The 66706-nt window shown below is 46.9% G+C and overlaps 2 protein-coding genes across 6 annotated transcripts in view; both read left to right on the top strand.

Moving 5' to 3' along the window:
• Positions 1-6391: 6391 nt before the first annotated feature.
• Positions 6392-35741, top strand: CNDP1 (carnosine dipeptidase 1). Of its 3 annotated transcripts, XM_019987013.2 has the most exons (13): positions 6392-6600; positions 10350-10593; positions 12057-12206; positions 13374-13536; positions 14183-14271; positions 18207-18407; positions 19605-19689; positions 23826-23986; positions 25228-25392; positions 27362-27503; positions 34093-34240; positions 34425-34496; positions 34624-35741. In XM_019987013.2, coding segments are annotated over exons 2-13 (1530 nt in total). In that variant the 5' UTR covers positions 6392-6600; positions 10350-10440; the 3' UTR covers positions 34625-35741. The 3 variants fall into 3 exon arrangements, with proteins under 3 accessions (XP_019842572.2, XP_019842573.2, XP_019842571.2); XM_019987014.2 differs by having other exon boundaries at positions 10468-10593; positions 34425-35741; XM_019987012.2 differs by having other exon boundaries at positions 34425-35741.
• A 7467-nt stretch (positions 35742-43208) lies between these two features.
• The window catches only part of ZNF407 (zinc finger protein 407), a 387088-nt gene continuing 363590 nt past the window's right edge, over positions 43209-66706 (top strand). For 2 of the 3 annotated variants that reach the window (XM_070778647.1, XM_070778649.1), the window contains exon 1: positions 43209-43748. The gene's annotated coding sequence lies outside the window, so the exon portion shown is untranslated. Of the gene's footprint in view, positions 43749-58062; positions 64658-66706 lie in introns of those variants that run through there. The other variant, XM_070778648.1, reaches the window with a different exon arrangement.

Here is a 66706-nt window from a genome sequence, read left to right as displayed (position 1 = left end):
CAGTCCATAGTTCATTAGGCACTCTATCTATCAGATCTAGTCCCTTAAATCTATTTCTCACTTCCACTGTATAATCATAAGGGATTTGATTTAGGTCATACCTGAATGGTCTAGTGGTTTTCCCTACTTTCTTCAATTTAAGTCTGAATTTCGCAATAAGGAGTTCATGATCTGAGCCACAGTCAGAGCTCCTGGTCTTGTTTTTGTTGACTGTATAGAGCTTCTCCATCTTTGGCTGCAAAGAATATAATCAACCTGATTTCGGTGCTGACCATCTGGTGATGTCCATGTGTAGAGTCTTCTCTTGTGTTGTTGGAAGAGGGTGTTTGTTATGACCAGTGTATATTCTTGGCAAAACTCTATTAGTCTTTGCCCTGCTTCATTCCATATTTCAAGGCCAAATTTGCCTGTTACTCCAGGTGTTTCTTGACTTCCTACCTTTGTATTCCAGTCCCTTATAATGAAAAGGACATCTTTTTTGGGTGTTAGTTCTAAAAGGTCTTGTAGGTCTTCACAGAACCGTTCAACTTCAGCTTCTTCAGCATTACTGGTTGGGGCATAGACTTGGATTACCGTGACATTGAATGGTTTGCCTTGGAAACAAACAGAGATCATTCTGTCGTTTTTGAGATTGCATCCAAGTACTGCATGTCGGACTCTTTGGTTGACCATGATGGCTACTCCATTTCTTGTGAGGGATTCCTGCCCACAGTAGTAGATATAATGGTCATCTGAGTTAAATTCACCCATTCCAGTCCATTTCAGTTTGCTGATTCCTAGAATGTCAACACTCACTCTTGCCATCTCCTGTTTGACCACTTCCAATTTGCCTTGATTCATGGACCTGACATTCCAGGTTCCTATGCAATATTGCTCTTTACAGCATCGGACCTTGCTTCTATCACCAGTCACATCCACAGCTGGGTATTGTTTTTACTTTGGCTCCATCCCTTCATTCTTTCTGGAGTTATTTCTCCACTGATCTCCACTAGCATATTGGGCACCTACTGACCTGGGGAGTTCCTCTTTCAGTTTCCTATCATTTTGCCTTTTCATACTGTTCATGGGGTTCTCAAGGCAAGAATACTGAAGTGGTTTACCATTCCCTTCTCCAGTGGACCACATTGTGTCAGAATTAACAGTAAAAGCGGAGCCTCCGGAGGAATGACTGCCCGCGCACCTCACTCCACGCAGCCCCGTGTCTGTGTGAAACTGGCTGCAGGGGAGGAGACACCACGGGGCGGGGGCGGGGGCATGGGCGGGGGTCCATCTGCCTGCCTCTGCCACCCTGTGGCCTCCCAGTGAACTCTGTCCCAAGAACACAGAGGAACCCAATATCTAGCGTTAGAGGAAGGCCTCAGGGAACACGCTGGGTCATTCCGTTTTCAGAGAGGATTGTAGCATCAGCCTCCGAGGCTTTGGCGGGTGGGGGGTCAGGACGTTCTCCCCAACCCGCCTGCCTTTCCCTCCCACCATTCCACGTCAGAATGAGACCGGGTGCTGTCGGGTTCATGCTCACCATCAGGCCTCAGCTCCATTTAGCAGAACCTGTTAGCCCACGTCATAAGCGGAGGGCCCCAAAGTGGACACATGTGTGCCGAGCTCCTTTGACCTGAGTTCCCTGAGATGGCCTCCCAGAAGAGGCCGGTTCAGTGCGCAAGTCGAAAAGGACAGTCGTTGAGCAGGAGCTGAAGATCCTCAGGACCACAGTTCTTGCCTGTAGCTGATTATAATAAATTTTTCAGAGAAAAATCAGGATAAAACAGTAACTCGCTGTGAATGACAGAAGACTTGCAACAGCCATGGTTACAAATATGGTAAGAGTTCATTTTTAAAAAATGACTCAGTGGACAAGGGAATTTGGTTATTTCTAAGGTATATGACTTTTAAAGATAAAAATTGGTGTTACGGTGGATTATATGGACAGTAAGAACATTGAGAAACTCCTAGGAATTTGTATGCAGTTTTTGGAACACATATATTAGTTACATATACCAATACAAACATAACCTAAAGAAAGTTAAAATCACCTTTATTTCACAATGCTTCTCATGTAATTTAACATATCAAATAAGTCTAATTAACTTTATATCACTATTTTTATAAGGAGAGAGCACAAATCTTTGATATTTTCTGGGGACCTTCTGGGAAAAAGTTCCCAAAGTTGGTTCGAAGTCAAGAAGACTTCTTTTAAAACCTGACTTTGGGGACTTCCTCGGTGGTGGAAGTCCTTCCAGTGCAGGGGGTAAAGGTTCAGTCCCTGGTTGGGGATCCCACATGCCTAGTGGCCAGAAAACCAGAACATAATTCAGCAGTGATACTGTAACAAATCCAATCAAGTGGTCCACATTAAAAAAAAAAAAAAAAAAAAAAACCTGACTTGGGGAAGTTCTCAAATAAGTCAACAGGTTTAAGATACTTTATTCAATGTGATGGCATGTAACTGTGAAATGATACTTAGTTATCTCTTAACCAAAGTAACAAAAGATTTCAAAGGCATGTACAGAAAGTTATAGTTATAAAAAGACCCAAGTTCTTTTAATATTGAGAAGACTCCGTTTTCTGAAGTAATCAAAGACCTGATTAAGACAGCATGAAGTATAGGAAATTATTTTGGTAAGTATAGAATCTTTGTTTTCTAGGCATATTATTCAACAGGTAAAGTAAATCTTTTGTGATAATCCAAGAAAACTTTGTCCTCTTAACACAGAATATTGAATTCTAGTTTTGCATAGCACACTGTTGATATTAAAGATGTTTTTTAAAAAATCTTTTAATTAATTTTAACCAGCTTGACCACACAATGTATTAATAAGATTTTCTCTTTCTCACTATCTGTTCTGTAAATTTTTAATACTTATTTTTTGTTCTTTATTCTCCTTAAAAAAGAATTGAAGCAACAATTAAATAATCTCTAAACAAGGACAAAATTATTCTCCTTTTCCCTTATCAAAAATGCATACTTATACCTTAAAGCTTTTTTTTTAACCAAAAAAATCACATCTTGCTTTCCTTGCATACTTTGTATCCAGTTTTTTTTCTTTATCATTTTTATTTCTAGTAGTTTCATTTACATATAAGACTAGAATTCTTAACTCTTCGTAATTAATATCTTGTGAATGTTGGGAGGTAAGCAATTGTGAACTGTTCGTCACACACAGCTTTCTGTAGTAGATGAGCAAATTTACAAACATATCAAGCCATCATTTCTAGGGGCATATGCTCCCTCCTGGTGGTCTGTGGTAAGTGGCTTCAGTCGTGCCTGGACTCTTTGCGACCTCATGGACTGTAGTCAGCCAGGTTCCTCTGTCCATGGAATTCTCCAGACAAGAATACTGGAGTGGACTGCCATACCCTCCTCCAGGGGACCTTCCTGACCCAGGGATTGAACCCACATCTCTTGCATCTCCTGCATTGGTGGGTGGATTCTTCACCACTAATGCCACCTGGGGCGAAAAAGAAGGCTGGATGACCATCTTGGACAGGTGACATCATCTAGCAACCTTTTCAACTTTCGTTATCTCAAAGCAGCTTACTCTAGAATGCTACAGATTATTAACCCTCTCCTCCTGCTGCTGCTGCTGCTGCTAAGTCGCTTCAGTTGTGTCCGACTCTGTGCAACCCCAGAGACGGCAGCCCACCAGGCTCCCCCATCCCTGGGATTCTCCAGGCAAGAACACTGGAGTGGGTTGCCATTTCCTTCTCCAGATTATTAACCCTCTCCTCCTAGCTCCCTCCTAGTGCAACTTGTTTTCAACGTGACAAAAGAACATATTTACTAACAGACTCAAATATCTTTAGTCTCTCTTTAATAAACCCAAAGTAGATAATTTAAACTTATGTTTAGAAATCTCTGTGTTTTATCTTATTGAGAAATGATCTCAATATTTACTGATTAACCATCATTTAACTGAATATAAGTTAAAGGTTTGTGTTACCCAAAAGATTTTTGAATCTGTGTTTGAGCAGATGTATTTCATAAAACCTAATTCTTTCTTGAGTTGACTGGTGCTGGGAGCCAGGCTCCGGGGAATGTGATGGGAGAGAGAGGAGGTGGTGTGAGTCCAGCCTCGGTCTTCTCAGACACGGCGGGGCCCCCAACACAGGGCTCCTGCCTGAAGGGCCGAGTATCACCGTCCAGGTGACAGAGCCCAGATGCACTGTTAAACGTCTACTCTGAGTGTCTCGGGGCAAATGGAGAAATACTGGAGGAGGGGAATTGGAGCCTGAGGACATCCCCGCCCCAGCTCCGCTTTGGAGACCGTAGGTAACTCTACACACCAGGACTCGAGGGGCTTCTGTCCCCAGAAACCCCCCGCTGGCCCCATAACCCCCAAGTGTCTGCCTCTCAATGACTTTTTCAAGCAACTTTGACCCACCCCCCACTCCATTCAGAAGCGCTCTGATTGGACAGCAGGGCCTCTCTGCACACATATAGCGCTGAAGAGGACCACACTCAGCTTGCACATAAAGATGGGGGCACTGTCCCCCACTGACCACCCAAAGACTGGGCTTCAGAGCACGCAGAGGGAATGTGGGCCTCGGGAAAGGAGAGGACAGTAGTAGGGGAGGCACAGATGGGCTCCCCATGGGCTGCAGGACGGGGAGGGAGAGAGACCTGGGCCAGGTCTGGGAACTGCTCCGGTAAGGGCGCCCTGAGTCCCGGTACTAACAGATTTCAGCTCTGCAGTTTCTCAGGTACCTAACGACACACCTGTACCAAGGGCCAAGGACCTCTGCGGCAGTGCTGTGCTGGGGCGGTCACACAAAGCCTAGCACCCCTGATCACCTTGACCTTGCAGTTACCAGTCCTGTCCTAATGATGAAAATGGGTTAGTCGCTCAGTCATGCCTGACTCTTTGTGACCCCATGGACTGGGACTGTAGCCCACCAGGCTCCTCTGTCCATGAGGTTGCCAGGCAAGAGTGGGTTCCCATGCCCTCCTCCGGGGAATCTTTCCAACTCAGGGATGGAACCCAGATCTCCTGCATTGCAGGTGGATTTTTTTTTTTATTATCTGAGCCACCAGGGAAGCCCATATAAAATAAAACCAGTTAGCAACCCTGAAAATGGAACCAGTCACTGCAGTAACTCAGCAGAGGATGTCAGTGCAGACTGGCCGCCATCAAAGAGAATGAGTGAGCTGGACAGTGGGACTGAGGCAGTCACCTGGCAAGTGGGGCAAAGGGATGACAGGATAGAAAACAGAAGAGCGAAGAAGACAGCTGGAGGGCAGATGAGATACGAGAGACTCCAGCTGTAGTAGGAGTCCCTGAAAAAAGAGCCAAGAAAACCGTGGGGAAGCAATGTGGGCATGTAGGGTAGGGGTCCCGAAGGAAAAGAATCCAATGCAGCTTTTTGACAGAAGAGAAGCCATTTTTGCCTGAGTCATTTTGGGATCTAAGCTTGGCCACCATGCTCTCAGTAATTCATGATCTTGTGGGAACAAATGATCATCATCAGGCAAGAGACGTAACAACAGCAAAGATAAGGAATCAGTTGTAAAGACTCCCAGGTCTGCTTCAGTGGTAAAGATTAGCCCGAAGTGCTCCACCTCCAGACCAACTGGAATCTGAGGGATGATAATATTGACCTTTTCTGACTCTCATGGCTTCAATCATCTATCAACTACCTTGGTCCCAGTTCTCTGCTGAATTCTGCTCTATTTCAGCCCCTTCATGAAGATGCACGTACCCTTAGCTTAAAACTCCCCAAGTATCTCTGTTCCGGGTGACACTACTTTGAGAAAGATCCCTTAAGTGTTCTCCTTATTTGTTGCAAGTGATAAACCCTTCCTCCTCCTGTTCTTTGACTGGTGTGTTATTTTTGACTTGATACCTACCAAGAGGTGAGCCCAGTGCTGGTGTCCCAGTCGCCTGCATGCAGCATGAGGCATTGCCTCTGGGTCTGGGAATGAGGCTCAGCTGAGCTCTCCTGAATATTCACTGGAAGGACTGATGCTGAAGCTGAAACTCCAATGCTTTGGCCACCTGATGTGAAGAACTGACTCTTTGGAAAAGACCCTGATGCTGGGAAAGATTGAAGGCAGGAGGAGAAGGGGACGACAGAGGATGAGGTGGTTGGATGGCATCACCGACGCGATGGACATGGGTTTGAGCAAGCTGCAGGATACAGTGAAGGACAGGGAAGCCTGGTGTGCTGCAGTCCACGGGGTCGCAAAGAGCCAGATGCGACTGAGAGACTGAATACTAACAGCAAGCTCTCCTCTGGGGTGAGGCTCACCCATCCGAGCCCACGAGAAGGAGGAGAAACTGGTGGTTCTTGGGGCTTCCTGGGGAGGCCGGCTCCTTGAAACTGCTCCTTGGCCCAGGGCCGTGCCCAGGCTGCCCCCTGAAAGCCCCGCCCTCACGGGCTTGCTGAACTGGCTCATCTCTGCAGGAGTCCTTGGCTCAGTTCAGAGCTTGCAGGGGAATGAACAGAATCCAGCAAAGCTGGCTTTTTTGGTTTGGAATTTTTATTGTTTAATCCTCTCATGATGAGATTAAACTAGGCTAATTTTTTCTATATCATAAAGTTCATCAAAGCTGACACAGGTAGAGCGATAGCTGTAAGACATCACGTGGGACCCGGAAAGCCTTGGTAAGTAGCATTCTGGGCATCCAGGTGGACCCTGGCACTAAAGTTGCTTAGGGGCGGAAAAGGGCTTGTCTGATGGGCGGTCGTGTGTACACGGGGGGGGGGGGGCACTCTTGGCCCCCGGCTGTGTGGGGTGGGAGGCAAGAATGCTTTCATTTTCTATTCTTCATGCCGCTCAACCCAAGAAGCTAAGGACAACCCAGCCTCCTCGTGAAATGCCTGCTGTTTTCCTGGCAGGAGATAGAGAAGCGTCATTGGTTGAGGCAGCCCAGGGGCATTCCAAGGCCACTGTCTGCTAAGCACACAGCTCGTCTAACTTTCTCCCCAGTTGTTGACTGGAGGCAGGCAAGAGCCGAGAGACCCCACAGGCCTGTGTCCATGGTGGGGTGAGGCTTTGAGGAAGTGCAGCTCGGTTGATGGGTGGAGGATGGTCACCGCAGAGGTGTGGCTGGTACTTCAAGAAGTCGGAAGTCCTTACGTTTAAATGGACGCAGCCCAGGGGCACCGGGAACTCCAGGTCCCATCTCAGAACACCCAGCTGGAGTTCCCAGGAGCCTCCAGAGCGGCCCAGGGCCGGCCCCACAGGGAGGAAGCTATGACCTGGGCATCTGGCTCCGCTCCCGGACCCCCGCCTGCACCTTCTCCTCTCCAGGGACTCCTTCCTGCCAAGGCCAGGCCAGGGGTGCCCTCTCTCAGGCCCAGGGTTTTGTGAGTGACTGGTTCAGGTCAAGCATGACTATGACACGAGGCTCAGGAGGAGAGATCCACCCAGGGTCCTAAAGGCAGGATGAGTGCCCAGAGCCGGCCTCCGCGGGCCTGCTGGCAAATGGAGAGGGGAGGCAAACGGAAATGGAAAAGGCAGACGACAGGAAAACACGCCCGGTGAGGGGTACGGCGGCGGTGCAGGGGCTGCGCGCAGGACCCAGTCTGGGGAACAAGCCAGTCCTCGGCGCCCCTCCCCTGCAGGTGCTTTGGGCGTCACCACCGAGGCGTTTCGTCCTCTCCCGTGGCTTCCTTTGCCTTTTCAGATTTTCCTTTCACATTTCACTGGAGAGGAGCAACAAATAATTTTTTTGTAATGGAAATCGGATGAAAAATAAAATAACAGTTAAGCAGTTCATTTAGATGGCTCAGCTGTAAAAGCTGGCGTCCTGCGCGTCCTCGCCGTCCCGCCGCGGCGGGTCCCCGCAGCCCCGGCTCCAGGCTCTGCCCGCCCCGCGACGCGGGACCCCGAGCTGCCGGGAAACTCGCTCTCCTCGGGTGAGCTGGGAGCGGAGGAGGCGAGGCCCCGGCTCAGCGGCGCCGTCTGTCGGGCCAAGCGCGCCGTCCGCCCGCGGAGAAGCGCAGCTCGCCGCGACACCCATTGGACCCTCTCTGTGGCTTCCTCTGTACACATTTCTCATACTCAGTAATGCATTTCTATTGTGGTATGGGTGCTTACATTTATGATTATTATCTTGATGACAACTGTATTGCAATATGACTCATTTTCCTCGCAGTTTGCCCACTCACAGTGTGCAGTCAGTGGTCTTTAGTCAATTCAGGATTGATCAGTCACTCTCACTCGAGAAGGAAATGGCAACCCACTCCAGTGTTCTTGCCTGGAGAATCCCAGGGACGGGGGGAGCCTGGTGGGCTGCCGTCTATGGGGTTGCACAGAGTTGGATACGACTGAAGTGATTTAGCAGTCACTGTCACAGTCAACTTTAAAGCATTCTCATCACTGGAGAAGATGCCCCAGCTCATGAGCAGGCATAGCCCCTTCCCCCCATCCCACCCCCACCCCCAGTCCTCCCAGCCCTAGGCCACCACCAGCCTACTCTTATCTCCTTATTTACCTATTCTGCACATCTCACCTAATTGGACAAAAAGTGTAGCCTTTTGTTTCTTCCAGTTCACGCATATTGTAGCATATGTCAAAACCTCATTTGTCTTCATGGCTGAGTAATATTCCATTGTGTGTCTCTACCACATGTTGTCTGTACAGTCATTCATTGCTGGTCATGTGGGTTTTTGTCTCCACCTCTGACCAATACAAGCAATGCTGCAGTGAACACGTACAGGTTTTCAGGTGGACATGTGTTTTCATCCATCTTGGGTGTATGCCTAGGAGTGGAACTGCTGGGTCGTACGGTGGTGGCTCTGTTGAACCTCTGAAGCCCGACTGGTTCCCAACGCACTTGTGCCGTCTTACATCCCCACCAGCCATGCAGGAGGCTTCCGGTTTATCCACATCCTCACCAGCCCTTGTGGTCATCTGACTTGTTGGTTTTAACCACCCTGAGTGGTGTGAATTGTTGCTTCATTGTGGTTAGATCTGAGTTCCCTGGTGGCAATGATGTCGAGCATCTTTTCACGAGCTAGTGGGCCGTTTGTGTGTTCTCTTTGGAGAAGTATGTAGTGAAATATTTTGCCCATTTAAAAAATTAGGTTAATTTGTCTTTTATTATTGAGTTATAGTAGTTCCCTAAAAGTCAGACACGACTGAGTGACTTCACTTTCACTTTTCACTTTCATGCATTGGAGAAGGAAATGGCAACCCACTCCAGTGTTCTTGCCTGGAGAATCCCAGGGACAGGGGAGCCTGGTGGGCTGCCGTCTACGGGGTTGCACAGAGTCAGACATGGCTGAAGCGACTTAGCAGCAGCCGCAGCAGTAATTCTTTACCTTCTAGACTCAAGTCCTCACCTTTGCTCTGTGGGTGCCTGGAATCAGAGGCCAACAGGAGAAGCAGCCCGAATCTAAGATGTTTCTGAAAAATAAAATCTATTTCAAAATGGTACAGAACCAATCCAGAAGGAAGAGGAGGAAGATAATTAGCTTAGTTTTCAACCTGGAAGCTCTACTCAGTTCTGGACCTGTTTTTTTCCTGCTGTGCCGCTAGCCTGAAATCTTCTGTGGGGGTAGAAGGAAGACCAGAAGGGGCTCACAGGTGGGCCAGGGGGAGGTAATGGGGTCTCAGACAAAGGAAGGAAGAGACCCGGCTGCAAAACCATGGGTCACGGGCTCCCAGGCGGAGACTGCAGCCAGCAGTGTCTACATGTTTGCCAGTCCTGCCATGTTATTTATCAGATCAAATCTTGTAAAGCTTCTTAGACTATTCTGACCCCAGGAGTGGATGGCATGAAGCCCTACAACACTGCACAGGATTTTAGTCAGTCCTTACAAAATACTCTTTCTAGTAAAGTGAAAGGTTACCAAAGATTTCTTTGGTGATTACCCAAAGAAATTTTGCTGCTGTTTCATTTTTAAATTAATATCATTAACTCACACCTTTCTCTCTTATAAACACTGTCCTTGACACTGCCCTTGACACCTGGGATGTAGGAAACTGATTTAACTTTACAGGAAGTGACCCCACCTGTGTGTGCTGTCACTTCACACAACTGGAGTCAGACAACTGTCCGACTCTTTGCGACCCCACGGACTGCAGCCCGCCAGGCTCCTCTGTCCATAGGATTCTCCAGGCAAGAATTGTGGAGTGGGTTGCCATGCCCTCCTCCAGGGGATCTTCCCGATCCCGGGATCAAACCCCCTGGGTGTCTCTTACGTCTTCTGGCTCGGCAGGCAGGTTCTTTACCGCTAGCGCCACCTGCAGGAAGCCCCAGGACCCATAGCAAAGATTGTATTAAAGACAAGTTTGTTAACTTGGTTTCTGTCTTATTAAAATTCTCTAGCATTGCAAAGGAAGTGTTTGTCAAAAGATGTAGCAAAAAATACATCTCCTGTTCTACTCCCTTGTGTTATTTCAGTTCAAAAGACGGAGAGCAGCTGTGTCGGATAACATTAACTTTATTGACGCATTTGAGAGATGGAAAGTCCTACACCTGGTCCTTAATCTAAATGGCCCCCGCTGTCGCCCACTCGCAGGCGGAGTCTCTCCTTGCTTTCCGGCTGCTGCTGGTCGGAGGCATGTTCTCCGCGTCCACCCCGCCCCCTGGGCCGCTGGAGAAAGTCTTCCAGTACATTGACCTCCATCAAGATGAATTTGTGCAGGTAAGAGACCAGACATGCATCAAACACATAGACAGTGCACTTTGGGAAGCTGGGAGAATTTGCTGGGAGATGTGGATTTTTTTTTCTTTTTTCCTGACAACTTGCTGTTCAGTCACTAGGTCGTGTCCGATTCTTTGTGACCCCATGACCTGTATAGCCTGCCAGGCTTCCCTGTCCTCCACTATCTCTGGGAGCTTGCTCAAGTTCATGCCCTTTGAGTCACTGATGCTATCTAACCGTCTCATTCTTTTTCTGACAACTTAATTCCATTTAAAATGCATGTGGCTCCTCATTGAATTAAAATAGTCAATGTGGGTTAGAGTTAGGTAAGAGATCCCTCCTGGCATTCCTCCTAGAAGGGGGCATTCCCAGCACGTCTGGTCTAGGTATGTCCATTCAGGGATGACCAGCAAGCTCCGGTGAGGCCATGTTTACCCCGGACCATCATCAGATGCCCATCCTCCCCTCCCCTTCAGAGGGTCCCTCTCCAAGGTCCTCTCCACCCACAAACTTGCCAGAAATGTCCCCGTTACATCACCAGCTGCTACAGCAGCTGTAAGTCCAGAGTCCTGCCAAGCTCATGGCAAGGCTGTCTGTTTGGTAGCCCGCGTGGACTATGTACTTTAGTGCCTCCTTTACGATTCTCTGCTTCATCCTGACACGTGGCCATCTGCACGTGGTGTGGGCATGTGTGTGACAGGGAGACATGGCCAGCAGGGACTAAGGGGGAGAGGGAGGCCTGGGGAGCAGAAAGTCATGGGGGTTGGGGGGCACTGTTCCCACCGTCCCACCTAGCACACCCCTGTCCTTCTGCTGCCTCTCCTACCCCCGCCCCTCACCCCAGCACACCCCACCCGCCTCCACCACCAGGAATACTCCGAGCTCCCAACACTGTGTCTGGCACGTGATGCATGGTCAGTGTCTGCTCATTGGCCCAACCAGCCCATGTCAGAAATATTATTGTGCAAACAGACTGAACCCCTGTGTTCATACTAAAGCACTAGAATCTCCAGGCTGCTGGCCCTTAGCTGGGCCTTCATGGACTCTTTCCTCGTGGGGGTGTGTTCACTTGATGAAAATGCCTGTTGGGTTTTCACAACTTTACTGGGGTGTTGTCCAGTATAGGCTGGAATTCGTAGTGGGGAGAGAAGAGAGAGGTGAGTCAGTGACCCACAAGGGGCGTTCGTGGGAAGCCAAGTCCTCGAGCAGGTGGCCAGAGGCTCTCAGTTCAGATGCCTGCTGGGTGATGGGGACGGCCCTTCCGTGGGGGCTGAGGCCTGGGGGGCCCAGGTCCGGGCTTTAGAGGTAGGTTCCCCTATCCGTTCTTCCCCTGGGTTCCTGTTCTCACCTCCAGCTGGGTCTCCAGGTCAGAAGAGGGACCCCGGGGTCCTGTGAGGTACGCCCCAGGGGAGCAGACATAATGACCCCCCCCCACGCTAACCACCTGTCACCTTTGCTCCCAGACGCTGAAGGAGTGGGTGGCTGTCGAGAGCGACTCGGTGCAGCCGGTGCCCCGCCTGCGACGAGAGCTGCTCCGGATGGCGGGCCTGGCCGCAGACCGGCTCCGGGGCCTGGGAGCCCGTGTGGCCTCGGTGGATGCAGGCTTTCAGCAGGTGCTGGTGCCCCCTCCTCCCCGCCTCCCGCCTCTGCCAGGCTCCCCTTCCTGGGGGCAGGATGGGGCTTCCCTGGGCTCCTCGGTTCCCCCGCCCGCCCCGTCGTCTCCAGTCTCATTGAGGCTGTGGCACTGACTTCCTGTCCTGCCAGACCGAGGGGGAGATGGGGCAGGTGAAGGGGGCGCGTGAAAGCCCCTCACCTGTGCTGTTCACGTCCTTCACGTGCTTTGTGTTTCTCCCAAGGGCCCTCTCCCTTAAGCGCAAATGCCTCCTTAAAGGACCCGACCTCTCAGAATCAAGGTTCAGTGCTGCCCCTAGCGGGCAGGTCCCTGGAGGAGGGCATGGCGACCCGCTCCTGTGTCCTTGTCTGGAGAATCCCATGGACAGGGGAGCCTGGCGGGCTACAGTCCATGAAGTCACAAAGAGTGGGACACGACTGACACAGAGACACACACACTCACACATGTACTCACACATAGTCACACACACACACACACTCACACACACACACACACACAGTCACACAGTCACACACACACTGTCTCACACACACACTCACACACACTCTCACACACACACTCTCTCTCTCACACACACACACCCACGGGGGCATATGGACCTTTACTTGAACCTCCCAGTGTCCCCTGCTTCAGCGCTGACGTGTGCGCAAAGACTAGTCTCCAGGACTGTGTCCGCCTGCTTGGAGCTGGTGGAGTCCGAGTTCAGACTGAAGAATGTGCTCAGTCACTCAGTCATGTCCGACTCTTTGTGACCCCATGGACTGTAGCCCGCCAGGCTCCTCTGTCCATGGGATTCTCCAGGCATGAATACTGAAGTGGGTTGGCATTTCCTCCTCTGGGGGATCTTCCCAACCCGGGGATCACACCTGTATCTCCTGCATCTGCAAAATTGCAGGCTGATTCTTTTACAGCCAAGCCACTGGGAAAGCTCTCATATAGAAGAGCATGTTCAATTAAGTTTACTCTTTGCCAGTGTGTATCTGAGGAAGGACTTGACTTCTCATGGTTTCATTAGAAGTGTCTTGTGGTACCTCCTTAAGAGTCAGATAAGGATGATGTGGCTCTCCAAGGACCAGGGGGTAAAAACAGACTTCTGGAAGAACTAAATAGTTTTGTTCTTTAAACATTATCCCTTTTCCTTCTGCAGCTGTCTGATGGTCAGACCCTCCCAATACCTCCCATCCTCCTGGCTGAACTGGGCAGTGACCCCAAGAAGCCCACCGTGTGCTTCTACGGCCACTTGGATGTGCAGCCTGCCAGACAGGAGGACGGGTGGCTCACGGACCCATACACGCTGACGGAGGTGGACGGTCAGTGGCAGAGGATCGCTCCCAGAGCTTAAGGGTTTGAGATGCAGCTCTGCCTCAGGTGCCAGGTTTTACCTGTGGTTGTGAGGATGGACAGAATGCAGCACTCACGGTTTGCCAGTTGGTTCAATGAAGCTGATTTTCTTTCATTTGTGAAAGGAACTATGAGCTTTTGTGCCCCTAGGTGAATTAAGTCCCCAGGATGGGAGTTCTTGGGTTTCACATATTTTCTTTTTTAAAAGCATCAAATGTAATTATGCTTTATAAAGACAACAAGAAGAAAGATTAATGGAGACACCTGTGCACCCTTTTTCTTTCCCCTGGTAATTGTAAAATCTCAGAGTAAAACGCTGTGTTACCTGATATTTTGCAACAAATCCTTGGGTCTTTTTCAGTGAATTTGGATAAAAATAGCTAACTACTATTAAGGCCAAAGGGCTCTGTATATTTTCAATTAGCTTACGTTTGTTGACTAGCATACTATTTGTATATAAGAAATAATACTTTGTGAGTTCAGATCAAAACTGCTGCCTAGAAAAAGAGAGAACCCGATTCAAACAATTATCTGCAAATCTACTTTTGTTTTTGATTCACTCAACCTGGCAGAGGCATCTGTGCTTTTCTGAAAATTCTTCCCCCGCTTTTAAAGGAAAACTTTATGGCCGAGGAACAACAGACAACAAAGGACCAGTTTTAGCATGGATCAACGCGGTGAGCGCGTTCAAGGCCCTGGACGAGGTAGGTGCTGGCTGAACTTGGGAGTGAGGATGGTGACGACAGTGACGGTGATGGTGGTGATGATGGAGATGACAGTGATGTGATGATGACAGTGATGATGATGCTGATGGAGATAGTGATGGAGATGATGGTGATGGTGGTGACGACAGTAATGATGATGGAGATGGTGGTGATGGAGATGATGGTGATGTTGATGACGACAGTAATCATGGTGATGGTGGTGATGGTGATGGAGATGATGGTGATGTTGATGACAACAGTAATGATGATGGTGATGGAGATGATGGTGACGGTGGTGATGGTGATGGAGATGATGGTGATGGTGGTGATGACAGTAATGATGATGTTGATGATGGTGATGGTGATGGTGCTGATGAGGATGGAGATGATGGTGATGGTGGTGATAGTGATGGAGATTATGGTGATGTTGATGACGACAGTAATGATGGTGATGGTGATGGAGATGATGGTGATGGTGGTGATGCTGATGGAGATGATGGTGACAGTGGTGATGGTGATAGAGATGATGGTGGTGATGGAGATGATGGTGATGTTGATGGTGCTGATGGTGATGGTGATGGTGCTGATGAGGATGGAGATGATGGTGATGGTGATGGTGGTGATAGTGATGGAAATGATGGTGATGTTGATGACGACAGTAATGATGATGGTGATGGTGATGGAGATGATGGTGATGGTGGTGATGGTGATGGAGATGATGGTGATGTTGATGACGACAGTAATGATGGTGATGGTGAAGGAGATGATGGTGATGGTGGTGATGGTGATGGAGATGATGGTGATGGTGGTGATGGTGATGAAGATGATGGTGATGTTGATGATGACAGTAATGATGGTGATGGTGAAGGAGATGATGGTGATGGTGGTGATGGTGATGGAGATGATGGTGATGTTGATGACGACAGTAATGATGATGGTGATGGTGATGGAGATGATGGTGATGTTGATGATGACAGTAATGATGGTGATGGTGAAGGAGATGATGGTGATGGTGGTGATGGTGATGGAGATGATGGTGATGTTGATGACGACAGTAATGATGATGGTGATGGTGATGGAGATGATGGTGATGTTGATGATGACAGTAATGATGGTGATGGTGAAGGAGATGATGGTGATGGTGGTGATGGTGATGGAGATGATGGTGATGTTGATGACGACAGTAATGATGATGGTGATGGTGATGGAGATGATGATGGAGATGATGGTGATGTTGATGATGACAGTAATGATGGTGATGGTGAAGGAGATGATGGTGATGGTGGTGATGGTGATGGAGATGATGGTGATGTTGATGACGACAGTAATGATGATGGTGATGGTGATGGAGATGATGGTGATGTTGATGATGACAGTAATGATGGTGATGGTGAAGGAGATGATGGTTGGGTGGTGATGGTGATGAAGATGATGATATGGTGGTGATAGTGATGGAGATGATGGTATGGTGGTGATAGTGATGGAGATGATGGTGATGTTGATGACGACAGTAATGATGATAGTGATGGTGATGGAGATGATGATGATGGTGCTGATGGTGATGGTGACAGTGATGGAGATGATGATGATGGCAGTGATGGTGATGGAGATGATGGTGATGGTGCTGATGAGGATGGAGATGATGGTGATGGTGATGACAATGGCTATGGCGATGGTGGGCTGTCCTATCTGGGGGGTACTGGGGTGGGGGGATCCATCTCTGGGCACTGTGTCTACAAGAGAAACACAAGGCAAGTGCAGCCCAGTCATGCCTGAGGCTGAGATCCTTGATGCTGCTTCTCCCAAATCCTGTCCATTGAGCAGGCCCTGGCTTTGCTTCTGTTTTTTGCTGGAAGTGATTTCATCAGATGCCAGAGACTCTCTCTCATGAGAAGAAGCAGAAGAGAAGGTTTAAGTGCTCTCCACTTGACTGCTTTATCTCACTGAGGAAGACAGGCTTAATGAATCAGGACATTTTTCTGGCCGGGCCCTGTTGACCTGTTGTTCATGCACTCCTCTAAATAAGCCCTTGGTTTCTTTCTCTCTCTTCAATTCTCTCTCTACTTTCTTAGTCTCTTTATCTTTACTTCCTTGCTCACCAGTTTCCTCCTCTCTTTTTCTGTTCTTCTTTAAGAAGAGGAAAACAATATAAGTTTCTATGCATGTGTGCTAAGTTACTTCAGTCGTGTCTGACTCTTGGGACTGTACCCCTCCAGGCTCCTCTGTCCATGGGATTCTCCAGGCAAGAATACTGAAGTGGGTTGCTATGCCCTCCTCCAGGGCATCTTCCTGACCCAGGGATTGAACCCAAGTCTTTTATGTCTCCTGCATTGGCAGGAGTGTTCTTTACCACTAGTGCCACCTGGGAAGCACTGCATACATAATATATAATCCTCCATTCACCCTGCCTGTATGAAGGTAAAAAGCTACTTTGGTTTTTAAATTTCAGTTCTGAAACTTACATAATCACAAACAAAACGTATGAAGTCCTCATGGCCCTTAGACAAATCAGTTCATCTCTCCAAGCTTCACTTTCCTCATCTGTGATCTAAGATTGATCATTTCTACCTCCAGGCTTGTTGAGTGTATTAAGTGAAGTTACATGTATAAAGTTTCTCTAGTACCTGCAGATACCAGGCCCTTTATGAGCACTGGCTTCTTGCTTCCTGGTTCCCTCCCATCCCCTTCCCGTCTTGTTCAGCGCACTTACATGTACATAACCTCTCTGGCTCATTTTACCAAGAGGCAGGGCGAATATTAATACCTGCCTCACATAGAGAAGCGGCTGTCACTCGAGAGGTTACATGGCTAGTCCCCGGTCCCGTGGGTGTCAAGGGACAGAGCAGAGAGCCCTGGCTGCTGGTCTCACATCCTTCTCTGACACTTAATAGCTACTGGCTTGTATTTTATTAATCACATTTTGCCAGAAAATTCCAAGGCTTTTCAACTGCTCTTTAGCAATTGTTTTCTAGTTAAATGTTAATAAAGAGCTTTCAAATATTAAAATTTCAGAACTTTAGCTTGACTTCCTGACACCTAGAAATATATTCAGGGAATGCACTGAGCGAATCTTTATCCCCAAATCCCCTTAACCAACTGAGTGACCCAAGGTCACTTACTTTCTCATGCATAATCCCCCACTCATCCTGCCTTTGTTCATCTGGGGCGAGTCAGTCTCACTCATTAGAACTAATTAGTATGTTTGTGCTGCCTCATCTGCATTGAATCACTTTTCTACCCCTACCACCCCCATTTCACCTCGTGTTCCAGGAAAAGTCATTGACCTCTCCTCTCCACGGGCCTCTCAAAGATATGAAGCTATACATTATAAAGATGCAAAAAGATCAAAACCAAATGGGGGAAAGGCACATTGTAAAAATTTTAAAGGCGCCCTAATATTAACTAGAGAAAACCTCAAGTTCCATTTTGCTGTGAGATCAAAGCCTTTGAATAAGTTAAACAGCAGATTGAGCTCATAGCTGAAAAATAACAGATACTTGAAATAAAAATTATCCCGAGGCTTAAACATTAGACAGCCTTTCAAAGGAAAGAGCTCTCATTTATCATGCTCAGAATTATGAGGACAGAAAAGAGACTTGGAATGGAGTAACCTTTCTGGAAAAAGTCCTCTTGGGGAGAGGAAGGGTAGGGCCCCTCTGCAGGGCTGAGCGGAACCCTGTGTTGTGGACATGGCCTTTTTAGAAACGCCCTACCCAGATCCGTGGTCACCAACACGAGTTTCCTGCCTCATTTGCCATTACCTTGGCTCGCTCACAACCTGAGTTAAAACTGCTTCATTGTAAACAGGCTTGTGGGAATGTGTATAACAGTTCAGTGTATTTATGTTACACCCAAACACATCCTGGGTTTTCAAAAGGTGAAGGGCAAGGGGTCCACTCTTTCCTGCAGCATGATTTGCCCCATCGTTAATGCAGGACCTCCCGGTGAACATCAAATTCCTCATCGAAGGGATGGAGGAGTCTGGGTCTCTAGCCCTGGAGGAACTTGTCCGGAAAGAAAAGTCTGGGTTCTTCTCGAGTGTGGACTGCATTGTGATATCGGACAACCTGTGGATTAGCCGGAGGAAGCCGGCGCTCATCTACGGGACGCGGGGGAACAGCTACTTCACCGTGGAGGTACCTGCCGACCGTGGCCGTGAGGGAGGTGGGGGTGTCCACACTGGGATCCTGGTGGGAGGACAGAGCAGACGCTGACCTGGGTGCTTGACCCGGTGTGGGGGGATCATGGGGTCTTGGGATTGGGGGAGTCCATGAAGCCCCCCAGTAGTGAATGCATGTGCTTTGTGCATGTTTCTGGAGTGAAGAGGCAGAGGGGTTTGTGGCCAGGGGGATGCAGGAGAGATGCTGAGGCCAGAAGGAGGGATAAGAGCAGAAGGAGGGATAAGGGGTCCCAGAGGAGCACTACGAACCCAAGTGCTTTGTTAGTATTGCTGCCTGAGGAGGCAGAGGGCTTAAGTAAGTGAAGGATTCATCTGGCAGTGCCATGAGATGGCAGGGCAGGGCAGGGCCAGCCGGGCAGGAAGGCTGAGAGGGAAGGAGCTGAAAACGATAAAAAACAACAACAACAACAACAACAAAAACCCAAACTCATTAGAAATTGGGAGCTGGCTGGACACTATGTGCACAGCAGAAGGCCAAGTCATGTGAAGGGGATGGAGTCACAGGTCCACAGCCCTCCTGGAAATGGCAGCTGTGGAAGGTGTCTGTAGAAGATATTCCCTTCCAGACCTCCTCCAGTTCAGCAGCTGGGAGCACTCTTAAGTTTTGAGTACCAGAGAGACAGAAGCCTTAGGTCTTGTGGGTGGGTCTAAGGTCAGACCTCGAGGGATGAGCGCTGAGCCCGTGGAGCCCGTGAAGGAGCCCTTTGGGTCTCAATCCACGTGCAGAGGAAGGAGGCTCCAGGCTCACATTGGGGTGAGCAGACGGGAAAGCAATTATTAGAAGAGACAAGGAGACCTGTCCTGCAGGCAAGAGAAAACACGCAGAAGGAAGTTTCTTGGAGAATTTCTCTGGAAGGAGGGCTGAGTAAGAGACGGGGTGAAACCAGAGGGAGACAGCTCCGTGAACTTTGCCGTGGGCCGGGGTGCTGGTGGCCTGCGACCCAGCACTGCTGGAGGCGAGGCTGGGGGCCGACACCAGTTTCAGGGGAGCCAGTGGGGCATGAAGCCCCCCGTCGTGAGAGAGAAACACGGCGGGGGTGTCAGCTGACCCACCTGAGTCCTGAGGGCCGCCTGGGCGGGTCTGGCGCCAGGGGAGGGCTGTCGTTGAGCAGCCGTGGAGGGAGCAGCTGCTTTCCCTTTGCCTGTCTTGCAGGTGAAATGCCGGGATCAAGATTTCCACTCGGGGACCTTTGGTGGGATCCTCAACGAACCCATGGCAGATCTGGTCGCTCTTCTTGGTAACGTCCTCTTTCACTTTTTAAACCTCAAGGAATCTGCTAACGTGGTTCTGTTGGACTCGGCCCTCTCCTGCTCAGTTTCAGACCAGCCCTGAATAAGAAGGGTGGAGCAAAGGAAAACCTAGGGCTTCCCTGATGGCTCAGCTGGTAAAGAATCCGCCTGCAACGCAGGAGACCTGGGTTTGATCCCTGGGTTGGGAAGATCCTCTGGAGAAGGGAAAGACTACCCACTTCAGTATTCTGGCCTGAAGAATTTAATGGACTGTGTAGTCCATGGGGTAGCAAAGAGTCGGACATGACTGATCAACTTTCACTTTCGGAGGAAAACCTAAAACTCTTGAGGCTTATTAAGTCCGTGTTATTTATTTCCATGGATTGAAACCCTCTCTCAATCTACCCCCTTTTCATTTACTGGGTGTCACAACACATCTGGCTGTCCCCGGGGACAGCGGTGGACAGACCCTTCTGAAAAGGCATCCAGAGCCGGTGCCCAGTCTGCCCACACCTCTCGGCTTCTGTCCTGCAGGTCCCCAGGACCCCATGTGGCTCAGGGACACCAGTGAGGCTGTTGCAGCGTTGGGGAGCCCTTCCAGGGCCCAAGAGTGGCTCTTGTCTAACACTTGGAATGAATTGTCTGAGGAGACACACCTGCTGACAAAGCAGCAGCCTTCACTGGGAAGGGCCCGGGTGGACAGCGGCAGGGTGAGGGGCCCAGGAGGACTGCTCTGCCATGTGGCTCGCCGTGCTGGGTTTTATGGTGATGGGATTAGTTTCCCGGTGGTCTCTGGCCAATCAGTCTGACTCAAGGTCCTTCCTGGTGGCACAGGCATCACTCAGCCAAGGTGGATGCCAGCGAGGAGGATCCTGGGGGGTTGGTAGGATGAGTGGCATCTCCTTTTGACCTTTCCTGTAATTCTTCTGGTTGGTGGTGGCTTGCTAATTCCGCATTCCTTACCAGCACCTCCTGTCGTAAAACAACTCGTGCAGATGGTTACTATGGTGCCTGGCCAGGGTGGGCGATTTCAGTCGGTGTTTCCCCTAACAAGTCTGCTCGCTGCCCCCCACCCGTCCTCCCTAACTTCTCCGGTGGTGGGCCTGGTGGATGCAGGTGAATGTAATTGTGTATGTGTGTGAATGTGTCTGTGTCCAGGGAGCCAGCTCACCCACCTGACTCACCTGTAGCTCTCACCTACACCTGGACAGCCCAGCAGTCAGGTGGATCGTGGAGCTGAAGGAAGCTACATCTGTAGGGCGGCTTGCACAGTCCTGGCAGGGACTCTGCATGTGCTGTAATAACTTGTTGTCGTTGTTCAGTCGCTCAGTCATGTCCAACTGTTTGTGACCCCATGGGCTGCAGCATGCCAGGCTTCCCAGTCCTTCACTATCTCCCAGAGTTTGCTCAAACTCATGTCCCTTGAGTCAGTAATGCCATCCAACCATCTCATTCTCTGTTGTCCCCTTCTACCTTGACCTTCAATCTTTCCCAGGATCAGGGTCTTTTCAAATGAGTCAGTTTTTCGCATCAGGTAGCAAAAGTATTGGAGCTTCAACTTCAGCATCAGTCCTTCCAGCAAATATTCAGGGTTGATTTCCTTTAGGATTGACTGGTTTGATCTCCTTTCAGTCCAAGGGACTCTCAAGAGTCTTCTCCAACATCACAGTTCAAAAGCATCAATTCAAGTCATAATTTGCTTCTTTTTTTAAAGTGAGGTTCTCAGGTTAGACAAGCTTCAGACTCCACAACATCTGGATCCTTCTTACCTGGATAAAGATTGACTTTGTGCAAATTTCACAACAACCTCCTTTGGGCAAATTGCCAGAAAGCATTCCAGTATTCTTGCCTGGAGAGTCCCATGGACAGAGGAGCCCGGAGGGCTACAAGTCCACGGGGTCACAAAGAGCTGGACAGGACTGAAGCCACCTAGCATGCATGCACCCTCTGGGGGATCCATTAGCAAAGACCCCTCCTTTTCGCATCTTCACACGGCGCTGCCTCCGCCCTGCACGCTTACATCCTGGTGGCCTGGGGCCTCCGCCAGGGAACCACCAGCCCTCCGGCAGCCCTGCTGGGCGGTCGCCCCCGGTCTTCAGTGTCACTTTATTCTACTGCATCCTGCTCCTTCATTACCCAGTGAAACAGTGAGATCCACCTATTGTCTGTGCTGTCTCTTCTGTCTGCATATTTATCTATCACCTATTTTTCAAGGCCTTCTAGTTTTCCTGCAATATAACTCTTGGACAGTATTTTCCATGCTTGATGGCTTCAGACAGAAAACAGCGAGCCATTTTTCTTTAAAGTGTTTAAATTGTTTCCAGAAGAATTCAGATAGCATACAACTTAATATTTTTGTTTTGCAGGGTAGGGGGAGATAAAATAATCTCTGTTTTACCAGACCCATCCTCCACTGCCTCCCGGCACAGAATGCGTGGCATCCCTACATCTTTGGGAGTGCATTTAGAGTTCCCCTCCACCCGCCCCAGGCACTGTTGCCTCACCGCATCCTGGTAGACTGTGGTTTCACCCAGACACGGAATTCCATTCAGCCCTGCCAGGGCATAGTGTCTACTAGGAAAAGTCCCACCAGAGTCGTGAACAGGATGAAAAGCACATGTTTTCACTTTGTTTTTGAAACAAATCAGATACTCACTCCCCCTAGCCGGCATGGGGAAGGCCACTTCCATCCTGAGAAAACAGATTTACAGGACTGGCCCCCGGGGCATTTCTGCTGGAGGAAGTGGTGAGCTGCTCAGATCGCAGCCTCGGGTCTCAGATGTCGGTTTGAATCACCCCTGCCCCACTCAAGGGTGAGGTCTGGCCACACCAGATAAATGGGCACCGTGACCCGGACCCTGGGCATCCTGGCCTCTGCTGCCCTTGGTGTTTCAGACACACGTGTCCGTTCTCACCACTGACTGCACCACCCCCCTCAGCTGGCCCCACAGGCTGGCCCAGGTGGTCCCACCGCTGGTTCCCTACCTGTGTCTTTCCGGCTGGGTTGCCAGCAGCTCTGTCTGCTGTTCATCTCTGTCCTCAAAGATGAGCCAGGCGGCGGAAGTTTAGGTTCAGTGATGCTGAAGACTCAGTGACTGTGTCACTGGTGGGGCTTTTAAAAGTTTTGTGTTGTTTTCATTGAGGTGACAGAAGTTCAGTTCAGTTCAGTCGCTCAGTTGTGTTCGACTCTTGGTGACCCCATGGACTGCAGCACGCCAGGCTTCCCTGTCCCTCACCAACTCCTGGAGCTTATTCAAACTCATGTCCATTGAGTCGGTGATGTCATCCAACCATCTCATCCTTTGTCGTCCCCTTCTCCTCCCACCTTCAATCTTTCCTAGCATCAGGGTCTTTTCCAATGAGTCAGTTCTTCTCATCAGGTGGCCAAAGCATTGGAGTTTCAGCTTCAGCATCAGTCCTTCCAATGAATATTCAGGACTGATCTCCTTTAGGATGGACTGGTTGGATCTCCTTGCAGTCCAAGGGACCCTCAAGAGTCTTCTCCAACACCACAGTTCAAAAGCATCAATTCTTCGGTGCTCAGGTTCTTTTTTGTCCAACTCTCACACCCATACATGACCGCTGGAAAAACCATAGCTTTTAACTAGATGGACCTTTGTGGGCAAAGTAATGTCTCTGCTTTTTAATATGCTGCCTAGGTTGGTCATAGCTTTTCTTCCAAGGAACAAGGGGTGACAGAGGCGGATTGTAAATCAGTTACAGCCAATCCTAGTCTGTCGGTGCCCAATTTATTTTTGACTTGAATTTTACTAATGAGTTTGCATCATTTATTTGATATATGATACTCCTTATTGGGCCAAATGAGGGGAATTCATAACTCAGGACCCTAGGGGGGCAGATAAGCACACAGCATCTACAAGTACATCCCTGAAGAGCAGTTACGGTTGTATTTGTTTATAATGAATGTATATTATAAAATATGGTCTTTAATTTCTTCTTTATAATGAATATTTGTTCTTTAATGGTACCTGCATTACAGTTTTTACCTTATGAGCTATGGGGCTTTGGTGAAGCAGATTAACAGGCCAGAAATGATCATGTCCATCCTAAGGCTCCTCTCCAGGGCTAGGACCCCGCACACCTGCAACTGCCCCCTGCCTCCACCCCTGTGTGTCTCTCATAGGCAGCCTGGTGGACGCGTCTGGCCGCATCCTGGTCCCTGGGATCTATGGGCATGTGGCTCCTGTTACAGAAGAGGAGAAGAGGGTATACGAGGCCATCGACCTGGACATGGAGGAGTACCGGAACAGCAGCCAGGTTAAGAAGTTCCTGTTTGACACCAAGGTAGGTCACGCCTCGACAGGTAATCTGAAAGAGGAATGCTGAGAACCCATGCTTTCCCAGTGCTTGGTTTGCCGTGCACTGCTGTTCTGCACATCTCAGAGCCGGGAGCATGCGCTCATGAGGGCAGGTTTCCCTTTCAGGGTCCTGTCCCAGGGTCAAGATCAGCCAGCCCTTTTCCTGGGGTCCGTCCGGCATGGGCATTGGGTGGCCTGACTCACAGCCGTGTGTTTCCAATCGGTTTATGAGACTCAACCCCATGCCAGCCTCAGCCAGTGAGTTGAGCCTCCTGTCTATTTAGAGGTTGAGATAGGCTGAGATTATTTCAGTTCCAAGATCCCTAATTGTTCTTTTTTTAAAATTTATTAAAAAAAAGACAAAACTAGAGCTTTAGGGTTTAATCTAAAAATTCTCCATCACTGCCTCAGTGTAGTAAATAAGCCCAGAGCCAAAAGCATTGGCTACTGGCAAATCTGGGCTTCCAAGGTGGTGCTAGTGGTAAAGAACCTGCCTGCCAGCGCAGGAGAGATAAGAGACATAGGTTCTATCCCTGGATTGGGAAGATCCCCTGGAGGAGGGCATGGCAATGCACTCCAGTACTCTTGCCTGGAGAATCCCACAGACAGAGTAGCTGTAGGGTCACAGAGTGGGACATGACTGAGTGACAGCACCCACACACTGGCCAATTTAGTTTTCTTTGTTTTCCCTTCTGCTTCTCCTCCTCCTTTTAAGAAACAAAAACCCGCTCGCCCCTCGCCCCTCCAGTGATGGGTCACTCTGGCTGGTTCCTGGGGAGGAACCTCCAGGGAAGGGAGGGACCCTGAACAGAAGTGGGGAGTTTATTATCATGAAGTGTATCTGTTCGCTCAGACTGGCTCTCTGGGGGCCACCGGCTTAAACGTCTGCAGATTTCTTTGATGGCTTCTGGAAAACAAAATGCATTTAGCACACAAGTGATCACTGGAATGCCTGGGGACAGAAATTTATAATTGAATCCCAGTTTTAACTGCAAACTTCAGAGCTGGCGCGATGAGGGGCTGTGGTCGGCAGAAGCGGCTCGGGCAGGTCTCGGGTCCTTGGGGAACTCCACCTGTACCTTCGTCCAGACCCGTCTCAGTAAGGAGGTGATAATTAGCTTGTCGTGAGCGGTGTCACAGACGTACAGAAACTGGTGACACAAGGATACCACTCAACCGGGTTTTAATGAAACATTTTTCTCTGTAATAAATAATTTTATCTCATAGGAGGAACTTCTAATGCACCTATGGAGGTACCCATCTCTTTCTATCCATGGGATCGAGGGTGCGTTTCATGAGCCTGGAGCCAAAACAGTCATTCCTGGCCGAGTCATAGGAAAATTCTCCATCCGTCTAGTCCCTCACATGGATATGTCTGTGGTGGAGACCCAGGTAACCGCGTGCCTAGTTCTGTGCTTCGTCCGAGTGCCGTGCACCACAGTGTAGGGGGCAGTTCAGTTGTTAGCACTGAAGTATCATTCTTTTTTCCAATAGAAAAGGGACTGGAACAAATGTCAAGAAACTGATAGAAATTTTTGTTTGGTGAAAATCTCTCTGCTCAATTATATGCAATTACATTAGTCAGATAAGCGACCATTTGTAGTTGGAGTGATGGGAAATTTTAAGATTAAATGGTAGACATGAAGGCAAGATTGGTTTTCCATCCAGATGGAGCAGCTAACTGCCTGTGGCTGGATTGAGCCGGAAAAATCTGCAGCCGCGGTCATCAGTTTGTCCGCGTTGTCTGAAATCCACTCTCTGAACGCAGCCATTTTAATGACAACGCTATCTGGCAGAGTTCAGTGTCTGAATTATCCACCAAGTGTCAGTTCGCTCAAGTTTAATGGAAAGTAGACTCTGAATAAATGCGCTCAGCAAACACCTCATCCCATCCCTTTCTGTCCCCATGTCATGTCCCTTTTATTGTTGATTGCATCCACACACTCCCTCCGTCCCCCCTTCCCTCCTCCCTCCTCTCCTCCCTCCCCTCCTCCCTCTTCCCTTCTCCCCGCCTCCCTCTGTTTTTGGACTTCCTGTCCCTCTTTCTACAACATATAGATTCCAGGAGGGCAGGGCCATCCTGCTTTTGCTCACAGCTGTGACCAGCTGGGTGCTGACCCAGCACCCAGAACGGTTCCTGCCACGGGACAGGTGTCCACTGACATCTGCTGAAGCCAAGAGTGGAAGGGTTTTTTTGTTCTGTTTTGTTTTTGCCGTGTCACATGGCATGTGGGATCTCAGTTCCCTGACCAGAGGTTGAACCCAGGCGCTCAGCAGTGAGAGCTTCGAGTCCCAACCCCTGGACCCCTGGGAGTTCCCTGGAAGGACTATTTCAGAGTCTGAAGTTACTCTCGGAGGATTTCCCTAGTAGCAGCTAACAGAGCCGAGGGAAGAGAAGGACACTGATGACAAGGCTTCTTCACAGCTTAGCTCAGAACTGCTCTCACTTCTGGGAAATTTCTAAATGTATCAGCTCAGTTCAGTTCAGTCGCTCAGTCATGTCAGACTCTTTGTGACCCCATGAATTGTAGCGCGCCAGGCCTCCCTGTCCATTACCGACTCCCGGAGTTCACCCACACCCACGTCCATTGAGTCAGTGATGCCATCCATCCATCTCATCCTCTGTCGTTCCCTTCTCCTCCTGCCCCCAATCCCTCCCAGCATCAGAGTCTTCCAATGAGTCAACTCTTCACATGAGGTGGCCAAAGTACTGGAGTTCAGCTTTAGCATTGTTCTTTCCGAAGAACACCCAGGACTGATCTCCTTTAGAATGGACTGGTTGGATCTCCTTGCAGTCCAAGCGACTCTCAAGAGTCTTCTCCAACACCACAGTTCAAAAGCATCAATTCTTTGGCACTCAGCTTTCTTCACAGTCCAACTCTCACATTCATATATGACTACTGGAAAAACCATAGCCTTGACTAGATGGAATTTTGTTGGCAAAGTAATGTGTTCCCCAAATAGTCATGAAGGTACTGATAAGTCCAAAGAGGGCAATCAGTCATCAGATGAAGTTATACTTGCATTATGTTTCATAACTAACAAAATTCCAAATAATCAGATGCTAACAGACATCGTGCTGAGGATAGGTTGGGGCGGGGCTGGACTTGGAGAGTCTAGGGGAGGAAGGGGAGTGAGACCCAGTGTTGCTTTCATTGGATGAAGCCCCCCGCTTACCCCCCAATCCTGGAGAGCCTGCTCACTCCAGGCCGGCCCTCCAGAAGACCTCAGGCAAAGCGCAAAATACTCAAATTTGTTGGGCTGAGGTTTAATTCGTTTCCTGATGAGAGATGACTGTGCATTCATAGTATGAGAGAATTACTTGAAGGTTTCTCTTACACCTGAAAATGTTACCTTTCAGGTGAAGCAGCATCTTGAATACATATTCTCCAAAAGAAACAGCTCCAACCAGATGACTGTTTCCATGGCACTGGGACTGCACCCGTGGATCGCAAATATCAGCGACCATCAGTATCTTGCAGCAAAAAGAGCCATCAAAACAGGTTGGGCTTAAGATATTTTGAGTTGCCAGTTTACCGTGGGGGGTGGTGCCTAGTGGAGCAGTGGATAAGGCAGGTGAGATTAAAGCCTCAGTGTCATCGTCCTTTTTCTATGGGCTGTATTAGCATGCACAATGCTCTGTCTCGTGAGTCTTCCCTATCATCTTTCCCATTTTACAAATAAGGCCCGAAGAGACAAAGTAATTTGCTGAAGGGCACCCAGCTATTAGTGGAAAAGCCAGCATTTAAGCTCACTAGGAGACTTGAATTTTGGGGAAAATGATGGACGTGAAAACCTCCAGTGCTCATGGAAATGATGGGAGTGTGGAAATAGCCGCTCAGTCATGTCTGACTGTTTGGGACCCCATGGACTACAGCCCACCAGGCTCCTCTGTCCATGGGATTTTCCAGGCAAGAATACTGGAGTGGGTTGCCATTTCCTTCTCCAAGAGATCTTCCTGACCCAGGAAATGATGACTAATATTTAAAAACATCCTTTTAAAGGCACAGCTGAAGCTGCATGAAAGTAAAGGAAATCCTCTGGGATTAAACATGAAGCAGCTAAGATTTAGTGGAATGAGCAAGCTGACACCAGGCTGCCCAGGAATTTGCTCTTCCTGGTCACAAGGCGCTTTGGGTATTAATGGTCTTAGGGCATCAGGAAGCAGAAAACTAGACCCTCTACATAAGGCAGGGCGTTCTCCAGGAGCCAGGCTCATCCTGGAGGGATGTGTATGTGTGTAAGCTTGACCCTCCTTGCTTGGGTTTTGGGTGAACACAGGGTCCCCCCATGAGAATGTTTACCCATGGACTCATCTTGGCATGGGTTTGGATCTCTAATTCCCACCATGTATGGTCTTGTTCTTCCAAAGCCCTAGCTGGACTGCCTGGCTGGAGCAAACAGGCCCAAGGCAGGAACATGAGCTTCCACTGAAGCAGCTTCCTGGATATGAGCTCCTTGTACAAAATCACAAAACACATGAGAAGCTCAATTCCAGCCCATCTGTATCTAAAACCAGCAGTCCTTCTCCAGAAATACGGAGTAGCTTTATTTGTAATTTCCTCCGTGGCACCTCTTTTGACTTTCATATTCACAGGATCCTGTGAGTAGTGAGCAGGGGACACGTGTCTGGGCCCTGGCTGCTGGGGGAGAAGGAATAGCCAGCCTTTTTTCAACAGGAATGGGACACTGCCAACAATTACAAAATTCGGGGCTCTCCTAAAGGCAGGGCGGCCTTGGGGGTCTGTCCAAATGTGCGATGGGAAGACGCTGACACTTGTTTATACACAGAGGGGCCTTGGGGCATGCCCCTCATGATGGCGAGATGGAACTTGGGGTCCAGACCTCCTTGGTGCCCTCACTCTCTACCAGGATGGTCAGTCCAGGGACACAGACATTAACCATCACAGGACGAGTCCAAAACTGAGAGCTACATAATCGTCCCCGCTGCCGAGTGAAGAAAAACGGAGGAAGGGTTAGGAAGATAAAGGAACTGCCACTGAAGAGAGGCGTGTGATTGAAATGTCAAGGCCTGACCTACTCTTGCAGGGAAGCTTAGGCAACTTAGGGCCCGTCTATGTTCTGGACCATTCTGCTAACAACGTCCACTGTCTTTATTCACCTTCACACCTTGCTCTGTGGATAAGGAAGTCCTGGGGCAGATTCTTTTCTGTGGTTTTGCTTTGTTTTTCATTTCTGCTCTGTCACCAGCAACTTGTCCTCTAGCCTGGAAGGTCTGAACTCATCTCTTTCTAGACCTTAGGATATCCATTAATACCACTTCCTGGAGTACCTTGCAACACCTACCGTCTTACTTGGGTTTCTTTTACCTTGGGCGTGGCGTATCTCTTCATGGCTGCTCCAGCAAAGCGCAGCCATTGCTCCTTACCTTGGATGAGGGGTATCTCCTCACTGCCGCCCTTCCTGACCTTCAACGTGGGATAGCTCCTCTAGGCCCTCCTGCGCCTGCACAGCCACGGCTCCTTGGACATGGGGTTGGTCCTCCCGGCCACCACCCCTGGCCTCAGGCGTGGGGGCATGGGCTAGCTCCTCCCTGCCGCCGCCCTTGACCTCAGATGCAGGGTAACTTCTCTCGTCGCCACCCCTGACCTCGGAGGCTGGGTATCTCCTCTCAGCCACTGCCCTTGACCTCGGACGTGGGGTAACTCCTCTTGGCGGCCACCCTTCGGGCATGGGGTCCACCTGGCTTCTGCCCCTGACCTTGGATGTGGGGTGGCTCTTCTCAGCCGTGCTTAGCATGCCGGTTGCAGCCGCCTGTGCTTTAGCGCGCCGGTCACACAGCCTTGTCTAACTCAATGAAACTAAGCCATGCCCGTGGGGCAACCCAAGATGGGCAGGTCATGGTGGAGAGATCTGACAGAATGTGGTCCACTGGAGAAGGGAATGGCAAACCGCTTCAGTATTCTTGCCTTGAGAACCCCATGAACAGTATGAAAAGGCAAAATGATAGGATACTGAAAGAGAAACTCCCCAGGTCAGTAGGTGCCCAATATGCTACTGGAGATCAGTGGAGAAATGACTCCAGAAAGAATGAAGGGATGGAGCCAAAGCAAAAAGAATACCCAGCTGTGGATGTGACTGGTGATAGAAGCAAGGTCCAATGCTGTAAAGAGCAATATTGCATAGGAACCTGGAATGTCAGGTCCATGAATCAAGGCAAATTGGAAGTGGTCAGGCAGGAGATGGCAAGAGTGAATGTTGACATTCTAGGAATCAGCAAACTAAAATGGACTGGAATAGGTGAATTTAACTCAGATGACCATTATATCTACTACTGCGGGCAGGAATCCCTCAAAAGAAATGGAATAGCCATCATGGTCAACCAAAGAGTCCGAAATGCAGTACTTGGATGCAATCTCAAAAACGACAGAATGATCTCTGTTTGTTTCCAAGGCAAACCATTCAATATCACAGTAATCCAAGTCTATGCCCCAACCAGTAATGCTGAAGAAGCTGAAGTTGAACGGTTCTATGAAGACCTACAAGACCTTTTAGAACTAACACCCAAAAAAGATGTCCTTTTCATTATAAGGGACTGGAATACAAAGGTAGGAAGTCAGGAAACACCTTGAGTAACAGGCAAATTTGGCCTTGGAGTACGGAATGAAGCAGGGCAAAGACTAATAGAGTTTTGCCAAGAAAATGCACTGGTCATAGCAAACACCCTCTTCCAACAACACAAGAGAAGACTCTACACATGGACATCACCAGATGGTCAACACCAAAATCAGATTGATTATATTCTTTGCAGCCAAAGATGGAGAAGCTCTATACAGTCAGCAAAAACAAGACCAGGAGCTCTGACTGTGGCTCAGACCATGAACTCCTTATTGCCAAATTCAGACTTAAATTGAAGAAAGTAGGGAAAACCACTAGACCATTCAGGTATGACCTAAATCAAATCCCTTATGATTATACAGTGGAAGTGAGAAATAGATTTAAGGGACTAGATCTGATAGATAGAGTGCCTAATGAACTATGGACTGAGGTTTGTGACATTGTACAGGAGACAGGGATCAAGACCATCCCCATGGAAAAGAAATGCAAAAAAGCAAAATGGCTGTCTGGGGAGGCCTTACAAATAGCTGTGAAAAGAAGAGAAGTGAAAAGCAAAGGAGAAAAGGAAAGATATAAGCATCTGAATGCAGAGTTCCAAAGAATAGCAAGAAGAGATAAGAAAGCCTTCCTCAGTGATTAATGCAAAGAAATAGAGGAAAACAACAGAATGGGAAAGACCAGAGGTCTCTTCAAGAAAATCAGAGATACCAAAGGAACATTTCATGCAAAAATGGGCTCGATAAAGGACAGAAATGGTATGGACCTAACAGAAGCAGAAGATATTAAGAAGAGATGGCAAGAATACACAGAAGAACTGTACAAAAAAGAGCTTCAAGACCCAGATAATCATGATGGTGTGATCATTGACCTAGAGCCAGACATCCTGGAATGTGAAGTCAAGTGGGCCTTAGAAAGCATCACCACGAACAAAGCTAGTGAAGGTGATGGAATTCCAGTTGAGCTATTCCAAATCCTGCAAGATGATGCTGTGAAAGTGCTGCACTCAATATGCCAGCACATTTGGAAAACTCAGCAGTGGCCACAGAACTGGAAAAGGTCCGTTTTCATTCCAATCCCAAAGAAAGGCAATGCCAAAGAATGCTCAAACTACCACACAATTGCACTCATCTCACACGCTAGTAAAGTAATGCTCAAAATTCTCCAAGCCAGGCTTCAGTAATATGTGAACTGTGAACTTCCTGATGTGCAAGCTGGTTTTAGAAAAGGCAGAGGAACCAGAGATCAAATTACCAACATCCACTGGATCATGGAAAAAGCAAGAGAGTTCCAGAAAAACATCTATTTCTGCTTTATTGACCATGCTAAAGCCTTTGACTGTGTGGATCACAATAAACTGTGGAAAATTCTGAAAGAGATGGGAATACCAGACCACCTGATCTGCCTCTTGAGAAATTTGTATGCAGGTCAGGAAGCAACAGTTAGAACTGGACATGGAACAACAGACTGGTTCTAAATAGGAAAAGGAGTACGTCAAGGCTGTATATTGTCACCCTGTTTATATAACTTATATGCAGAGTACATCATGAGAAATGCTGGACTGGAAGAAGCACAAGCTGGAATCAAGATTGCCGGGAGAAATATCAATAACCTCAGATGTGCAGATGACACCACCCTTATGGCAGAAAGTGAAGAGGATCTAAAAAGCCTCCTGATGAAAGTGAAAGAAGAGAGTGAAAAAGTGGGCTTAAAGCTCAACATTCAGAAAAAGAAGATCATGGCATCTGGTCCCATCACTTCATGGGAAATAGATGGGGAAACAGTGCAAACAGTGTCAGACTTTATTTTTCTGGGCTCCAAAATCACTGCAGATGGTGACTGCAGCCATGAAATTAAAAGACGCTTACCTCTTGGAAGGAAAGTTATGACCAACCTAGATAGCATATTCAAAAGCAGAGACATTACTTTGCCAACAAAGGTCTGTCTAGTCAAGGCTGTGGTTTTTCCTGTGGTCATGTATGGATGTGAGAATTGGACTGTGAAGAAGGCTGAGCGCCGAAGAATTGATGCTTTTGAACTGTGGTGTTGGAGAAGACTCTTGAGAGTCCCTTGGACTGCAAGGAGATCCAACCAGTCCATTCTGAAGGAGATCAGCCCTGGGATTTCTTTGGAAGGAATGATGCTGAAGCTGAAACTCCAGTACTTTGGCCACCTCATGCAAAGAGTTGACTTATTGGAAAAGACCCTGATGCTGGGAGGGATTGGGGGCAAGAGGAGAAGGGGACGACAGAGGATGAGATGGCTGGATGGCATCACTGACTCGATGGACGTGAGTCTGAGTGAACTCCGGGAGTTGGTGATGGACAGGGAGGCCTGGCGTGCTGCGATTCATGGGGTTGCAAAGAGTCGGACACGACTGAGGGACTGATCTGATCTGATCTGATCTGGAGTACCTTGAAAGTTGAGTACACAAACACTGAGATATTCAGGTAATAGTTAAGTACAGCTATTTATTTATATGTTGATTACAAATAAAAATAAAAACAAAAGAAGTCCCACTTTCCCAATAGTTAATTCATGTAGCAACAATAAAAGTGGGTACACAATCTCATGGTACTCCTGCTAAAAATACATGACTTTTTCCGATCATGAGAAAGCATCAGACAAAGTTAATCAGGAGGACATTTTATACAGCAACCGATCAGCACTGTACAAGAGGGTCCGGTTCAGAGAGGAACAAATCTGTCACAAGCCAGAGGGGACTCAAAAGTGATGACAAAATGCATTGTGGGAGTCTGGGCTCAACCTGGAACAAAAAAAGGGGAAACGTGGTATAATTCCCTTCCGGCCTGAGTCTAGCTATTAATAACAATGTTACCCCAATGTTAATTTCCTATTGTTGATAAATACACAGTGGTTGTATGTTAATGTTAGGAAAAGTAAAGGATATATGGGAACTAGGTACTAATTTTTGCAACTTCTCTGTAAGTATAAAATTAGTTCAAAATAAAAACCATTTAAAATACATTAAAATTTTTTTCAACACTTATTTATTTTGGGCTGTGCTGGGTGTTTGTTGCTGCTAGGACTACCCTCTAGTTGCGGTGGGAGGGCTGTGCACTGTGGCAGCTTCTCCCATGGTGGAGAATGAGCTCCAGGTGAGCGGGGTCTAAAGCAGAGGCTCGGTAGTTGTGGTCTCCGGGCCTAGTTGCTCTGTGGCACGTGGGATCTTCCTGTACCAGGCACTGAACGTGTGTTTCCTGCATTGGCAGGCGGATTGTCTTTACCACTGAGCCCCCGGGGAAGCCCCTAAAATATATATATATTTTAAGTACATAACTGTAAGGAAGACAACTGTGGTTTTCTTCTTGACTCTTTTGATGATTTTAGAATGTACATTATGTGGAATCAAGAAGCTTTTTATCCCAAATATCAAATTTTTAATGATTTTTTTTTTTTTTTTAAGGAAAGACAAAGTAAGCAGTACATTCGAGAAGATTACTTGGGGTGGTCTCGCCATTGTTTTATTCAATGCCTGCCTGTCCTGCATTTCAGTGTTTGGGACAGAGCCAGATATGATCCGGGATGGGTCAACCATACCCATCGCCAAGATCCTTCAGGACACCACCCAGAAGAGTGTGATAATGCTGCCGCTGGGCGCTGTGGATGACGGAGAGCACTCTCAGAATGAGAAGATCAACAGGTGAGTGGACCCCGTGGGTGCTGGTGGCTCCCTGCACAAGCCGGGGGTCTCCACACTGCTGACCCCAGACAGGCTGCATCCTCTGGTTCAAATGTGCATCATCAAGGCTTCCTGTTTAAATTATAGACCCCTTTTCCTCTGTCATTTGAGCAGGAGTAACAGTGTCTCTTATTTCTTTTGTTAGGTGGAACTACATAGAGGGATCCAAATTATTTGCTGCCTTTTTCCTAGAGATGGCAAAGCTGCATTCATCATGGTAGGAACCTTCCAGTGTCGGTCTTAATTGCTAAGAGATTCCCCTCTCACATGACCCTGGGCAAGAACAGAATCTACATATCCAGAGAGTTTTGCTCTTGAAAATAATGTTTCCCCTCCCGTTTTAGAGTGTCCCTGGACTTTTGGACCAGTAATAAAGTATCTCTGAGGCACAGACGGTGGACATGGTTTAATGTCGCTGCTGCACGCCTTTCTGAAGTCACAGCCACCTTGGACAAGTTGCTTTCCCACGCCCTGCTGCAGCCCTCTCTGGCTTGGGCTTGCGGTGCCCTTCAGGGCGAAGACAAGCCTCTGACTACGTTCTCTGCTTGCAGTTCCATTGGTGTAGTCCCGGTTTGTGTTCCGGGCCGCTAAGTGCTCAAGAGACACAATCATTCCACCCACCGACTGTCCATCCTATGTCACCCTTGCTCTTACCATACGTCTTTCTCTTGTTGATAAATGTGTTGGTCTCCTGCATTGACTACTATGATTCTCCTGTGGGTTCCCCGTGAGAGGAGTTACTAAAACGTGTTCATGTGCTAAGCTGCTTCAGTTGTGTCCAACTCCTTGCTACCCCATGGACTGTAGCCCACCAGGCTCCTCATCCATGTGATTTTCCCAGGCAAGAATACTGGTGAAAGTGAGTTACTCAGTCGTGTCTGACTCTTTTTGACCCCATGGACTGTATAGTCCACAGAATTCTCCAGGTCAGGATACTGGAGTGGGTAGCCGTTCCCTCTCCAGGGGATCTTCCCAACCCAGGGATCGAATCCAGGTCTCCCAAATTGCAGGCAGATTCTTTACCAGCTGAGCCACCAGGGAAGCCAAAAAATAAGAGAGTCTCAGGTGGGTTGTAAATAACACACCACGCTACCTTCCCCTAGAGCAGGGAGAGGTGACCTAAGAATACTGGAGTGATTGCCATTTCCTCCTCCAGGGGATCTTCCAGACCCAGGAATCAAACCCACGTATCTTATGCCTCCTACACTGGCAGGAGGTTCTTTACCATAGCGCCATCTGGGAAGCTCAACTACAGCATGGTACCACCTTAACCTCGTTCCCCTTTTCCTTCTTCAAAACTGCTGAGATGGAAATGATCAGTGGGATCATGCCCCCTGGGATTCCTTGGGTGAAGACGAGTGTGTTTGAAATTCTGAGCCTCTTTACCTGATGCCAGCTTGCTGCCCCTCTTGCATCCCGATCTTCCTTCCTGCCCCTCCAATAAAGGCCTGCCTTCTCTTCAGCATCTGTGCACATGTGAATTTGCCACCGCAGAATTCATCCTGATAGGATTTTTCTCACCCAGCTGGAACTTTACTCAATGACTACATCTAAATTGCTCAAAGCTCTTAATAGCATCAGTTTTAGATAGAGAACTAATCAACCCTGACATCAGTAACACAGTCTAAATTTAAATCCATCAGCCAATGCATTAATCATTAATCATTTCAGTTAACCATCTTGTTTGGCTTGATTGGATTTGATGGTGTAAACAAACAAAAAAATTGCAATTTTTCTACAGTCAAGCATATGTAAACAAGCCGATTTAATCTTTATAAATTCATTATTTAAATCACATTGAGAAGGATTTAAGGGTTTATTAAAAAATGTTTCTCTTATAATTCTAAATAAAAAATAAGCATAACACATCTCACTGCTTCATGGGTTCTTGAAATGTCAGTTTTAAAACTTCTGCCCCTCATTTTGGAGAAGGCAATGGCACCCCACTCCAGTACTCCTGCCTGGAAAATCCCATGGATGGAGGAGCCTGGTAGGCTGCAGTCCATGGGGTCGCTATGAGTCGGATACAACTGAGCGACTTCACTTTCACTTTTCACTTTCATGCATTGGAGAAGGAAATGGCAACCCACTCCAGTACTCTTGCCTGGAGAATCCCAGGGATGGGGGAGCCTGGTGGGCTGCCATCTATGGGGTTGCACAGAGTCGGACATGACTGAAGTGCCTTAGCAGCAGTAGCAGCTGCTCATGTAACATGGCTGGACCCAAGGGCCAGTAATTCAGCCTGTCCTGACCCGCATCACAGATGTGGGACCCAGGTGAGGCGCTGGGCGGGAGCACTCTTCCTCTGATGCTACTGCTGCTGCTTGAGGACATTTAAATGCTAATTGTTGGGACTTCCTGTGGGTCCAGTGGGTAGGACGCCCACTCCCAACGCAGGGGACCTGGGTTTGACCCCTGGTCAGGGAACTAGATCTCACATGCCATGATGAAGGCCCAGCACAGCCAAATAAAGACAAATAAATTAAAAAAAATTATTGCTAGCTGTTAAGGACTGGCAGGTGTTTGATATTCTTTCCTATTAAGCTTGGTTTATGCTCACCAGTTTACACTGTGTCTTCTAACACCTTGGATTTTGTGGGACCTACCTGGTGTATTTCACAGAGTTCCCAACAACTAAATATACAAGAAGTTTATGATGGCAATTTGTGTTTTGTAAAAATATTTAAAAATGTATCACAGCTACACTGGGTCTCCGCTGCTGTGCATGGGCCTGCTGTCTCTGAGGTACTCATCTCTGTACTTCACGGGTCCAGCGCAGTGCACTGCATACAGTAGGTGCTCAGTATTGCTTGCTGACATCGTCTTCTGGTTCTGCAGCTGCATTTTTGGGTTGTCCCTGGCCTGGACTTCTATTTTCATGCTCTCTGCCTCATGTTGTTCCTAGGTGAAACTGACTCTGGGGCAGCTAGTACTGGGGAAAGCACACGAAACAAGTCACGCTGGGGTGTTGCTGCTGTCAGCTCCTGTGTCTCCCGGGCTGCACTGGAGTCAGTGCATGGGGCCACACACCAGCTGCCCATGAGCCCCTCACGGCTCCCGTCACCGTGTTCCATGTGGCCTCGTTCTAAGCACTTCTGAATCGGATGGTCAGCGTCTCAGAGTCAGCAGACCTCACTCGAATGATGTCTCTTGAGCAATCAGAAGGTTGGGTAATGCTGCCCTGCGTTTCCTGCAGGGTTGACGGCCCACTGAGCTGAGGAAGAAGGTTGTGCTAAGCACAGAATGCTCAACAGAACATGTGCTCCACGATTCCCAAAAGTGGAGTAAGAAGGAAGCTCAGATAACGCAACTGTGCTTGGCTTCTCTCTTCTACTGACAGCTACTCTCACTTAAAAAACAAGCCCCCAAGCAAATTCCATTTTATGACAGGTCCAAGTGATTTTTAAATACTATTTTAAATATTTAGTGTTATATCTAGTGAATGCCACCTGGCCATTAATTTTCAAATTTTGTTTCAAGTTTGGATATTAACTGAAAATGTAATAGCTAGAGTTAAATAATGATTTGAGGTCTTGACTCTGTTAAGATGGAATATGCCGGGGTCCAGCCCCGGTGGATCTAGGGAATTCGAAGCGGGATGGTGTCGGCGAGGATCAGGAAACAATTGCTTAATTAAATATTAATTAGAGATATAAAGAGTAATAGAATAAGGATAGCTCAGCAGGAAAACTCAGTGGAGAAGCGGCTGAATAATTCAGCCAGAAGGTGAAAGAACTACATGGGGAGACCAAGCTTCGGTGAACAATGCCCACACTTTTTTTTTTCCAAAGTAGTATTTATATCTTAAGTTATGCATAGAGGATAATGGGGGAAGGGGTAGAGTCAGCAGTAAGCCAGGTTTTCTTCCTGCAAACTTGTCATATGCAAAAGTTTAGGTGATTTACATCATCTTCTGGCCCGGAGGCCTGTTAACATTTTAAGATCCTTTCTTCAGAAAACTTATTTTTCTCTAAAGGTGATTATTCTAAAGTCAGGCGCCACCCTAAAGCATTAGATTAAGTTGCATTCCTATAGGGCAAAGGTGTGTTGGGCTATAACAAGAAAAAGAATTAACTCAAGGGTCCAAGGTTACAAACATTAAAGCTACTACTTACATTCCTATGCACCAATTATATTAACCAATACACTGCCAGGGACACAGTAGGTAAGGGATATGGAAACTTAGCAGCAAACATTGGCCCAACAAGTGAAAAACCCTTCACCAATACAATTTCTAATCAATCTTTTAACTGCTCAAAGGAATCTGTATTTAGACAGTTTAGAACATCTCATGCCTCTCACAGTTGGGAGGCTCTGAACAATCACATGTGGCCGGAAGAACCTATTCAGGCAGGCTAGAGGACTTCCAAAGGAGTTTGTAGGTTGAAACACCCTTGGCACACCCAGGAACTTTATTAACTGGAGCTGTAAGTTAACTCTTTTTCAGAGAGAGGTGGTGGGGGACAGCCCCCCGTAAAGTCAGAGGTGTAGGTGAGAGCACAAAGCAGTAAAGTAGGCAGACTCTGGTTTTGAGGGTAGGTGCTCGAGAATTTCCAGGGGGACTCCTGAGGGACTCGATCCCGCCTTTGCATATGCAGCTTCCTTCCTCAAGACCTTTGCCACGGGCGGAGTTCCTGGAATACTTGTTTCTGTGATAATGTACTCTATGGTTAAATCTAGCATAATCGTTTACCTGTTCATAATACCACTGCCATTCATGACAAGCACTGAAACCTAAGTCCTAATACTTGTGCGTATATTCCTGTTCTTCCACTGACCAACCCTGTAATATCTGCACCTTAGACGTAGGCCACTTAAGAAAGATAACCTCCCTCTTAATGGATTGAATCAGTTTTCCTTTTTACGAAGCAAGCCTGGGGAGGCAGAGGGCTGTGTTGGGTATATTCTCTTCTTTGTGGGGTGGTCCAAGGGCTCAATCAATCAGTGAAGTACAGACAGAAATACAGATTTTCTGAAGCAAAGTAATGTAGTCTTGTTCTTTCCAGCGTCATGTGGAGAACGGATGGTAGGTGTAATGACTATAATTTCTTAACAGTTATGATAAGTAAATAAATGCTTGAGCTTTTTTCAATTAGGTAAACTGAACAAGGAAAAAAATTGTCATTATGTGGAAAAGTTTTACTTAAAAACATTCTAGTGTAATTTCTTATTGAGAATGAAGATGTCAGAGAAATTATGCCTTTGACTGTAACAGAAAATATGAAGTTTTACATCATCTCACCATCCACACTGAACTTCACCAAAACACATTCAAGGAGAACTTAACTTTAAAATTCTAGTGTGGTTAAGTGTTGACAGCACACTTGCACTGTTATTGTATGCCATGTGAATGTAATGGCAGAAGGTATTAACTTAAAGGAAATAAGAACTTTAAATGACACTGTTAAAAGTAAATTAGTCATCAAGAATGGTTAATCACCAAAAATGACCAATGCTTCTTTTTGGTTGCATTTCTATTTACTTCTCTGGCTGTATCGGGTCCTAGCGGCCACAGGGGATCTTCTGAGCAGTGTCCGGATTCGCTAGCTGCGGCACGCGGGCTCTCTAGTCGTGGGTGCGCGTGTCAGCTTAGTTGCTCTGCAGCATGTGGAATCCTAGCTCACAGACCCGGGATGAAACCCACAAACGCTTAACCACTGGACCACCAGGGAAGTCACCAATGCTTCCTTTCAAACTTAAATAAATAATTACAACTTGATAAAGGCAGTTATCTAAATTTTATTTAAAACCACACCTGAGGAGCCAGAAGGCCAACCCCAGGGTTATGACATCAGTGCAGGGTGAGCGGAGGAGTTTCAGCCCCACGTTCCACACAGTCTGCCTGAGTCTCTGGGTGACCTTTGGACTGTGTATGCGTGAGGCAGGCTAAATCCTGCCGGCTAAGGTCGAGGGAAGTGAATGTGATTTCACTGCTATCATGACAGACAGAGTGTGAGTACAGCCAAAATAACTGCTGGTTAAAACAGTAACAACAACCTCTGCAGAAGACCATGTGAATTCAGAGGCTCCACATTACTCAAATATCTAGGATACAACCAAAATTACTGGACACTTAAAGGAAAACATGACTCATAATCAAGAGAAAAGAGCAAATTAATGGTTAATCTGAAGATGATTTCAGTGTTGGGAGTAAGATGAAATATCAAAGCAGCTAGTGGAAAATATGTCTTTAATAAGTCAACAAATAAGAAATCTCAGTAGAGAAATAGACATTTTTATTTTTAGAAGTAGAATAGACAGAACTAGAAATTTCAGAACTAGAAGATACAATATCTGAATTAAGGAAACAAAATCACTAGCTGTTTCTAACAGATGACAGGAGATGACAGAAGAATCAGTGAATAGAGGACAGACTGATGAAAATGATCCAAGCTCAAGTTCTCAGTGGGGAAAAAAAAGGATGAAGACAAGAGGACCGAGTCTCAGTGAGTCACGCATAATATCAACAGGTGTCATGTATGTCTGGGGCTTCCCTGGTGGCTCAGATGGTAAAGAATCTGCCTGCAATGCAGGAGACCCCAGTTCAATCCTGGAAAGGGTTGACCCTTTAACTGGAATTCAAGAGAAAGAGAATGGGAAAAAGTACTTCGAGAAATGATTGTTTCATATTTTCCAAACTTGCTGAAATACATAAATTTACAAGCTCAGAAAACTCCAAACAGGATAACTATGAAGAAAACCATATCAAGGCACAGCATAATCAAGACTGCTGAAAGCCAAAAATACAGAGAAAATTTTGAAAGTAGCCTGAGAAAAATGACAAATTACATATAGGGAAATATAAAAGGGAGAAAAGATCTGAATGACCTCTGCCCATCAGGAAAAAATGGAGGCCAGGAGCCATGGAAGGACATCCCCTTTAACAAACATCTCTTAAAGAAGCTCCAAAGGGGCTTTATTACATATGCATTGTTGTTTGGTCGCTAAGTGGTGTCCAACTCTTTCGTGACCCCATGGCCTGCAACCAGTTAGGTTCCTCTGTCTAAGGAATTTCCCAGGCAAGCGTAATGGAGTGGGTTGCCATTTCCTTCTCCAGGCTATCTTCCTGACCCCTTGGCAGGCAGATTCACTGAGCAAAGAAAGTCCTTACTATATATATATATATATATATATATATATGTACATACATACACACACACACAAGGACATATATATATATATTATATATAAAATTTCTTAACAAGACACAGAAAAGCAATCAATTTTTCCCTATATTCTTAGATTCTCTAGCACACTGCATGACATAGGTAGGTGCTTTATAAACTAAGGCTATCACTGTTATTCTGGAGGACGGCATGGCAATCCACTTCAGTATTCTTGCCTGGAGAATCCCATGGACAGAGGAGCCTGGAGGGTTACAGGCCATGGGGTCGCAGAGTTGGACATGACTGAAGCAACTTAGCATGCATAGCATCACTATTATTAGTATCATCTAACGGAACAAAGTCTGTTTTACTGACAGCAACAGTATTACTGTGGCTTGGAAATTTGAGAACATCTCCATTTACATTTAACAGAATTTAAAAGGGAACTTTACCCTAAATGACTCATTTTATACATGAGGAAAATGAAGTCAACTTGACTTCCTGAAGGTCACTATACGATGTAAAGGTCCTGCCTGTCTCAGTAAAATAACGGATGATGGGGAACTGAAAAATAAACTCAGGTTTGATTACACTGCTCCAAGAAGGAAGACGAATGTCAAATTCCCAAGGTAAGAAAAGAAAGGTAGCAAGATAAATTAGAACTCAAAATCAACAGAACGTCTATTCCACATGGAAAACAGTGCTAGCTACTGTAACTGTTGAGAAATTCATCACCTTGTCATCCAAAAGATGGATGGTGGACTGGAAAAGGCTGACTGTAGAGTTTACAGGCGAGGTCCACCTTTCCTAGCTGTGTGATCTTGGGAATAGTTGACTCTTCTAAACTGCAATTTCCTGTTATGGGTGACAGACATATGAGGCTTCACGTAGATTACAAAAACAATTTGACCAGATAATATCTATGAAAAATATAAGACAGAATTTAAAAACGATTATCAACTGAATGTTCTAATTCAGAATCACTGATCTGGAGCTGGCCTTCAGAGTTGATTGAGAAGTTAAGAAGTTAAAATGTTAGTCCCTCAGTTGTGTCTCCCTCTTTGGGCTGTAGCCTGCCAGGCTCCTCTGTCCATGGGCTTCTCCAGGCAAGAATACTGGAGTGGGCTGCCATTCCCTTCTCCAGGGGATCTTCCCCACCCAGGGATCGAACCTGGATCTCCCATTCTGCAAGCAGATTCTTTACCATCTGATCCACCAGGTTGAGAAAGCCTATCATTGTAATACTATCTTGGAAAAACTCCACTTACTTAAAAATTATACAAAGCTGATTATTTAGGAAATTCCCCTCCCTATATCTTTGAGATAAAGTCAAAACTCCTTAGCAAGCTCTATCTTTACATTGATCCCAAGCGGGGCGGCACAGCGGCCCGCTCCTCTGCGGACTTTTCAAGCTGCGGTCCTCCTCTCTCCAGACGGACTTCTGAGTCTCCTGAGAAAAGGCTGTAAGCTTCAGGTCGCCCGAAGTCCCTAGGAAAGGGGCAGGAGGGGGCGGTGGGTACTAGGCTCCGTCGTGCCTGTCTTCCTAACCCTTCTTGCGCTGTGCCCTTCACGTTTGTAAAAACGGTTCGGCGGGGACGTCTTCAACGCCCGAGGTGTCTTCGGTTTCTCTTGCCAAACCGGCCAACAACCACCTTTGGCATCTCTGCCTCCCTGTTAGTATCGGAATTCGGCCCGTGGCTCCGAGGATCCCTTTTTTTGAGGCGCTCGTCAGGTCTTCCTGAGTCCCTAGAGCCGCGCACGCGCCCGGCGCGGCAGAGACCCTGTCCCAGCACGACCAGCGCCAGGCTCCGCTTGGGCCCAGGGCGGCAGCCTCCCCCGGGATCCAAGAAGGCGGGCGAGCAGGGGTGGACTGGTGGGCACGGGGTCGGGGGGACGGCGGACCGTCCGGCAGGAATCCGCTTGGGGAGCCCCGCAAACCCCGCCTTGCCCTCCGGGTCGGACGCTGCTAATCGTCCACCCTGATTGACCCGTGTCTTCCCTGGTTTGTAGCCGACCTCTCCGATTTTTCTGTTTTCCTCACTTGGGGAAGGGGCGGGACTTCCTGTTCCATAGCCCAGTGACTACCGGCAGGAGGCACCAGACTGAACACTGGAGATATACAGGCCCGCCGGCCCGTCGGGACAGGGAGGGAGAACTCGATGTGGCCTTCACTAGCCCCGGTTCCAAGATCCGGGGTTCTGGCCAAGAGGCCCGGCGCCCCGTCCCCGAACTAGTAGTCCTGGTAGCCGCCGGAAGTGGGGAGCGCCGAAGCCGGAAGTCCCGCCCCTTCCTCCCAGAGGGAAGACGGTGAGCCGGAGGAGTCAGTCAGAGGGGCGAGCGGGAGCGGCCCCGCCGGCAAACAGGTGAGCTACCCCCCGGCCGGGGCGGGGGGCGTGGGGGCGGGGGCCGTCCGGCGTCAGCGCGGGGCCCGGGGGCGGGGGCCCGCGGGCCGGGGCGCGGGCCGATGGGCGCCGGACGCCCCGCCGCGGCCCTTCGCTCTGCCTCCGCCCCCCTCCCCCCGCCTCCGCCCCTCCCGGCTCGCCGGTCCCTCCCGGCGCCGCCCCGACGCCCCCGACACACGCCCGCCACCCGCGCCCGGCTCTCCCCGCGGGGCTGGCTGTCAGCGCCGAGGCCGCGATCGCGCGCCCCCCGCCCGCGATCGGCGCTTCCCCCTCGCCGGGCTGCTCAGCAGGGAAGCGCAGCGCGCCCGGGCGCCGCGTGCCGGCCGCCTCCGGCCGCGCGCTCCCGGCCTCTCCGAGCCGCGCTGCCGCCGTTACGGACGCCGGGCGGGCGGAGCGCCGGAGGCCTCGGGGCCCGGCCGCTCAGGTTCAAGCCGCCCGGCCCGGGACACAGACCGCTCGGGCTGCCGGCCGCCGCGGGTCCCGCCCGGTGCAGCCGGCGGGCGCGTCCTCCGTGCTCTCGGGCCGCTAGCCGGGGACCCAGCCGGGCGCCGCGGGCCGCAGCAGCGTCTGACCCCTGTCGGCTGCGCCGCGGTGTGACGGCCCGGGTTGTTTTCCAGGGGAACTCTGCAACAGGAAGCCTGGGCGGGGTGGGCACCCACGCGCACACGTGCAGGACTCCTTCATAGAGGATCGTAGCCCTGGCGCCGATCGAGGGAGAACTTTACAGTTTGAGCCCCTGGAACTGGTCACCGCCTGCACCTGCCCTGCGGTGAAGTGTTTGTTAGTCCAGTGGGAAGACCGGACATATATTGATCAGAGCATCCTTAGGAGCTCGTTTGACAGATACTCTGTATGCTTCATTTAGCACAGCAGTCTTGTAGAGTAGGAATTATTCCCTTTTCACCAACGGAGACCCAGAGTAAATAACTTGGCCAAAGTTAACACCGGGGATTCCAATCTCAAATGTTTGTTACTCATTCTTTTTCAAGCTTGTGTTCAAGTCCTCAGTCACTAACTCGTGCCCGAGTCTGTGCGACCCCATGAACTGTAGCCCTCCAGGCTCCTCTCTGTCTATGGGATTCTCCAGGCAAGAATACTTCTCTCCTTCAGGGGATCTTCCCTACCCAGGGTTGGAACCCTGGCCCCCTGCCTGCACTGGCGGGCGTATTTTTTTACTACGGAGCCACCAGGGAAGCCTCCTTTTCAAGTTTGCTCCGTGTGAAATGACGGCTGCCTAGTGTCGTCGGTGGTGAACACTAGGGCAGGGCATTCCAGTAGCTCGTGTCTTCTGATGTGGCATGTGAGACAGTTGTGATGATTGCGGACAGCGCAGTTGCTACTGGTACCCACCCCCCCCCCACCCCCCTTTAAAAAAATTATTTTCGAATAATTTCAAATTTGCACAAAAACTGCAAGATTGGACAGAGTTCCATTGTTGTTCAGCAAAACACAGCCTCTGACTTGACTTAAACACTTCCTGCTTCCTGTCAGACACTCTTCTAGGTGAAGGAGAGATGAACGTGTTGCCCGAGATGATTTCAGGGCCGGTCGTGGAGACAGATACACAGACAGATACAGTGCCTGCTGCTCAGTGCTGAAGTGGAGCGCGGGCCCACAGCGGGAGTGGTCACTGCGGGGGAAGAGCGCTGAGAGCCTGCAGGGTGCAGCCTTGAGTGAGATCTCCAGGGTTAATGGGGGTTCCCTTGATTGATGGGACGTTTTCCCCAGCATTCATTCTAATTAGGTTTTATTAGAGGAGAGCTCTCCAGCCGTTATAAAACAGACTCTTCTAATCTGATTCTCCTCCCTCCCTCTCTCACAGCCCCTCAAAGAAGAGATCTGTTTTTCAGGTATCACAGGGTGTGAGAAGAATCCCGGTTTATAAATCCATGAATAGGAGGATAAATTAAAGCCCTGTCATAATGGAAATACCTAAGACCAATACTTTTTATTATTTTTTTTTATATTGAGTTTCTCAAGAATGTTTATTACACGAATATTTTAAGAAATGAGAGTGGCACTTAGCTTGAAATGAAGGGGTATGTTTTAAATATAAATCTTAAAAGGTATCATAATTTACTGTGTGTGTTAGTCACAGTCGTGTCCAACTCTTGTGACCCCATGGACTGTAGTCTGCCAGGCCCCTGTATCCATGGGATTCTCCAGGCAAGAATTCTGGAGTGAGTTGCCATTTCCTTCTTCAGGGGATCTTCCTGACCCAGGGATTGAACCCAGATCTCTGCCTGCACTTCAGGCAGATTCTTTACCATCTGAGCTACCTGGGAAGCCCAATGTAATTTATCAGTCGATCAGTTTTTGGTGGTAGTATGATATGATATATAAATAATATATAATTTATCATTTTAACCATTTAAGTGTACAGTTCAGTGACATTAAGTATGTTTACACTGTGTAGCCATCGTTACCATTTGCCTCCAGAACATTCTTATCTTCTCAAACTGAAACTTAAAGTGTACTTTTTAAAAATGAAATGCAGTACAAAAGATTCTTCCAATCAACAGTTTTTCATTTTCCTAAATAATTTCACTCTTCCAGGAAAGAATTATTGCATAATGTCTCACTTGTACAACATTTGCTTAGACCTTTGGTAATTACAACCCTCCTTGAGTTGTTATACTGTTTAGTGGAATAGCAAGAGATAATAACAGGCATTATGATTTTGGTTTTGAGTTTCATAGAGTTTATTGAAACAAAAAACATATATATTGGTAACATAAAGTCACAATAATTTTAAATACACAAAAGGAGAAATACTATTCTTGGCCTCTGAAGGAATAGTGGGGTTATCATACCAAGGTCCGGGGTCACTGGGATCAGGCTGATAGAAGCTTGGACCAGGACAGAGCCAAGCACGTGTAAGTGTCTGATATAAACTGCAGATGTAGGAAAAATAAAGACAGAGCTTATATTTACGTTGGTATAGCTTAGGCCAACGGAGAAGGCAATGGCACCCCACTCCAGTACTCTTGCCTGGAAAACCCCAGGAGGAGCCTGGTAGGCTGCAGTCCATAGGGTCGAGAAGAGTCCGACAAGACTCAGCGACTTCATTTTCACTTTTCATTTTCGTGCATTGGAGAAGGAAATGGCAACCCACTCCAGTGTTCTTGCCTGGAGAATCCCAGGGACGGGGGAGCCTGGTGGGCTGCCGTCTATGGGGTCACACAGAGTCAGACACGACTGAAGCGACTTAGCAGCAGTAGCAGCAGCAGCTTAGGCCAAAGGTCTAGGAAACAAAACTTACTGTTTTTCAAGCTTGCTAAATGCTTCCTCCGATCTGATCACACTCATGAGAGGTCACAGAGCACCCTTCTTCTGAACTGTAAGGTGGTGTGTGAGAGTCCCATGCCAGAGACTTTGAGTGCCTTCGTCAGTTTGTGCTGCTCTAACAAAACACCGTAGCCTGGTGGCCGAGCCGGCAGACGTTTGTTTGTCACAGTTCTAGAGGTTGAGAAGTCCAAGATCAAGGTGCCAGTTCCTGCTGAGGGCTCTTCCTGGCTTGCACACAGCCTCCTTCTGGCTCTGTTCTCATGCGGAGAGCGAGAGAACGCTGGTCTTTCTTCCTCTTAAGAGGACACCAGTCCCATCTTGGGAGCCTTGCCTTCATGACCTTACTAAGCCTACCTCCCAAAGGCTCCATCTCTAAATACTGTCACATTGGGCGTTAGGGCTTCAAATTATGAATTTGGGATAGGGGTTGGGGGGCGAAAGTTACAACTCTGTCTATAGCAATGGTTTGTTGGAATTTTTGTTATTATGTGGAACTCCTCCAAAACAAACTTGATATAGAACAAATAGAAAACTGTAAAATCAGAGTTTATATGACTTTCATTAAAGCAAAGTTTATGCAGCTTTATTTAAAACAATGAAAAATATGACTCAGACCAGTTGATGAAAGGAAGAACTTTTGTTTCTTTTTGATGAAAGAGAAATATGTGAGACGCTGTGGATCTTTTTTTCACTTTTGGGCCTCATAGAGTTGTCACATTTTAGAGGGCATAAGGACTGTGGAAGCGAGCTATTTCATTCCTTCATGGTCTTAAGGAGGAGGCTGAACCCCACAGAAGCTAAGTGACAGATCTGTCTCAGAAATTAGTGGCAGAACAAGGATTAGAATCAGGCCTCCTGTTTCACAGGCCAATCTTTCTGCTCTTTGAAGCATCAGTATTTCTCAAATTTAAGGTGCATCGGAGTCACCTGGGGGGCTTGTGAAAACATGGATGCTGGACGTCACCCAGGGCCTCTGATTTAGCAGGTCTGCACAGGGTCTGGGAATTCTTACTTCTGACAGGTCCTGGGTGATGTTGAAGCTCTTAGCTTCGAGACCACACTTTGCGAACCTGGTCTCACGTGATGTTGCCTTTGATCTCTTATAAGAGGAGAGCAAGTAAACCACAGGTTTTACCAGCCTCACCTTTCCCCTTGTACTCATTACAAACAGTAATGCACCAATGTCATATGATTAGATGAAAACAGAAAGGACTAGACATGGAATATTTCTCGAGTCATTTTGGCATTTTCAGGGGTAATTTTTGTAGATGATTCTCGTGGTCAGAGACACAATTGAAAGGACATCATATAAATGGATGAAAATAGAAAGGACTAGACATGCATTATTTCTCAGAGTTATTGTGGCATTTTCAGGGGTAATTTTTGAAGATGATTGTAGTGGTCAGCTGCTGCTGCTGCTGCTAAGTCGCCTCAGTTGTGTCCAACCCCGTGCGACCCCATAGATGGCAGCCCACCAGGCTCCCCCATCCCTGGGATTCTCCAGGCAAGAACACTGGAGTGGGTTGCCATTTCCTTCTCCAATGCATGAAAGTGAAAAGTGAAAGTGAAGTCACTCAGTTGTGTCCGACTCTTAGCGACTCCATGGACTGCAGCCCACCAAGCTCCTCCTTCCATGGGATTTTCCAGGCAAGAGTACTGGAGTGGGGTGCCATTGCCTTCTCTGCTAGTGGTCAGAGACACTTACTGTTGAAAGGGATACACTTCAGCTGTGATAGCCCCCAGTCTTACCAACATTCACACCGAAAACAGTGTCCAGACTGACTGCGGGATTGTCCGGGAGTAAAAAGTTACTTCCAGTATTGTTTTTCTATGCTTTTCTGTTTATACACTAAAATATTATTTTCTTGTATATCAAAATCTTGTCAGGCCCAAACACAGTTTGTGCCTATACTACTACTACTACCACTACTAAGTCGCTTCAGTCGTGTCCGACTCTGTGCGACCCCAGAGACGGCAGCCCACCAGGCTCCCCCGTCCCTGGGATTCTCCAGGCAAGAACACTGGAGTGGGTTGCCATTTTCTTCTCCAGTGCCTATAATAGATGTTAAAAAAATTTAAGTTGAATTGAATTAAAAAAGAGTAAAGGGGAAAATAAAATAAGGTAGGTCATTTATCTGGAAAGTTACTCTGCTATCTGCTGCTGCTGCTGCTGCTAAGTCACTTCAGTCGTGTCCGACTCTGTGTGACCCCATAGACGGCAGCCCACCAGGCTCCCCCGTCCCTGGGATTCTCCAGGCAAGAACACTGGAGTGGGTTGCCATTTCCTTCTCCAATGCATGAAAGTGAAAAGTGAAAGTGAAGTCGCTCAGTCGTGTCTGACTCTAGCGACCCCATGGACTGCAGCCTACTAGTCTCCTTCATCCATGGGATTTTCCAGGCAAGAGTACTGGAGTGGGGTGCCATTGCCTTCTCCGACTCTGCTGTCTAGATTATCCCATTTATGGACTTCTATTGAATAATTGTCATTTATTCTGGTGTAAGCCTTATTTGTAATTGCTGCGGTTTTTTAGCACAGTTATTGGAAGAGGTAGAGTATTTTAATGTTAGAGTTAATGAGTGGTCCCCGTACATTTTTACCTCTCGTCTTAAATAATTTTTAAACGCTTTTTACTTTGAAATAATTTTGGAATTACAAAACAATTTCGAAAACAGTCTAGAGAGTTCTATAACCTTCCAGCCAGGTCCCTGATGTTACTATCTTATGTAACCAGAGCGTAGTTAGTGAAACCAGCGTGTTGATACAATGGAAGACTATATTTGAGTTTCAGCTCTGATGTCCTTTTCCTGGTCCAGCATCCATTCCAGGACCTCCTTTGCACATAGTTACCCTGTCTCCTATAAGGAGATCCAACCAGTCCATCCTAAAGGAAATTAGTCCTGAATATTCCTTGAAAGGACTGATGCTGAAGATGAAACTCCAATACTTTTGGCTACCTGATGCGAAGAACTGACTCATTGGAAAAGACCCTGATGCTGGGAAAGATTGAAGGTGGGAGGAGAAGGGGATGTGACAGAGGATGAGATGGTTGGATGGCCTCACTGACTCAATGGACATGAGTTTGAGTAAGCTCCTGGAGTTGGTGATGGACAGGGAGGCCTGGCATGCTTCAGTCCTTGGGGTCACAAAGAATCGGACACAACCGAGCGACTCAATTGAACTGAACTGAACTGATCATGTCTCCACAGTCTCTTCCAATCTGTGGCAGTTCCTTTTAGGTTTATATTCTTTGGCCTTGATACTACTGAAGAGTGGTGGTGATGTTGTTGTTCAGTCAATAAGTTGTGTCTGACTCTTTGTGACCTCATGGACTGCAGCACGCCAGGCCTCTTTGTCCATCACCAATTTCTGTAGTTTGCTCAAACTCATGTCCCTTGAGTCAGTGATGCCATCCAACCATCTCATCTTCTGTCGTCCCCTTCTCCTGTCTTCAAATTTCCCAGCATCAGGGTCTTTTCCAATGATTCGTCTCTTTGCATCAGGCAGCCAAAATATTGGAGCTTCACCTTCAGCATCAATCCTTCCAATGAATATTCAGGACTGATTTCCTTTAGGATTGACTGGTTGGATCTCCTTGCAGTCCAAGGGACGCTCAAGAGTCTTTTCCAACACCACAGTTTGAAAGCAACACTTCTGTGGCGCTTCTGAAGAGTCCTGGTCAGTTCTTTTGTAGACTGTTAGTGAGTTTGAATTTGTGTCATCTTCTTTCAGGATTAAATTGAGGGTTAGGTGTTTTGGGCAAGAATACCCCAGTGGTGAAGCTTGCCCTCAGTGCCTTACACTGGAGTGCACGTGATGTCGATATATCTTATCAGTGGTAAATGTTACCTTTGACCTCTTGGTTGAGGTGGTATCTGACATTTTTCTGTGCTCTATGGTTAAACATTTTCTCTTCATAATTATTGACCCTTCTAATGACTGATGTTGGTGCATAAGTTTGAAATAAATGAACATCTCATGTCAGAATCCTTTGAGGCTGACGTGAACCGTGGGAGATTTCTTGGGAGGCTTCACTGCATTTGTTAGACTCAGACAGGAGGAAGGGCAACGGTGTCGCTGTTGGGAGACCAGTTACTGGCTCAGTGACTTGTCTGTGATCTCAGTCAGTGTCCGTCTTGAACTGGCAGTGGTGGAAGCTGTTTGTTGGAATTGTGTTGCTATGGTTCTGTCTTAGGTGTGTTTTCCAGCGCATAGCCTTCCAGGATCGGCTGCATTTCCTGAAATCTTCCTGGAGCTCTGTCGTGGGAGATGGATGGTCATCACAGGGCCCCACCGCCCCTCATCTCCCCCTCATCTCCCCCTGCCCACCCCTGGCCCGCCCTGGGGCACTGGGGCATGTGTTCTCCTGGCTGATGAAACTGCTGGCTGTATTACACATCTCCACCTGTAACTTGGCTTTGCTTTCGAAATGTGTGTGCCTGTAATGTCCCAGCCCGAGTCAGCTGGAAGATACATACCTGCTTTGTCTCCTCCCCGGGCCTGAATGCTGCTAGGAGGCAGGGAACAGACCTCTTTCTTTTTAACCAGTAACTTGCTTGGTACCTGGTATAAAGAGACACTCTATAAATATATATGACTATGCTGTGAAAGTGCTGCACTCAATATGCCAGCACATTTGGAAAACTCAGCAGTGGCCACAGGACTAGAAAAGGTCAGTTTTCATTTCAATCCCAAAGAAAGGCAATGCCAAAGAATGCTCAAACTACCACACAATTGCACTCATCTCATACGCTAGTAAAGTAATGCTCAAAATTCTCCAAGCCAGGCTTCAGCAATACGTGAACCGTGAACTTCCAGATGTTCAAGCTGGTTTTAGGAAAGGCAGAGGAACCAGAGATCAAATTGCCAACATTCGCTGGATCATCGAAAAAGGAAGAGAGTTCCAGAAAAACATCGATTTCTTTTTTATTGACTATGCCAAGGCCTTTGACTGTGTGGATCACAATAAACTGTGGAGAATTCTGAAAGAGATGGGAATACCAGACCACCTGACCTGCCTCTTGAGAAACCTATATACAGGTCAGGAAACAACAGTTAGAACTGGACGTGGAACAACAGACTGGTTCCAAATAGGAAAAGGAGTACGTCAAGGCTGTATATTGTCACCCTGCTTATTTAACTTCTATGCAGAGTACATCATGAGAAACGCTGGACTGGAAGAAGCACAAGCTGGAATCAAGATTGCCGGGAGAAATATCAATAACCTCAGATATGCAGATGACACCACCCTTATGGCAGAAAGTGAAGAGGAACTAAAAAGCCTCTTGATGAAAGTGAAAGTGATAAAGCTCAATATTCAGAAAACTAAGATCATGGCATCTGGTCCCATCACTTCATGGGAAATATACGGGGAAACAGTGGAAACAGTGTCAGACTTTATTTTTTTGGGCTCCAAAATCACTGCAGATGGTGACTGCAGCCATGAAATTAAAAGACACTTACTCCTTGGAAGAAAAGTTATGACCAACCTAGATAGCATATTCAAAAGCAGAGACATTACTTTGCCAACAAAGGTCCGTCTAGTCAAGGCTGTGGTTTTTCCAGTGGTCATGTATGGATGTGAAATTTGGACTGTGAAGAAAGCTGAGTGCCGAAGAATTGATGCTTTTGAACTGTGGTGTTGGAGAAGACTCTTGAGAGTCCCTTGGACTGCAAGGAGATCCAACCAGTCTATCCTAAAGGAGATCAGTCCTGGGTGTTCATTGGAAGGACTGATGCTAAAGCTGAAACTGCAATACTTTGGCCACCTCATGCAAAGAGTTGACTCATTGGAAAAGACTCTGATGCTGGGAGGGATTGGGGGCAAGAGGAGAAGGGGATGACAGAGGATGAGATGGCTGGATGGCATGACCGACTCTATGGATATGAGTTTGGGTGAACTCCGGGAGTTGGTGATGGACAGGGAGGCCTGGCGTGCTGCAATTCATGGGGTTGCAAAGAGTCGGACACGACTGAGCAACTAAACTGAACTAAACTGAAAGGAATGTTATGTGTGCATTTTGTAACTGTTTTTGTGAATGTTCCCAGAATACCGTGAACGTTTCCCCACGTCATTGCAGCTCTGAAACATGCACAGAGTTTCAGTGTGGACATGACACAGCAGCTTTGTTAACCAGTGCCTGTCACCGGGTATTGGGTTGCTCCCAAGTCTTTGTTTTGTAAAGACGTCCATGGTACATATCCTTAACATATCCTTAAACACGTATTTTGTCCAGTTATTTCTTTAAGGTAAATTCTGTAGAGTCATTAGTAGCTCAGAGAAGATAGACGTTTGAAAGTTTCTGATTATCAATTGTAAAATGACCCTCTAGAAAGGTTGTAAAGGTTTATATGCCAACCAGTACTACTGAGAATGTGTATTTTCCCACACTTTCCCCATTTCCCCAATGCTTAACTCTCTCTTGCTCTTTTTTGTTTTTGTTTTAAGAATAAGATAACATTGAGTTTATGGGGGTATTTTTTTAAACTTACTTTTTAATTGATGGATAATTGCTTTACAGAATTGTGTTGGTTTCTGCCAAACTTCAGCTTGAATCAGCCATAGGTATGCCTTTGTCCCCTCCCTTCCATCTCTCTTTTGGGGTATTTTTAAAGATTCTGTCTGAAATGTGGTGGCTAGGGATCATATTCTGACTAATTTGCTAAACCTTCCAAGTTTGAACTGACATTGAACTGACAATGTCCAGTTTTTTGTTTGCCTCAATGAGAGATCAGTATAAACCTCAGTAAAGTAATGATGAACACCTACCACTAGTTCATGTGGGGCACATTTGGTGTCTAGTAATGGTTGGCTGTGACTGTGGCCCTTACTAAACAGGGGCCTTCTTATCCATGGGATGCATTTCTAATTCATATCACTCACCAAAGTCAGTTAGAGGCTTACAGATAGAGGGCAGAGCTGTGAAACCTTTATAAGACAGTGTAGGGAATAGTTCTGTTACTCTGTTAGAGGGAAGAGGTTCTTCAACAAATCGTAGTAGGTGCAGACCGTAGAGGAAAAGATTGATGTTTGACAACATTTGTATCAACAACTTTTGTTTATTGAAAGAAACCATCAATAAAGTGACCAGAAAAGTCACAAGTGAGAATAGGTCTTTTCAGTACATGACTGTATGCGGTGCTCATTTGTGTCTGACTCTTTTGTGACCCCATGGGCTATAGCCCCCCAGGCTCCTCTGTCCATGGAATTTTCTGGGCAAGAATACTGGAATGGTTGCCACTTCCTTCTCCAGGGGATCTTCCTGACCCAGACATTGAACTTGAGTCTCCTGTGTCTCCTGCATTGCAGGCAAATTCTTTACCACTGAGCCACCAGGGAAGCCCCGTATCAATAATTAGAGAAATGCAAATTAGTGCCATGGGGTCGCAAAGAGTCAGACACGACTGGGCCACTAACACACACATGCCTTTATTATTCTAGCATATGACGGTCTTGAAAGCAGGAAAAGTAATTGCATTTTGTTTTAATTCTAAGGACTGTATCTTCCATTTCATTAGGAAGTGGTCATATCATGCTGTAGGATTTAGGAAGCCATTACTTCTTTGTTTAGGTTGCTAAGAAGGGCACTTTTGAGAAATCTGCCCCTCCCCTTTTTTTTTCTTTCTTACCTTTGATAACTTTTTTTTGAAGTGTCATATGTATCCCATATTATGAGGACTGTTTTTTAAATAAACATTACTTACGATGTAAACCTTAATTTAAACCATCATGGTGTGACAGTTGCTCCTTGAAATGAGCAAGTATAGGGACAATTAACAGATGGTTCTAGAAGCCTGAAGTCAAATTGCATGGCCTGTGGAACCAAATAGCTCTACTATTTTTGTTTGATATTCAGAGTGCTGAAATTGTCTAAAACATGGGAAGTGTCAAGCATTTGTAATTATGTAATGTCATCCTTTCTAGCAGAGCCAGCCCCTCACTAAGGAGCTGACAACCCGAGAGAGCCCTTCCATAGTGGGATGTCTGCATTTCAGACTCACGTAGCGCTTGTCGAAGGTCCCTGACGGACACACGTGGAGCGCAGGCCTCTTCAGATGGAGTTTAGGTGCTTCAGCTCTTCTCGTTTCAGCTGTATTTTGCTAAAGCGAGACATTCTCAGTCCTGATTCTCAGTGCTTTTCAGTGTATCTGATGTTCACACTTCTCTTTTGTTTTCCCTTACATGCTGTACATTCCCCCTTTTGTTAAAAAACAGAGTAGTTTTAGATAAAAACGAGCAAGGTAATAAGAAACCTCCTTGGGAAAAGACATTGCTTAACACGGTTGGAGTAACACCAGTATGATCATCCAGTGTAACCAAAGCCTAGCCTACTTGTCAGTTACTAAATATAGTGAAATATGTGAGTTTTAGACCTGCAACAAGCAACAAACCACTCCTTCCCGAGTGTACAGTTCAGCTGTGAATTATTGTGAATTAGGGATCAGAATTTGATATATCGTTATTGGACCAGTTATTATAGAATGAGGAATGACAGCTTCATAGGACTGTATAAAATTATAAAACCGTTAGAATTTAAACCAAGGTGTAATGTATGTCTAAAAATAGTCTAGAAAATTCAGATCATTCAAGGAGAGGTAGTGGAAATTATAGTCTTTCAGAAAATGAGATCGAGTGGCTTTCATTAAGAATCTTCAGGGTCCATAATCTGGCTTCCCATGGGGTGGTGTTTAAAACCCTAGTATTTCAAGGTGGCAGATTGAGGCAGTGTTTGCTGAAAGTCACTTTCGGAATAATGTGTGGCCAGTTACTAGGTGGAGAAGGCAATGGCACCCCACTCCAGTACTCTTGCCTGGAAAATCCCATGGACAGAGGAGCCTGGTGGGCTGCAGTCCATGGGGTCGCTAAGAGGCGGACACGACTGAGCGATTTCACTTTCACTTTTCACTCTCATGCATTGGAGAAGGAAATGGCAACCCACTCCAGTGTTCTTGCCTGGAGAATCCCAGGGATGGGGGAGCCTGGTGGGCTGCCGTCTATGGGGTCGCACAGAGTCGGACACGAGTGAAGTGACTTAGCAGCAGTTATTAGGTAGGCAAATGAGACTGGAATCTGGTGTGGGGGCCCTGTTTAGGGCAGTACATTTTTCTCCACCCTGACTCACCTTTTTTGCTCTCCTCTCCACCTCAGCTCTGTCTGGTGAATGTGTGTTAAGTATACAGGTTTTCTTGAGGTTAGGAGGGACTTTTAGCCAGTGGGCCCAAATCTGCCTCATCAGAGTCAACGAGGGAGCTCTTTAAAACCACAGGTTTTGTCACCACCCCAGATATTAGAATCTTCCACATGTAGGCCCAAGGGATTCATGTTTTGATGATTAGCTAAATTTTCCAATGATTGATATTGTCTGTAAGTCTCTTTGTTTTACAAATATGGAACTAATGGCTCTCTAAGTATGCTCTTAAAGGGCCACTGTATTTATCAAATCAGGATTTGGGAAGTCTCATGAAGACCAAGCAACTGAACAACAGCAACAAATAAAGACAAAAACCTTCATTGATGGTAGAATGGCTAGTACTGTGATGATTTTTGGATTGGTGGCAGGGATGGCTAGCTGTCCACCTAACTCAGGCCTTCCCTTCCACGCGGTCGGGTGCACGTCTCCAGGGGACATTTTTCAGATTTTCTTGCAGCGAAACAGGAATGAGTGGAAGTGGCAGATGCTGCTTGGGGGACAAGGCTTTTAAAGAGGCAACGCCCTGCCTCTTTGTTGCTTCTGTCAGGGGGATGCAGAGAATGGGCGAGCTCTGAGGCAGAGCATCCGGATGGAAAGCGCCAGGATCTGCCTGCCTGCCAACCTGCTTACCTGGAGCACTGGCCTGGGGAGTTACAGGAGTGAGATGTGAACCTGGATTTGAGCCGTGTGCAAATCCACTTCTTACCGCGATTATGGAAGTAGGGCGTTAGCTTCTTGTTAGGGTGATTCTAGCTGCTGTGTGTGTGCTGTGCTTAGTCACTCAATCGTGTCCGACTTTTTTCGACCCCATGGACTTCAGCCCTCCAGGCTCCTTTGTCCATGGGATTCTCCAGGCCAGAACACTGGAGTGGGTTGCCCAGCCTTCCTCCTTCCCATCCCAGGGATCAAACCCAGGTTTCCCGCATTGCAGGCGGATTCTTTACCGTCTGAGCCACCAGGGAAGCCGTGGTACTCAAATCTAAAGGAAAGCTCTGAATGTGTAGAAAATTAATATTTTGTAGTTTTCATTCTCCACATATTGGGTTGGCCAGAAGGTTCATTTGGGGTTTTCCATAAGATCATACAGAAAACTTAAACGAACTCTTTGGCCAACCCAATATATAATTCTCTTATTTAATTCTCAGAATGTTTAATTCCCAGTATACAGAGTTAGGACATTTCGTTGGCCACAGTGTTTTCTGAGAGGTGTCATCGAGGTGCCAGTACTCACGTGTGAAAACTAGGGAGTGAGGCCGCCTGTGAAGGCTTGCCAGTGGAGGGGCGGGGACTGACTTTCCAAACACCCTGATTTACTGACAGGTTTAGAGCAGAGAACTCTTAACTATTTAATTGATTTCATAGAATATAATGAAAAAATTAGTAAATGAGTAAGATATATGTAAGCAGTTTTCCATACTTGAGTTGTTTTGCTCTTTCATTGTTTTTGCTATATTTTATGCCATAGTATTTTACCTAATTTTTTTTTTCAAACTGAGCCTTGTCATAAGAAGTAACACAGGTGGAGTCATAGGCTGGTATCTCATTTTTTCCCTAAAACACTTGCTAAAAACACATACTTACTTAAGAATCCTTCTTGTGCTACTGCTGCTGCTGCTAAGTCACTTCAGTCGTGTCTGACTCTGTGCAACCCCAGAGACAGCAGCCCACCAGGCTCCCCCGTCCCTGGGATTTTCCAGGCAAGAACACTGGAGAGGGTTGCGATTTCCTTCTCCAATGTATGAAAGTGAAAAGTGAAAGTGAAGTCGCTCAGTCGTGTCCGACTCTTTGTGACCCCATGGACTGCAGTCTACCAGGCTCCTCTGTCCATGGGATTTTCCAGGCATGAGTACTGGAGTAGGGTGCACCTACTTCTCCACCTTTTCGTGCTAGGTAACTTTATTGAAGGCCACTACTGTATTTCTGTCATACTTGGAAATACCATTCACATGATGAGTACTCTTGAGTGTCTTCAGTGCTTAACCCACAAGGTTCTGATGGAAGTGAATGCACTCAGCTGGGAATCGGCAGGCCTGTGTGTCTGGTGGGGCTTTGGGACAGCGTTTTCCTGTTCACACCATAGACTGCTATCAGTACTCTATTTGCTACTGGAAGTAGTCATTAGAAAGTCAGTTCCAGAAACCTTGGTTCCAATTCAAGGGAAAATCCTATTCATCTAGAACCATTCTCTATACCAAAACCTATATCAGTCAGGGTTTTCTAGAGAAAGAGAACCAACAGGATGTATGCATGCTGTGTGCTAAATCACTTTCAGTCGTGTCCGATTCTTTGTGACCCCATGGACTGTAGTGCACCAGGCTCCTCTGACCATAGAATTTCCCAGGCAGGAATACTGGAGTGGGTTGCCGTACCCTTCTCCAGGGGATCTTCCTGACCCAGGGATTGAACCCAAGTCTCTTGCATCTCCTGCATTGGCAGGTGGGTTCTTTACCACTAACGCCACCTCAGAAGCCTGATAGGATGTATACAGATATATATCAGAGGGGATTTTTTTTTTTTTTGGTAGGCATTGGTCAGTGTGAATATGGAGGCTTGGAAGTTCCATAATCTCTCTGTAGCATGGAGAAACAGGAAAGCTGGTGACAATTCAGTCTGAGTTTGATGGCTCAAAAACCATGAGCGTTGATGTCAGAGGAGAAGGTGGATGTCCTAACTCAAGGAGAAAAAACAGATTTGCCCTCTGTCCACTTCTCCATCATTTTGTTCTATTCCGGCCCTCAACAGGTTGCGCACTGCCAACCCACACTGGTGAGGGAAGATCTTTATTCAGTCTACTATTCAAATGCTCGTCTCTTCCAGAAACATCCTCCCAGATGTATCTAGAGAGAGTATCTTACCAGCTCTCTGTGCAGCCCAGAGCCATACACACAGTTAACTATCATAGTGCTTTTGGTCAGCTGACCTAGGATGCCCTTAATGGCACGTTTCCTGCCACCGGAGGATCCAGTCTGAGAACACATATCACATTTCGTTGTCGTGTGTGTGTGTGTGTGTGTGTGTGTGTGTGTGTGTGCGTGTGCGTGTGTGTGCTCAGTCGTGTCTGAGCCCGTGGACTGCAGCCTGCCAGGCTTTTCTGTCCATGGAATTTTCCAGGCAAGAGTACTGGAGTGGTCGCCACATGTCTCCTCAGCCTCCTGTAATCTGGAACATTTCCATAGTCTGTCTTTGTCTTTTACGACACTGACATTGGTGAAGAATGCAGTCCTCCCCACTTTTTTTTTTTTTTCATTTTCAAATAAAGCATTCCTCGCTCTGGGTTGTCTGCTGTCTCGTCTCGGTTAGCTGCGGGTTCGCTGTTCTCAGCTGCAGTGAGCCCAGGCATCCTACCCTCCTCAGGGTGCTTGTCTGCAGGCAGCCCATGTCCACCTTCACCACGGAGGTTACTTTTGATCACCCCTGCAAGATGTGCTGGTGTAGCCACTGTGCAGTTACTCAATTTGCCATCTTCCCTTGCAACAAATAAGCAGTGTAGGGAGATGGTTTAACGCCACTCAGATATTCTGCATATCAAAGTTACCCCCCTGGACTTGGCATCCATCTTGCCTGATACCGTTTTTGTCAAGTGATTTTCTGTCCCCTGCAGTCCCTCTGCATTTACAGGCTGGTCCTCAGCATTGCTCTAAACAGAGCTGTGCCTTTGCCCTGTCAGTCCGTCCGTTTGTGTGTCTGCTTGCCTGTCTGTCTCCCAGTCGTCAACATGGACTTCTTCGTTCCTACCTTTAACGGTACTTAATTATCGCGTACCTACCATGCCTCAGGCCTAGACCCCGCCGATCCTCAGGAGCCCAGGGTCTATTCAGTGGGGATGGAATGGGAGGCCAAGATGTGGGTGCCAGCTGTGCCTGTTGTTACTGGGCCGCCTCCTCCTTTCTGAGTTTAGTGGGCAGTCCAGTGGCCACAGGGAAATTTCTTGGTATCCCTGGGTGTTTGACTGAAATTAGACCCCAAACATCTCTGGTTTTTGCAAGTCACCCCCTAACCTTCCTTTTATTTGTGGTGTTTTGATTCTCAATTTAGTCCGAGAACCACAATCATAAATGTATTTCTACCTGGGGGCTTGCTCTTCCTTTCTTGAGAGGAATCATCATTTTCCATTACTTAACCATGTGTAGGGACTTTTTTAAAGTTTCCCCCATTGTCTTCCTCCCAAAGTAATATATGTAGGAAAGCATATAGAAAAAATCTGGGAAGAAGAAGGAAAAATTACCTGTAATTTCACTATCCAGTGTGGGTGTGTGGGAAACAATTAACCTTATTAGATAACTAGCCTTGATTAGAACTATATCCATTTTTAAAATTTAATGATGACATTTTTTCTTTTCTAAATATACTTTCTTAACACTCAGGTCTTTGGTACCTAATAATTTATATTCCAGCTATCTTGAGGCATGATAATTTTATATCATGTATTAGCTTATTGACAGTTGGAATTAATGTTTTCCAGATTTCTTCCAAAATTAGTAGTTGTTGTCTTTTTTCCCCTGGCAGTTCTTTGATTAGTCTTTGTGTTAATTCATCTCTTCTCAGTGGACCTTGATGAATCTAAGCAAGAACAGTGTAGAATGTGTTTTAGCTGTTTTTAAAGTTAGTTTTCCTCCATATTTGTATTTTGGAAGTAGCTTTTTTCTTCATATTTTTCCTGCTGGAATGAAAACCAGTTTCATTCTTTTTCTTCTTGTTGAGTGGTCACCAGTTTTTACTATCAGTGAGAGATTTTCTCATGGAATGTAGAAATCTTACATGGAATGAGGAAACTAGGGCTCAGAAAAGTTAAATATTCGTCGTGTGTCCTGCAGCGTGTTGTTGGAATACTTGGGCCGCCTCACTTGTTCTTTCTTTTTTTTTTTACTGGAGTTTTACATTTTCAGTGTCCATCTATTGTGTTTCTTTAATTTTTTCCTCCTAGTTGTCTTCCCTTCCTCAGCATTCGTGTGCTGTGTGCTTTATTCTTTTGCCTTTTGAATAAGATGAAAGGAAAATTTAAGGAAAAGTATACTAACTTTTATTATAGAATGCTTTTCTTTATGGCTGCATTATAAATTCTTGAAAATAAAGGGTCTAATGGAAATGCTTAATGAGGAAGGAGGGGCTCTGTCGCATGTACCCACTCCCCCCTTTTTAGTGAATAGACCGTTTAAACTAAATTAAGTAAAGGATATAAATTCTGTTGTTTCAGTTTTAATATTTCATGACTGATTTTATAGATGAAATTATATTTTACAATAAATAGGGAGAAGAATTTATACAGCCTGTTCTATTTGATGTGAAACAGCAAATCCCATTTCTCTGTAGCTGTAAAGAAAATTCATTATAATGTCTTTAGTTGTAAGAGATGGTTTCATTGTGATTAGTTACATTGATAATAAAACAACCTTTTCAAATGGCATGGGATACAAATGATTCTGTGTGTCTTCTTTTAATGGTACTGAATTTTTTCTTTTTCTTCTTTACTCATAGAATCTTCATTCCCTTTACTGTTTTTCTATTCCACTAAGAATTTCCTTTCTTAAAAAATCAAAACAATTAGAAATACTAGTGAAAGATTTATAAGAGATATATTAAATTTTAACTTTCTAGATAAAATCTTCCATGCAACAAAAGGTACCTTTGTCAGAGATGGTTGATATAACATAGTCATAAAATTAACTTTATTACCAGATCAATTAATGTATTTGGAAAATAGTACTTGAAGTGTAGGAAGATTTTAAAAAGAGAAATAGCTGGCTATTTAGAAGGCTGAGCTAATTTTATAGTTTATTTTTGTTCTGTGATTTGTTTTTTGTTGGTATTAATACATCCTCACGAGCAATGTTGGAAAGGTGACTGTGTTTGCTAATGAAAGGGATGATGATCTACTTATTCTCCCTCTTAGTATGACTTTTTAGTGGTTGTTTTGTGCAATCAAAACTTAAGAAATATTCTGTTTTTTAACTTGCATACAGAATCAGATGTTTGAAACAGACCATGCTTCCCTGGTGGCTCAGATGGTAAAGAATCTACCTGCACTGCAGGATACCCAGGTTCAATCCCTGGGTCAGGAAGATCCCCTGGAGAAGGGAATGGCCCCCACTCCAGTATTCATGCCTGGAGAATCCCATGGACAGAGGAGCTGGAGGGCTTCAATCCATGAGTCACAAAGAGTCGGACACAGTTGAGCGACTAACATTTTCACCCCGGAATAGAAACAACATTCTTTTCTGACTTGAGTGAGAACTTTTGTCTCCATCTGGTAGTTTACCTTACGCTGACCTTTGGGCTCAGGAGCACATAGTTCGAGCCTGCTTGTCTTCAGTCTGTCTTTGGACCTCCTGGGAAGGTTCTCTTTAGGATTAAGCTCGACATGCATGTGAGATGCTTTGGAGGCGAAGCTTAATCAGGCACAGGCCCTGTGATCAGAGACTCCGGCAACTCCTGAGCTCGGACACCTCCTGCTAGTGGGAGGTGAGGGATCGACCTGTCTCTGGGCCCAGAAGGACTGTGACGCGTGCAGCCTTGATGACCCATGGCTCTCCATGTGTTTACTGCATGGGCCACCTCCGCAGGTTGGGGGAATGTTAGATAGATTGTGGGCTGCTATCATCCCAAGTCCAGCTGGCAAGGAGCTTCTGGTTACTGTTAGCTCTGAGGCAGGTCTGTGGTACAAATAATTCTAGGGCCCTATGAGAATGAAAACCTTCATCTAACACGAGCAGGTCTTTCGGAAACTTTAACTTTTCTTTTATTCTATACAAATCTAAATTTAAAACTCTCTCTACCTCATCTCTTTAATAACTCTTGATTTTATTATACTGCTTTTTCATTGTAATGATCAATGATCTGATTTTGGTAGTGAGAGAAGCATGAATGTAAATGTCACTGTCTTAAGTTCTAAAATCTTCTTACACATGTTTGACAGGAATTCTGGTCTTGATATGCATTTCAGAGTGTAATTCTCTTAACATTTGTTGACCTCCTCCTGTGTAGTAGCTTAATACTCTCATGTTAATACAGAAGATTCCTATTAAAGGTTGGAGCATACAGAAAAGGAAATTACGTATAAAATATATATGCAGGAGGGGTGCACTTGAGCTGCATCTGTTTCTGACAAGGTGGGAGAGAGAGAACTGGCACTATGCTAGTTGTTGTTTAGTTGCTAAGTCATGTCCGACTCTTGGGACGCCGAGGGGACTGTAGCATGCCAGGCTCCTCTGTCCATGGGATTTCCCAGTAGTCTAGTGCCCTTCAGAGAATTACATCAAAATCCTGGGGCTTAAAGAGAGTGTCTGTGCGTCAGGGATTCGGGGGTGGGCTCACCTGGGGGCTTCTGCTTCTGCAGTCAGTCATCTGAAGGCTCGCCTGGGGCTGGAGGAGCCTCTTCCGGTCGGACGGACAGCTCACTTGCTTGCTGTCGGCAGTTGCTCCTTCTGGCTCTGGGTAGGAGGCTTCAGTTCCTCTCCACCCGCCACCCCCCAAGCATCCCTGGCTGCAGGGTGTACGCTCAGCAGGGCTCGCGCTCCCCCAGGTGGAGGGGCAGTGGAGGGAGCAAGCCGCAGGCACGGGGCCTCCTAGGAGGTGAACACCTTCACTTCCATTCCGCTCTGTCCCTTCCAGCAGGTCCGCAAGGCCAGGCCACACCAAGGGGACGGGATCAGCTCCGCCCTTTAAGGAGTGTCAGAGGCGTGTGTGCACTCATTTTAAAGCACCACATGAATTTATCTGATTGGGGAAAGGTACAAGTGTATGAACATAACTGAGGAAAGCCTTGCAGCCAGTTGTTGGGCAGTGAGGAGGTGGGTGTTATCGGACCCAGGCGTTCATGTTCTGATCCAATTGTGAATAAACCACAACTATATTATACACCCATTTGTGGTAAATTGCCTCCAGTGTTATGTAGTAAATGCATTTTAGGGTGTTAAGTTATACTCTTTTCTCATGGAAGATGTTATTCAACTTGTAAGCATTTTCATAGAAAGTGATATTTTTGTCAGCATCAGATAGTTCATTTTGTGGTCTCAGAAACTGATGAACGGCAACTAATGCTTCTGAGTTTCTCGTTAACAGACAACACCTGGACGTGGTGGTACCATATTAAGTTACTGATAGTCTAGTGGTAAGAGACATATTTTCAGTAAAAAGTCCAGTTGACAACGGTAGGTTAAGGAAGAGATCTGAGTAGTCCACTAACTTCCCTTTGTTCTCGCCTCAGCTGTCACTGTTGCCTGTGGAGCAGGCTTGTGGGCCGCTTTACCTGCCCTGCTGTGTCCTTCCAGGCCTGAAGACAAAGGGGGAGAGACGCTGGGGAGTTTCTGTGTGTGCCTGCCTGCCACACGCGTCCCCACACTGACTGTGCTTGTGGCCTGCTGCCGGCACAGTGGGGACCTCATGGTGGCCGCTGGGTAGGTCCAGGAAGGACGCAGGGTGAGAGGGCCCCGGGTGGGCACAGGGCGGGGCCTTCTCGTGGGGGTGGCCTCACCGTGCTAGTGGGAGATCGCGCGCGAGTGTGGCGAGACTGCTCCGGCTCGCCTGCCGCACACTCAGCCCAGGAGACAGACGGACGGGGAGAGAACCGAGGTCAGGATGCGTCAAAGTGGAACCAAAGGGGAGAAAGTGAAGGGGAAGACTTCATGCGTGCTGCCCACAGTAACGCAAGCATATGAAGTGGTCCAAAAACTGGTTATGTTTCTCTACTGCTTTCTGAAACACTTAAAAAGAAATGCTGAAAATAGTTCCTGTGAGAAATGGCCACCAGATGTCATCATAAGGCTGCTATTGATTTGTTTTATTATTGTTCTTAAAAAGTGTATGAATGTTTTGATTTCTTTGCAGCATCTTCTTTTTTCTTTTTAAACCTCAACAGAGAATATTTCAGTTAATAGTAAGGATTTTCTTTTGGGATAGTTTCTTAGTGAGCTAATACTTTTTTATAGGTAAAATTGAAGATCACGATATTCATTTCAATTCAGTCGCTCAGTCATTTCCGACTCTTTGCAACCCCATGGACTGCAGCACACCAGGCTTCCCTGTCCATCACCAACTCCAGGAGTTTACTCAAACTCATGTCCATTGGGTCGGTGATGCCATCCAACCATCTCATCCTCTGTGGTCCCCTTTCCCTCCCACCTTCAATCTTTCCCAGTATCAGGGTCTTTTCCAAAGAGTCAGTTCTTCGCATCAGGTGGCAGAAGTATTGGAGTTTCAGCTTCAGCATGAGTCCTTCCAATGTATATTCAGGACTGATTTCCTTTAGGATGGACTGGTTGGATCTCTTTGCAGTCCAAGGGACTCTCAAGAGTCTTCTCTAACACTACAGTTCAAAAGCATCAATTCTTCGCCACTCAGCTTTCTTTATAACTAACTCTCACATTCATACATGATGACTGGAAAAACCATAGCTTTGACTAGATGGACCTTTGTTGGCAAAGTAATGTCTCTGCTTTTTAATAGGCTGTCTAGGTTGGTCATAACTTTTCTTCCAAGGATCACTCTATTGAAGGTCACTATATACATATGTATATATGTACGTATGTATATAGGTAAAATTGAAGATCATTTTATTTTTTTTTACTTAAGGAACAACCACTATGTGAGAATTTGAGTGAGAGTAGAAACTATAAATGGAATTGCGTATTTGAAAATCTGGCAGAGTGAGGATGTGTGGTGTGTTGAATAGTAATTGATCAATTTGTATAGGAACCATCTGCTTTGAGAAGATTTGGCTTAATAATACATCTCATTATTTTAGTCTAAATTCCTACTAAGTCTTCTGAATTTTGGGATCTTACTGTGGGAGGAAACGGGAGGCTCATGGTCTTCTCCAGTGAGCACAGGGACTAGGACTTCGAGAGAAAACAGGGATCCTGCCTTGAGTGATGACAGTGAGGGCCCTGCCTGCCCTGTGTTCTGCTTTGTTCACAGAGGGTTAAAGTGCTTTCTGACACATGGTCGACTTCAGTAAGTGTTGAGCAAATGAATTCAGCCTGCCTACAGAAACGAGTCCTTGAACTTTCCCAGTCGGGTGGGTTTTGAGTTCTGCTATAATAAACTAATAATCTTTCTGATGAAGGTTTTTCTTTTTAAATTTGTATGTGTGTAAGCTTCCTCATTTCCATCGAGTCTCCTCTCGGTCACTCTAAGATACTCGGGACTCATGAGTACTGATGTCATTCCAGTTCAGGCACTATAACTCAAAACAGAATGCTCTCGCTCTGCTTCTAGACTGTCTCTCGCTATGGTACGTCCTGTAACTGAAAACTGAATCTTGCTGAAGCAGCGCTGCGTTTTGGTGACTCCCCGCCGACACTGCTGAATGAATTCCAGCTGCTATTTCAGAGCCTTCTGTGATGTGCTGGATGGTCCTCTGCCTGGGTTTTCAGTTGCCCCGCAGTAGAAAGCCAGAGCGGTAGCTGCCTGCACTGCCGCCTGTCTTGCATGCTCATAGAGTGTGT

Source organism: Bos indicus, chromosome 24 (assembly GCF_029378745.1).
Source record: "Bos indicus isolate NIAB-ARS_2022 breed Sahiwal x Tharparkar chromosome 24, NIAB-ARS_B.indTharparkar_mat_pri_1.0, whole genome shotgun sequence".
In the NCBI taxonomy this organism is placed as follows: Eukaryota; Metazoa; Chordata; class Mammalia; order Artiodactyla; family Bovidae; genus Bos; species Bos indicus.
The sequence above is the reverse complement of the archived record's forward strand: the minus strand, read 5'-3'. Positions and strand labels throughout refer to the sequence as shown.

What these genes read in the sequence shown, in the direction of transcription:
- CNDP1 (XM_019987012.2), top strand. Translation starts at nt 10,441, where the DNA reads ATGGCCCCCGCTGTCGCCCACTCGCAGGCGGAGTCTCTCCTTGCTTTC. An exon ending in TGGATGCAGGCTTTCAGCAG is followed by an intron (nt 12,207 to 13,373) that starts GTGCTGGTGCCC and finishes TTCCTTCTGCAG; the next exon opens with CTGTCTGATGGTCAGACCCT. An exon ending in CGTTCAAGGCCCTGGACGAG is followed by an intron (nt 14,272 to 18,206) that starts GTAGGTGCTGGC and finishes TCGTTAATGCAG; the next exon opens with GACCTCCCGGTGAACATCAA.